The sequence below is a fragment of the Gorilla gorilla genome, chromosome 21 (genome assembly GCF_029281585.2).
Source record: "Gorilla gorilla gorilla isolate KB3781 chromosome 21, NHGRI_mGorGor1-v2.1_pri, whole genome shotgun sequence".
Lineage (NCBI taxonomy): Eukaryota > Metazoa > Chordata > Mammalia > Primates > Hominidae > Gorilla > Gorilla gorilla.
Window position 1 is genome coordinate 57,839,477 of NC_073245.2, and position 64,607 is coordinate 57,904,083.

At 39.9% G+C, this 64,607-nt stretch overlaps 3 protein-coding genes and 1 pseudogene across 4 annotated transcripts; 1 reads left to right on the forward strand and 3 right to left on the reverse strand.

Annotated features, from left to right (window-relative positions):
- Nucleotides 1-431: 431 nt before the first annotated feature.
- On the reverse strand, nucleotides 432-23,994 carry WFDC9 (WAP four-disulfide core domain 9). Its single transcript, XM_004062261.4, has 5 exons — nucleotides 23,913-23,994; nucleotides 7,128-7,221; nucleotides 2,593-2,741; nucleotides 1,157-1,304; nucleotides 432-633 (listed from the first exon to the last, which is right to left on the reverse strand). The coding sequence occupies exons 3-5, from the start codon at nucleotides 2,681-2,683 to the stop codon at nucleotides 603-605; spliced, it is 270 nt and encodes an 89-aa protein (XP_004062309.1). The 5' UTR covers nucleotides 2,684-2,741; nucleotides 7,128-7,221; nucleotides 23,913-23,994; the 3' UTR covers nucleotides 432-602.
- Nucleotides 22,450-23,906, forward strand: WFDC10A (WAP four-disulfide core domain 10A). Of its 2 annotated transcripts, none has more exons than XM_004062262.5 (2): nucleotides 22,450-22,615; nucleotides 23,580-23,906. In XM_004062262.5, the coding sequence occupies exons 1-2, from the start codon at nucleotides 22,525-22,527 to the stop codon at nucleotides 23,726-23,728; spliced, it is 240 nt and encodes a 79-aa protein (XP_004062310.1). In that variant the 5' UTR covers nucleotides 22,450-22,524; the 3' UTR covers nucleotides 23,729-23,906. The 2 variants fall into 2 exon arrangements, with proteins under 2 accessions (XP_004062310.1, XP_063558465.1); XM_063702395.1 differs by having other exon boundaries at nucleotides 22,525-22,615; nucleotides 23,598-23,728.
- Nucleotides 23,995-33,151: 9,157 nt separating the features above from the next.
- LOC101147492 (small ribosomal subunit protein uS5-like) lies at nucleotides 33,152-34,067 on the reverse strand (annotated as a pseudogene).
- Nucleotides 34,068-39,428: 5,361 nt separating this feature from the next.
- WFDC11 (WAP four-disulfide core domain 11) lies at nucleotides 39,429-61,145 on the reverse strand. The gene is made up of 5 exons (XM_004062264.4): nucleotides 61,060-61,145; nucleotides 57,977-58,058; nucleotides 41,361-41,511; nucleotides 40,131-40,273; nucleotides 39,429-39,605 (listed from the first exon to the last, which is right to left on the reverse strand). The coding sequence occupies exons 3-5, from the start codon at nucleotides 41,458-41,460 to the stop codon at nucleotides 39,585-39,587; spliced, it is 264 nt and encodes an 87-aa protein (XP_004062312.1). The 5' UTR covers nucleotides 41,461-41,511; nucleotides 57,977-58,058; nucleotides 61,060-61,145; the 3' UTR covers nucleotides 39,429-39,584.
- Nucleotides 61,146-64,607: the final 3,462 nt, after the last annotated feature.

The following is a 64,607-nucleotide window of genomic DNA, read 5'->3' on the forward strand; positions in this document are numbered from 1 at the left end:
TTGCTTCTAGGCCTAGCCCTTTAAAAGCTTCTGTATGAGCCCCCATGATACCTTTCTTTCCCCATTGCTGGTTGAATGTAGAGGAACCAGTAGAGAAGCCCCTGGGAGATGACAGAGCTACAGATTTAAGGAGCTACATTCCTTGAATCATGGCAGGGATGACTGCCCACTGACCACCCTCAGTGAAATGCATTGTGAATGAGAATAACCTTTCATGGGTTAACTGTATTACCCCATGAGGTTTGTAAAAATCTCCTTGAATATTTGCTCCAGCAATTAACCAAACTGGTTCATACATGGGTCTAACGGGGAAGGCAGAACTGGGCACCTCTGCCCATGATTGAGTGGGAACAACTGTTGGGACTGCTGAGGATTGCAATGAGAGAAATTAAGTCATAGGGAGGAACTTAAAAAAAAAATATGCAGAGCCCTCAGGTTGATGTAGCAGTTTATTTGACAAAAGCTTCAGGGTAAAGAGGTCAAGGAAATAGCAGAAAGGTTACCAGCTAGAGCCAGTGGGTGTCCCCAGAAGGAAGTAGGCAGCACTCTTCTTAGACCAGATGGTCATCCTTCAGCCCACAGTAGTGATCGGCCGATAGAATCTAGGGGTTTAGCATTGATTTAAGGGGCTCTCTAGAAGAGAAAAGTTAGTCAAAAGTCAAGAATCCTGGGATAAATCCATTTCTAAAATTAATAGCACCCTAGGCCCCAGATAAAAAAAGGACAGCAATTCTTCTGTTAAATCAGAAGTTACCCACTTTTAAGCAATTTCCCCCAAGAAGTTTGCCAACTGAACAGACAGATAGATACCAGGTCTCCTTGGGCCTGGCTGAGAGTAGAGGGCCCATGGAGACGCCCAACTAAGGGGTTAGTAATTGGAACTTTGGATAAAGGAGGGATGTATGAACTGTTGGGTGATATGTTGAGGGAAGCAAAGGGAACTGAATAAGAGTGAAGAAAAAAGTAGAGGACCTCATGTTGGTGTCTTGGTTTATTTTGCAGTGAGGAGCAGCCTAGGTTTGGAGATAGAAGGACATTGTCTTTTGCTGCCTATTTCTTTAACCAGGATTTGGGTGGCTGCGGTCTTTTGAATAGTGGGTAAGGACCAGTGATGAAGCATGCCCAGGCCCTAGCCTTCCCACCCCAACCAACTCACTCGTTGTCTAAGCAGATGTTTCCACAGTAGGTCCAGCAGCATGTATGATTTGGACGTACACAAGTCATTATTTTAGTACACCTTTTCTCACAGTACTTATATGGAGGCTGTACCCAGCACTGCTCAGTTTCTCTTATCATATCTAGAACTGAGATGGAAGAAGTTAGCAGGGTCCGTCTATTCACAACTCAGACAAGAAATCTTTTTTAAGCTTAACAATCCCTTCTGAAACTTGAGCTCCAAGCCACAAAGTATTTCTCTGCCTTCCAAGAAAATCCCTTCCTCAAATTATAACCAGTGTCTTGTCACAAGACCATCCTTGCATGGCCTGTGTTCCTCCATCTACATGTCCCTACAGCATTTCAGACTCTAAAGATAGGACCTGGGACACCCTGACCATATATGACACCAACCACCAAATTTATTCTCATGTAACCTTAGATTTCAGGGCCTGCAATATCCTCTAACTCCAATTTCCATAGCCAATTTGCAGAATGGGAAACTGAGCCAAGGGAGAATAGAAACTTACTTTTTTTCCCCTTCTTTTTTTTTTTTTTTTTTTTTTGAGACAGAGTCTGGCCCTGTCACCCAGGCTGGAGTGCAACGGCACGATCTCAGCTCACCGCAACCTCCACTTCCTGGGTTCAAGCGATTCTCCTGCCTCAGCCTCCTGAGTAGCTGGGATTACAAGAGCACACCACCATGCCTGGCTAATTTTTTGTATCTTAGTAGAGACGGGGTTTCACCATGTTGGTTGGGCAGTCTCGAACCCCTGACCTCGTGATCCGCCCACCTTAGCCTCCCAAAGTGCTGGGATTACAGGTGTGAGACGCCGTGCCCAGCCATTTTTCTCCCCTTCTATTTGTTTCCCTGATGATGCCACCTAAGAAGTCAGTCTCTCCATAAATTTTGTTTATTTCCCTGGCCCACAACCCTCCTGCTCAGTGCCTTTGTTGTCCACATTTTCTTATCATATGAACCCAAACTTTGACCCATTAAGGAGCCTTTATTTGTCTTTTCAATTTTTCATGTTCTAAAAGACTCTTCCCCTCCAACTAAATTAACATTAAATATTACCCTTTTGGCATTCATCAAAGGCTCACCCAACTGAGGCACAAAGGTTCTGAAAATATGGGCTTGGAGGGAAGCTCTGTGTTGGTTTTTCCTCTACTGGTCTGATATTGGAAAATATTATTTCCTGCTAGCTGATGGAATATAGACAAAAGATATGTTCCCTTTTCACATACCTAGTGTTGCTTTCAGAGCTGAAAGAGAAAACTTAAAGGAATTGGGAACATCTAACCTAATCTTGCTTGAATATCTCTACTTAAGGAGAGATCCTTTAAAGCCTGATTCTTGAAATGCAGACCCTGAATCAGCTACAATAGACATCCCAGGACTGGACAGAGCACCCCATCCCTTTTCACACCACCCACGGGGATCTTTGGTCCAGAAGCTTCCCAGCACAGGCAGAAGCATCACAACTCCAGAGATGAACATGATGAGTAGAAGAATCCAGGGCTTCATGGTGCTCTCTGTGTGTGTTTGGGTTAAGTTCTGGCAGAAGGCAAGTCTTTTCCCAATACTGCTAGAGGTAGAAAATGGATTGAGGAGAATAGGGTAAGAAACGGGGAAAGTGCTTATGACTATCATGTTATTCTTTCCCTTTCTAGTACCCAGTAGCATACCAACCAACTCCCAGGCTAGCTTCTTCTCATCTCATATTACATACCCCAGGTTTCTTCTCATCTCATATTACATACCCCTTCCTTTGCAAAATTATTTCTTTTTAAAATGAATTTCTCCTCTCTGATTAAAAACAATAAATCCTCAGATTATACAATTTGTAAAATAAAAAATACAAAGAGGAAATAAATAAGCATTAGCAATTCCACCATCTAGAGATAATCGGTATATGTCTATACTTTTATGTTGTAGTCATTATTTTTATGAAATTGGACACATCAAGTGTCCTGATATTTTATTTTGAAGCATATGAAACATGATGATGTAAAGAAGTTTTAGTGAACATCCTAAGACAAAAGGCACTAAAGCAATTTAAGAGGGAATTACAGATAGATAACAGGACTTGAGAAAAGATGATGGCCAAGAACTGTTAGGGGACTCAAAACTTTAATGCACTAAGATGGTCCAAAGTTGGAGGAATTGTAGAGAAGATTTTGAAGGAAATTTTATTGGTAAAAAGCTTTGCTCATGAAAGCCGGAATGCTGCCTTCTAATTCCAAGTTGAGAGAAAAGGTTTTATGAATACGACTCATTGACCTTGCTATGTGATCCCAGAAGTCTATGGGAACACAGTAGACTTGAATCATGACTGAAGACTTTAAAGGGTGACTTTAAATCTGGCCAAAGCGGCCTGTAGTAGCAGAGAAGAGGGCTCTAATTTGTGAAGTATCTGAACTGTAAATGGCCAGACGACATTTCATGTCTCCAGTGAACCCTTGAAATCTCCCACGAAGGAGTCAAGACCAGAAGCACAGAACCAGCTCATGATAGTATCTATTATACAAGAACTTTCCTACTACTCTTATTGGTCCGTCCTCCCTCTACTCCCTAGGAGACAGAAACTTGCTTTAGTCCAGAGTGGGTGGAGGAATAGAATTACAAAGAGCCAGAGTGGGGGTGGTGGGCGGCGGGGCAGAGAGATTCACCACATCCTGTTCCATAACTGGAGCTTCTGAGGGAGGGAGGAATCCAGAGTTCTGAACAATTTATGTAGTTGTGACTAATTTCATGGGCCTGCACATTTTACTTATTATATTGAGAAGATGTTTCATGACTGGAGAATCACATAAAATTTGTGGAGACCTACCTAAATTTTCCTGAAGAAGCAAGGAAATAAACTAACAATTCTGAATGAAATATACAGGGGAGGCAAAAATATGCTCACATCATACAAGCCATGACAAGAAATCAGTCATACATATTATTATCATTTCCTCATATCATCAAGACCTGAATAGTTTCAATTTCTTCTTGTTATAAAAATGTCCTGATGAACCTCCTTATAGTTAAAGCTTTGGTACATATATTGTTATTTTTATAGCATGAGTTAATGAAGAAAGATTTCTAGGCAAAAGACGTTGTCTTTCCCAGGCTTTGGATAATTGCTGCCACATTTCTCTCACTAAGGGTTAGGTTACATTTCCACCTACCGGATATCAAATGCATGTCCCTCCACCCCTTGTTCTACTCTAGGCTATACAAAGGTAATTTTCATCACCACACTATGTGCTGATGGGTATTTTAAGAGGAAAGAACATGGGCCCCAGAGTCAGATAGGCTTGAATTAGAATCCCAACCCCACCAACTCCTAGCCGTGGAGCCTGGGCCAGCCACATAATCCCCAGAGCTTGGTTTTCCCCATCCATATTACAGAAAAAAATATCAATACTCATCTCATAGGGTCACTGGGAAGATTAAATAATATGTATGAAACACTAAGCATAGGACCTGGAATATAGTATATACTTCATAAATGTTAACTGTCAGCATTAAGCTCAGAATATCTTCCTCTGGATATTTGAAAACTATTTTCAATTACAATTTTTTTCTTTTTACTTTTTTTTTACACTTAACATTTTAATCTGTTTAGATTCTATGCCTCTGCGTGTGGAGGGAGACGGGGAGTTCATTCACTCAATAAGTACTTATTAAGTGCCTAACTATATTCCAAGTTCTGGGTATTGGAATATATTCCAAGTTCTGGGTATTGGAATATAGTGGTGAACAAAACAGACAAAAATCCTCCGATTTATACAGCTGACATTCTAGTTAAACAAGATAAGGAAATGCATAGATAGTAATCAGTGGTAAGGAGAAAAATAAGGAAATGGAAGAAAATAAAATAGCCTCCAGCTGAGTGACAGCTGAGGGGTAAGGGAAACGAGTATGGGAACAGCAGAAAAATCTTCATAAAATGGAATAGATAGACATTTTCTTAATACAAAAATTTAACTATTGCAATCCAAAATCCAGCATTCCACATTATAAAATTGAAAGTACTCCCATTAAAATTAGAAATAGGAAAAAAAGATATGCACTATTAAGACTACTTTTTAACATTATTTTCAAGTGTTTAAGCCACTATAATTAGAAAAGAGAAAAATTTGAACTATAAATAATAGAAGAGTGGAAGAGGAACCTAATTACAATGGAAACTTCCCAGCCTTCTCCCATCTACCCCCCTCATTCTCTATTGCTCCACCTTTCTAGAACCAAATAGGAAGGAAAATAAGAGTCAAAGAAAAGGATAAAATTCTGACATGAATTGCATCATTGCATGAACAAGGCAGTGATTTTCCCTCTGCCTGAAAGTCTTTATATTTGTTCAGAAATTTTCAATGGAGCAAAAGAGATTTCTTTGTGCTGTCCAATGTGGTAGCCACTAGCCACATATGACTGTTTAAACTCATTAAATTAAATCAAAATTCAGTTTCCAGTCATTTCAAGTATTCAATTGTCACATATAGTTAGTGGCTATTGTCCCCAAAGTCTTTCTCTGATGCTTCTCAATCCATTTATACATAGGACGATGGGAACAGTCTACATCAACCTTTGACTTCTTGTGTGTCCTATTTAACATTCTTTATTTCTCAGGCGCAGAGCCTTTCCATCATCACAGAAAGTTCTACTGAACAATGCTGCTCTAGATGAATCCACCAAAATGACTCTGCTCAAAAGCAGAGGTAATACTAGAAAAATTTTAAAGGTGCCAAATTTTTCAGAGGAGACTTTGAAAATGTATTCTCCTCTTAGCTTCGGTGAAACTTGGAAGGTGAAAAATACAAGTTTTAGGCACATGTCATTAGATGTATTGACTTTTAGACAAATCACTTTTAAGAGATTCGAGCAGAGGCAAAAGCAACAACATCTTAGCTTGGCAACTTCATCAAGTCATGCTTAGGTAAGCTGGCAGAGACACAGGTTCTTAATGGAGAAGCTTGGAGAGCAGGAATAAGCATCTAAGAGTAGAACCCCCCACACACAAATATCTGATCTGATCTACAATTTAAGGGCTTCTCTTCTCCTTTCGTTTCTCCCCCTAATCTCCTGCTCTTGCTAGCTAGCAATGGCAAGATACTCATTCCTTGAGCCTGAGTCCTTGAGAACCTCAGAGTGTTCTTCTGATTATGTGAATATACCAGCACATGGCAAGACAGGTGAACCATGGAGATACTCTGTTATCTGCTTACAGCCAGGGATGTGAGGGATGAGGTAAGTGGGTGAAAGTGGGCATGGATTGCAGTAGGCCTCTGGATTCCTGGTACCAGCCCTTTGCATAAAGAAGGACGAATACTGATATACAGTGACAGGAACACCATAAATCCAAAGCATTGGATTCCATGAGGCTGTTTCTTTGTATTCCAAAATACCACCCTAGACCCAAGTTTTCCAGAGCTTTGAAATCTGTTCATTCACACGGCCTCATTCTTACTCTAGTTTTCTTTATTTCTTTCTTGCCCCTTGCCCCTTAAAGGTGTTCAGGAATCTCAGGATGCCTAGTCTCCTTTTTTGCACACCCTCAAGTGTACTAAATGATCCCAGACAAAAGAAACATCATTATACCCAGGCTGGGTACTTCTCAACTTCTCATATACAGAGTGCTGTGAATTTTTTGGTCATCCTGAGACAAACTGCAGGACAATTCAAAGAGCCCCCAGGATCAGAAAGACACAGAACTACTGCTCTCCACCAATCTGGCTTTCCAGATAATGTTAAAGAGGGGAGTGTGCTGGATTTAGTGTCAGGAATGCTGAAATCTTTAGTTTCTGTCCCTTTTACCTATGGAACCTCAGACAGCTCATGTCACCCCCTCTCAATTTTCTTATTTGAACAAAAGAAACAATAATCCCTACCTCACAGGAATAGTGACACCATCTGGGCTAGGAATTAATCCAAGCAAGCCACAAATAGAAGCTCATGTCTCAAGACCTTTTTCCCCACCTACCTCTGAAGGTGTCTGCATTGAGTGTCTGTAGTAACTGGCTGACAGCTCTTTTGTCTGGCCTTTTATTATGAAGTTGTTTGAAGCGGGGCTCAAACTGGGGGCAGAAGAGCAGAAAAACAATGTTCAAAGGCCAGGAACTTAATGGTGATTTTGGTTGTGACTGATTTTTAATTTCTACCCAGAAACTACATGTTGGCTGTATCACAGATTCTTTCCTTTGATATTCACCCATCCAGACGTACTCAATTTTCTAAGGTGCAGGTGGGATCTTCTGATAAGCTGGGAAGAACATTGTGTACCTGGATTGCAGCTCAGGCCACCCCCAGCAGACCCAAAGTACATGTCCCCAAAGTCTCTCAAATACATCTCAGTCCATTCATATGTAGGAAGTTGGGAACAGTCTACATTGACCTTTGACCTCTTGTCTGTCCTATTTAACATTCTATCTTTCTCAGTATTGATTCTCTTTTACCAATAAAATCATAACAAGATCTCCCACCAAATGCCCTCTGACTTTTATGTGGTTAAAAAGAGACTGAATAGGAAGAATTTTAGAAAAAGTAGATGACCACCTAGCAAATGAAGGAAGTGACGTGACCAAATCCAGCACCAAGTTCTTGCCATGAGCTTGTTGGTTGAGGTGCAGAGGGATTTGTTCACCAAATGTCAGGAAAGGGCATTATATTGGGCACACAATACACATGATTTGGAGATCACTAGCTCATGAGAAAAGAGAACAGTCAAGTGGGCAGGAGGCAGGGACTTCCAAGGGGTAAACCTTCTCTCAAAGCCTGTCTGCAGGAATATTATATACAGTGACAGGAGATGTCAATATAAAATTCTTCCTAGGATACAGGCATACCTCGGAGATATTGCAGGTTCAGTTTCAGGCTACCATAAAAAAGATAATATTGCAATAAAGTGAGCCATGTGCACTTTTTTGGTTTCCCAGTGAATATGAAAAGTATGTTTTCCTGAAGTCTTTTATTTATATATTTATTTAAACTAGAAAATGAAATATTTAATAGTTGAAAGTTGTTTCTCTGAAAAAGCTAGTAAAATTTGCAAACTTCTGATACAAATCTGTATATGTTTCAGTATACAACTGTACCTCTTTCATATTCTAAACAGTTTCTAATAGTTTTCTTATGATGAATTTCATTATTACTTATTAAAATATTAAAAAGGTATGTTTATGCTGTAGTCTGTCAAGTGTTCAATAGCATTATGTATAAAAAATAATGTGCATACCATAATTTTAAAATACTTTACTACTAAAAATTGCTAATGATTATCTGAGCCTTCAACGAGTCATCATCTTTTTGCTGGTGGAGGGTCTTCCCTCAATGTTGATGGTTGTTGACTGATCAGGGTGGTGGTTGCTGAGGGTTGGGGTAGCTGTGGCAATTTATTAAAATAAGAACAATGATGTTTGCCACATCAATTGATTGATCCTTTCAAGAAAGATTTCTCCATAGCATGCAATGCTGCTTGATAGCATTTTATACTCAATAGAACTTCTTTCGAAATTTCAGTCAATCCTCTCAAACTGTGCTGCTGGTTTATCTAAGTTTATGCAATATTCTGAATCCTTTGTCATCATTGCAACAATGTTCACAGCATCTTCACCAGGAGCAGATTCCATTCAAAGAAACCACTTTCTTTGCTCATCTATAAGAAGCAACTCCTCATCCACTCAAGTTTTCTCATGAGATTGCAGCAATTCAGTCACATCTTCAGGCTGCACTTCTAATTCTCATTGTTGATAGTTTCATCACATTTGCAGTGACTTCCTCCACTGAAGTCTTGAAACCCTCAAAGTCATTTATAAGGATTGGAATCAACTTCTTCCAGACTCCTGTTAATACTGCCATGTTGACCTCCTTCCATGAATCATGGTATCTAGAATAGTGAATCCTTTCCAGGAATTTTTTAATTTACTTTGCCCAGATCCATCAGGGAAATTACTATCTATGGTAGCTATAGCCTTACAAAATGTATGTTTTAAATAATTTTGACTTAAAAGTCAAAATTATCTCTTGGTCCATGGGCTGAAGAATGAATGTTGTTAGCAGGCATGAAAACATTAATCTCTTCATATAGCTCCATCAGAGCTCTTGAGTGACCAAAATCTTTTTTTCTGAGCAGTGGGCCTCAACAGTGGGCTTAAAATATTCATTATACCATACTGTCACACAGTCTTTGCTGTTTCATTTATAGAGCAGAGCAAGAGCAGAGTTAGCATAGTTTGTAAGGGCTCTAAGATTTTTGAAATGATAAATGAGCTTTGGCTCATTATTACTTTAAGTCACCAGCTGCATTGGCCCCTAGCAAGAAAGTCAGTCTGTCTTTTGAAGTTTTGAAGCCAGGCATTGACTTCTATCTATGAAAGTTCTAGATGGCATCTTCTTCCAATATAAGGCTGTTGTGTCTTCACTGAAAATCTGATGTCTATTGTAGCCACCTTCATCAATTATAGTTGACCCTTGAACAAAATGGGAGTCAGGGGTACTGAACTCCTGCACAGTTAAAAATCTATGTATAGGCCAGGTGCAGTGGCTCACGCCTGTAATCCCAGCCCTTTGGGAGGCCAAAGCGGGCAGATCACAAGGTCAGAAGTTCGAGACCAGCCTGGCTAATATGGTGAAACCCCATCTCTACTAAAAATACAAAAATTAGCCTGGCATGGTGGCAGGCACCTGTAGTCCCAGCTACTCAGAAGGCTGAGGCAGGAGAATCACTTGGACCCAGGAGGCGGAGGTTGCAGTGAGCGCAGATTGTGCCACTGCACTCTAGCCTGGGTGACAGAGAGAGACTCCATCTCAAAAAAAATAAAAAAATAAAATCCATGTATAACTTTTGACTCCTCAAAAACCCAACTACTAATAGCCCACTGTTTTAATTTTAGAGACAGGGTCTTGCTATGTTCCCTAGGCTTGTCTCAAACTCCCCGCTCCAAGCGATCCTCCTTCCTCATCCTCCCGAGTAGCTAGGACTACAGACACACACCACCATGCCTGAAATGTTTTTTATTGAGATGGGGTCTCACTATGTTGCCCAGGCTGGTCTCAAACTACTGGCTCAAACAATCTTCCCCCACTCAACCTCCTGAGTAGCTGAAAGTATAGGTGTGCACCATCATGCCTGACAAATAGCCTACTGTTGACCAGAAGCCTTACTAATAACATAAACATTTGATTAACACATATTTTGTATGCTATACGTATTTTGTGTACTATTTACTCTTACAAGAAAGTAAGCTAGAGAAAAAATGTTATTAAGAAAATCATAAGGAAGAAAAAACATATTTACTATTTATTAAATGGAAGTGGATCACCATAAAGGTCCTTGAGGATGTATAATGAACCTGCACAGTTCAAATCTGTGTTGTTAAAGGGCCAACAGTATCTTAGCTGGATCTTCTGGATAACTTGCTGTGCAGCTTCTCCATCAGCACTTGCTACTTCACATTGCCCTTTTGTGTTTTAGAGAGGGCTTGTTTCCTTAACCCTCATGAACCAACCTCTGCTAGCTTCAAACTTTTCTGCTGCAGCTTCCTCACCTCTCTCAGCCTTCATAAAATTGAAGAGTTGGGGTCTTTCTCTGGATGAGGTTTTGGCTTAAGGGAATGTTGTGGCTGGTTTGATCTTCTGTCTAGATCACTAAAACCTTCTCCATATCAGCAATAGAGCTGTTTTTCTTTCTTATCATTCCTGTGTTCCCGGAGTAGCACTTTTAATTTCCATCAATAACTTTTCCTTTGCATTCACAACTTGGCTGTTTGGTACAAGAGGCCTAGCTTTCAGCCTATCTCAGCTGTTAACATGCCTTCCTCGCTAAGATTAATTATTTTTCTAGTTTTTTATTTAAAGTGAGAAATGTGGGACTTTTCCTTTCACTTGAACATTTAGAGTCTGTTGCGGGGTTATTAATTGGCCTAATTTCAATATTGTTGTGTCTCAGGGAATAAAGAGGCTGAGAAGAGGGAGCAAGACTGGCAAATGACCAGTCAGAGCACACACATATTTATTGTTCGCCATGTCCTATGGGCACAGCTGGTGGCACTCCAAAGCAATTACAATAGTAACAACAAAAATCATTGATCACAGATCACCTTACAGATATAATGATAAGAATAATAATAATAAAGTTTGAAACATTTTGAGAATTACTAAAATGTGACACAAAGACATAAGTGAGAACATGCTGTTGGAAAAATGGTGCCAAAAGACTTGCTCAATGCAGGGTTGCTGCAAACCTTCAATTTGTAAAACATGCAACATCCATAAAGCAAAAATTAATTAATAAAGCAAAGTGTAATAAAATGAGGTATGCCTGTATGTTGAGTGCACTGAGGGGCAGGAAGTATATGTCTGGACTCCAGGGACTTGGCTGAGGAAGGTGGACCAGTACAGAGACAAAGAGCTTTGGAACCAAGGTAAAAAGGTGTGGGAACAAACTGAAGGAAATTTTGACAGGGACTGAAAATGGTGCCAAACCTAAAGTGATTGAATTATGGATTTCTAAGATATTTATTTATATGGCAGGAAAATGATGTTCCATGCATGACGATCATAGTCTTTTGCTCTGTGTGGCCCAGATGCTGGAGATCTGAGGAGCATGTTCACTAATGAGTAGCTGAGGAGCGCCAAGGACTCCTGCCACTCATGATTCTGGATCAAGCTATGCAGAATTTAGGACAATCGGGGGGAGGGGGGAGGGATAGCATTGGGAGATATACCTAATGCTAGATGACGAGTTAGTGGGTGCAGCGCACCAGCATGGCACACGTATACATATGTAACTAACCTGCACAATGTGCACATGTACCCTAAAACTTAAAGTATAATTAAAAAAAAAAAACGAAAGTAGAAGATTAAAATTATGCTTCCCTAAAAAAAAAAAAAAAAAAAAAGAATTTAGGACAATCTGTACACTCTTCTATTTTAGTTAAGAATTTCCCAGTGCAGTATCTGAAATACTGTATCCAATAATTCTATATCCAGCAAAGCTATCCTTTCCTGATAAAGGTAAAATAAAGACATTCCCAGAAAAACAAAGACTGAGAGAAGTTGTTGCTACCAGGTCTGCCTTTCAAGAAATACCAGTGAAAAGCTTTAAAGCTAAAAAGAAAAGACATCAGGTAGTAATGAGATCTACATTAAGAAACAAAGAGAACAGATAAAAGTAATTATGTAGGTAAATATAAAATCTGATATTAATAATTTTTAACAGATTGGAATAACAACTGTATAAAACAATGATTATAATCATTCAATTGTATTGTTAGGCTTAAAACATAAAGATGTAACATACATGAAAAATAGCACAGCTGGGCGTGGTGGCTCATGCCTGTAATCCCAGCACTTTGGGAGGCTGAAGCGGGTGGATTACCAGAGGTCAGGAGTTTGAGAACAGCCTGACCAACATGGTGAAACCTCGTCTCTACTAAAAATACAAAAAATTAGCCAGCCGTGGTGGTGGGTGCCTGTAATCCCAGCTACTCAGGAGGCTGAGGCAGGAGAATTACTTGAACCCAGGAGGCGGAGGTTGCGGTGAGTCGAGATCATGCCATTGCACTATAGCCTGGGTCACAGAGCGAGACTCTGTCTCAACAAAAAAGAAAAGGAAAGAAAAATAGCACAAAAGAGGGAGGAAGGCAGGCATGTAAGTATAGTTATGATCATCCAGTTTAAATACTTTGTAAGTATTTTTAAGTATGAGAGCCATGGATTATTAGGTAGTGTTATTTGTTTTTCAGACATATGGGATTTGCTTTTGGTATTGATTTTCTATTTTCCTGCATTTTCAAAAGAAAATATTGTATGGCATTAATCATTTGGAATTTTTTAGGCTTTCTTTGTAACCTAAGTCATTGTAACTAAGCACTCAAACCTGCTCAATTGGGCCGGGTGTGATGGCTCACACCAGCAGTTTTGGAGGCAGAGGTGGGTGGATTGCTTGAGGCCAGGAGTTCAAGACCAGCCTGGCCAACATGGAGAAACCCCGTCTCCACTAAAATTACAAAAATTAGCTGGGTGCGGTGGCACACACCTGTAATCCCAGCTATTCGGGAGGCTGAGGCATGAGAATCACTTGAACCCAGGAGGCAGAGATTGCAGTGAGCCAAGAGAGCACCACTGTACTCCAGCCTGGGTGACAGAGTGATACTCTGTCTCAAACAAAAAAAACTGCTCAATCTACAACTTTGTATAGATAATTTATTTTCATTTATTGAGGCCATTTTGTGTGTATGTGTGTGTGTACACATATATACAATTGTTAAGGTTTCTTGATCTGTTTTTCTTTACCAGTATAAAATATTCTTGTCTAAATTGTGTCATGTCCTCTATGTTGAATGTTAATTATATTATATGATATTTAAATTGTTATATCATCTTTCTTTTTAATTCATATTTGGTGGGGCATCCTTTTTTATTCCTTTATTTTAAATTACTTGTTTACTTTTGGGAAACCACACATTGTTAAATCATTTAAAAATTTTAATCTGAGAATCTCTGTCTTTTAATAAATGTCTCTAACCCATTTACCTTTAATAAATATTCTTATAGAAAATAATCTTATGTTAGGGCCTATCTCTGGCATCTTATTTCATATTTTTAATTTATCATGCTTTTTAAATATTTGTTTTTATTTCTCTCTTCAGACATCTATTGGATGAATGAAATATCTTCTACTATTTTAAAAGCCATTATTGTATTCTGATCCCTTAGAGGATTTTTTATTTAAGCCCACATTACTTTTCCACATAGACTTAAATATTTCTAAAACTTCTAAGTTTTCCTAAAACAAGACAGCTCTTTCAGTATGCTAACTGTTCCCTTTAGTTTACCTTCTGACCTTGTTGATATTTTCTAGACAGTTTTTAGTTCATGATTATAATAGATATTGGTGTTCTCTTATTCTATCTCTTCCTTCCACTTTCTTCTTAATCCCTAAATTTTTAGACAACACCAAACTTTATGAATTGACTTCTCACTATGCAAAATTGTTGACATGGCAGGCCTGCAGTTGCTATCTTTAAAAGTCCTGCATACAAGGTTGGCTCTTGGTTGGCATCCATAAGCCTGAATTTTGAGAAAGTTCCCATTGTTCTCAGAACAAACAAGTATGGCTCACTGTGCCTCAACCGTTTGTACAAACAACTTGGTTTATGGTAGATATCTGCTTTTATTTTGGGAGTCTGGAATTTTGGTACATGCTAGGCAGAAGCTGCTATATGACCAGCCCCCAATAGAAACCTTGGACACTGTGTTTGTCTCTCATGAGCTTCCCTGGTAGACAACACTTCACACATGTTGTCACAACTGATCGATGGGGGAATTCAGCATGCTCTGTGTGACTCCACTGGTCATTGGGAAAAGACACTTGGAAGCATGCACCTGATTTCCTCTGGACTTTGCCCCTTGCACCTTTTCCCTTTGTTGACTTTGCTTTGTAGTCTTTCACTGTAATAAATCATAGCTGCAAGAAAAACTATGTGCTGGATTCCTGTGAGTCCTCCTAGTAAAGCACTGAACCTGGGGATAGCGTTGGGAATCCCCAGCATATTCACTCATATTGCCCATATACTTTTGTATAGTGGTTCTAGATTTATTTTCCTAGTGGAGCACATCCTTCAAGCAGGCTTTCAAAAAGGGTCTTTGTGTGGTAAGCATTCTGATGTTTCGTATGTCTTAGAACAATTTTATTGTGCCCTCATAGTTCAGGATGTAAATTTTCACTTGAAAAGTTTTTACCTTAAACATCTTGAAAATGCTACTCTATTGATTTCTTGTCCTATTGTCACTATTCGAAAGTCTAATCTCAGTCTGATTATTCTTCTTCTTTGGGTGATCTAATCTTTCTCTATAGAATATTTTAAAATTTATTTGTATTTGATGTTCATACATTTTATAATGTGGCTAGATATGCAAGTTTTCTTTCTCTATTCTTTTATGATCATTTCCAGTCTGAGATCTTTAATAGTTCTTTCATTTGGGGCAACTTCAATGCATTGTTTCATTAAATATTTTTTAACCTGCTAAATCTTTTTCTTTTAGAACTACTATTTGGATGTTTACACTTATACCTCTCACTTCCACATACCTTAATCTTCCTTTTTATTTTGAAACAATCTTAAAGTAGCAGAAAAACTGAAAGTACAGTAAAAATAACTTTTCTTTTCCCTGAAACATTTGAGAGTCAGTTACTTACTGGTGCCCAATCACCCCCAATGCTGTCATGTACATTTTCTATAAAGAAAGACAAGTTCTTCTACATAAACACAACATAGCCATCAAAATCTGGAAATAAATGATGCCAATATCTACTCTAATCTATTTACATATATTAATTATGTCTATTTTATGCATGATTTTAATTAATTCTGTATTATTTGCTATCAGTCATTCAGTGTGAGTGCAGAAACATTTCATGTAAATGTGATGTTCACTGCTAGGTTTGATTTGAAGGCCAAAAGGAAGCATAGGTTTGTTACTCTCATCCCATTAACAGCTCAACTTGATGGGGGAGGTGATGCAAACCTACACAGATTTGTATTGTCAAACCTAAAACAGTTTAGGTTAAGTTAAGCTAAGTGTGCATGTTTGAGAAATGGCTCAGGAGTGAGGGGGAAACTAATGGATGGGACCAGCTGACAATCTAGCTATGAAGATCTGGGTAAAACACCCAGAGAGAAATTCAGAGGAGCCCAAGCTGACACATTTCATTATAATGGTCATACAGTTATTCACCAAGAAAAACAAAATTAGGCCAGGAAAATAGCAAACAGATGGAAGCTTCAAGGATTTGGGGATTGTTACAAAGATCCCAAAATTAATCTGGATTTTGTTGCATCTGTATTTCAGATGGCACATCAAGCAACTCCTCTTATTCTTTTCTGTTTGTGCAGAAAAATCAGATCTGTGGTGTAGGTTTTGGATGTTTTTAGGCCAGGCATGGTGGCTCATGCCTGTAATCCTAACACTTTGGGAGGCCGAGGCAGGTGGACCACCTGAGGTCAGAAGTGGCCAACATGGTAAAAACCTGTCTCTACTAAAAATACAAAAGTTAGCCAGGTGTGGTGGCGGGCACCTGTAATCCCAGCTACTCAGGAGGTTGAGGCAGGAGAATCACTTTAACTCAGGGGGCAGAGGTTGCAGTGAGCCAAGATCATGCCACTTCACTCCAGCCTGGGCAACAAGAGCAAAACTGCATCTCAAAAAAAAAAAGTTTTAAATTGACAAGTAGTAATTTTACATATTTATGTGATACATAGTGATGTTTCAGTATGTATAATGTGTAGTGATCAGATCAGGGTAATTAGCATACCCGTCATCTCAAACATTTATCATTTCTTTGTGTTGGGAACATTCAATATCTTCCTTCTAGCTGTTTGAAATTATATTATTCTTACGTATGCTCATCCTACAGTGCTATAGAACACTAGAACTTATTCCTCCTGTCTAGCTATGACATCGTATCCTTTAACAAATCTCTCCCACTGGGCACAGTGGCTCACGCTTGTTATCCCAGCACATTGGGAGCCTGAGGCAGGTGGATCACAAGGTCAGGAGTTCAAGACCAGCCTGGCCAGCATGGTGAAACACCCGTCTCTACTAAAAATACAAAAATTAGCCAGGCGTGGTGGCACATGCCTGTAGTCCCAGCTACTCAGGAGGCTGAGGCAGGAGAATGGCTTGAACCTGGGAGGCGGAAGTTGCAGTGAGTTGAGATCGTCCCACTGCACTCCAGCCTGGGCGACAGAGCAAGACTGTGTCTCAAAAAACAAAAAAACTCTCCCTATCTTCCCCTTCCCACTATGCTTCCTAGCTTCTAGTACCTGCTGTTCTACTTTTTACTTCCATGAGGTCGACTTTTCTCCAGATATGAGTGAGACTATGTGTTGTTTAATTTTCTGTTCCTGGCTATTTCACAGAACATAATGTCCTCCAGTTTCAGCCATGGTGCCATGAACCACGGGATTTTATTCCTTTTTATGGCTGAATAGGATTGTTTTGTATATTTGTATCGTAGTTTCTTTCTCCATTTCTCGGTTGTTAGACACCTAGGTTGAGTCTGTATCTCGGCTGTTGTGAATAGTGCTGCAGTAAACATGGGGGTACATATGTTGATATGCTGATTTCCTTTCCTTTGGATAAATACCTAGTAGTGGGATTGCTGGGTCATATGGTAGTGGAGTTCTATGTGTAGGCTTTTGAGAAATTGCAATACCGTTCTCCATAGTGACTGTACTAATTTATATTCCCACCAACAGTGTATAACAGTTCCCCTTTCTCCACAAGGTCAACAGCACTTGTTATTTTTTGTCATTTTGTTATTATTGTAGCGATCCTGACTGGAGTGAGATGATACCTCATTATAGTTCTCACTTGCATTTCCCCGATGATTAGTGATGTTGAGAGAACAATGAAGTCATTTTTTTCATATATTTGTTGGTCATTTGTATGTCTTCTTTTGTGAATTGTCTGTTCAGATCATTTGCCCATTTTTAAAATTGGATTGTTTGTGTTTTTGCTGTTGAGATGTTTGAGTTTCTTGTATATTCTGGATATTAATCCCCTGTCAAATGAATAGTGTATTAGTCTGTTCTCAGATTGCTATGAAGATACTACCTGAGACTGGGTAATTTATAAACAAAAGAGGTTTAATTTGCTCACAGTTCCACATGGCTGGGGAGGCCTCAGGAAACTTTAAATCATGTCAGAAGGCGAAGGGGAAGCAAGGCACGTCCTACATGGTGGCAGGAGAGAGAGCTCATGCAGGGGAAACTGCACCTTTTAAACAATCAGATCTCGTGACAACTCCCTCGCTATCATAAGAACAGCATGGGGGAAACTGCCTTTATGATCCAATCACCTTCTACCAGGTCCCTCACTCCACACATGGGGATTAGAGTTCAAGATGAGATTTGGGTGGAGACACAGCCAAACCATATCAAATACTTTGAAAATATTTTCTCTCATTCTGTAGATTGTCTTTTCAATGTGTCGATTGTTTCCTTTGCTGTGCAGCAGCTTTTTAGTTTGATATAATCCAATTTACCTATTTTTGCTTTCGTTGCCCATGGTTGTGAGATCTTATATTAAAAATCTTTTTGTAAGATCATGAAAATGTCCTGAAGTATTTCCCCTGTGTTTTCTTCTAGTAGTTTTACAGTTTCAGGTTTTACCTTTAGATCTTTAATCCATTTTTAGCTGATTTTTGTATAGGGTGAGAGGTGAGGTCTAATTTCATTATTCTGCATATGGATATCCAGTTTTCCTAGCACCATTTACTGAAGAGACTATCCTTTCCCCAGTGAATGTTCTTGGCATCTTTGTCAAAAAGCAGTTGGCTATAGATGCATGGATTTATTTCTAGGTTCTCTATTCTTTTTTTTTTTTTTTTTTTTTTTGAGACAGAGTCTTGCTCTTGTTGCCCAGGCTGGAGTGCAGTGGCGCAATCTTGGCTCACTGCAACCTCTGCCTCCCAGGTTCAAGTGATTCTCCTGCCTCAGCCTCCCGAGTAGAGTAGCTGGGACTACAGGTGTGCACCACCATGTTTGTCTAATTTTTGTACTTTTAGTAGAGATGGGGTTTTGCGATGTTGGCCAGGCTGATCTCGAACACCTGACCTCATGTGATCCACCTGCCTCGGTCTCCCAAAGTGCTGGGATTATAGGCATGAGCCACTGCACCTGGCCCTAAGTTCTCTATTCTATTCCATTAGTCTACATGTCTGTTTTTATGCCAGTGCTATGCTATTTTGGTTACTAGAGCTTGGTAGTATATTTAGAAGTCTTGAAACCTGTTCCCTCCAGCTTTGTTCTTTTTGTTAAGGATTGCTTTGGCTATTCTAGGATGTTTGTGGTTCCATACATATTTTAGGATTTATTTTATATTACTGTGAAGAATGTCACTGGTATTTTAATAGGGATTGCATTGACTGTAGATGGTTTAGGGTAGTATGGTAATTTTAACAATATTAACTCTTTCCATCCATGAGCATGGGAAGTTTTTCCATTTGTTTGTATCCTCTTCAATTTCTTTTATCAGTGTTTTGTAGTTTTCAATGTAGAAGTCTTTTATCTCCTTGGTTAAATTTATTCCTAGGTATTTATTTGTAGCTGTTATAAATGGGATTGCCCTCTTGGTCTCTTTTTTTAACTAGTTCATTGTGCATAGAAACACCACTGACTTGTATGTTTATTTTGTATCCTGTAACTTTACTGAATTTCTTTATGAGTTCTACAAGTTTCTTGGTAGAGTCTAAGTTTTTCTCTACGTAAGAGCTTGTCTGCAATCAGGGTAAATGTGACTTCCTCTTTTCCAATTTTGATGTCCTTTATTGTTTTCTCTTTCATGATTGATCTAACTAGGACTTCCAGTACTACGTTGAATAAGAGTGGGTAAAGTGAGCAGCATGCTCATGGAGGGGCATGGAGGCTCCCTAGCCTTTCCTCTACATCTTGTTTCAGTTCTTAGAGGAAAAGTTTTCAGCTTTTCACCTTTAAGTATATTGTTAGCTGTGGTTTTGTCATATATGATCTTTATTATGTGGAGGTGCTTTCCTTTCATACATAATTTATTGAAAGTTTTTATCATAAAGTGGTGTTGAATTTTATCAAATGCTTTTTCTGTATCTACTGAGATTACCATATGGTTTTGTCCCTGATTCTGTTGATGTGAAGTATCACATTTATTGATTTGTGTACTTTGAGCCATTCTTGCATTCATATGATAAATCCCACTTGATCATGCTACATTACCTTTTTGATGTGTTGTTGAATTGGGTTTGTTAGTATTTTGTTGAGGATTTTTGCACCTATTTTCATCAGGAATATTGGCCTGTGGGTTTCTTTATGCTGTCTAGTTATTGTCTGGTTTTGGTATTAAGGTTATGCGGGCCTCATAAAAGTGAGCTAAGAAGAATTCCTGCTGCATCAATTTTTTGGAATAGTTTGAGAAGAATTGGTATTAATTTATATTTAAAGGGTCATAGAATTTGGTGGTAAAGCCATATGGTTCTGGACTTTTGTTTTGGGGGAGACTTTTTATTACTGATTCAGTCTCCTTACTTGTTATTCGTCTGTTCAGATTCTTCTGTTTCTTTTTGGTTCAGTGTTGGTAGGTTGTGTGTCCAAGAATTTATCCATTTCCTCTAGGTTTTTGAACTATAAAGGATATCACAAAGGATACAGAGGAAGAGGTGCATAAGGTGAGATATGGGGAAAGGCTAGAGAGCTTCCATGCCCTCCATGAGCATGCTGCTCTCCAACAACCTCTAAGTGTTCAGTGGTAGCCACCTGGAAGCTCTGACTTATACATTTTAATTTGAAATTTCTGTTCAGTTTTGAGTAATTGTCTTTTTTTAGACTAATTTCTAATTATTTCCATTATAGTCTGAAACTATGTCCTTTGTGATGTAATTCTTTAAAATTTTGTTCAGACTTTTTTTATAGCCTAATATATAGTCACTTTTTGTACATGTTTTATTTGTGCTTGAGAAAAATGTATTCCTCTAGTTTTTCTATGCAGACTTCTGTATAATTTAATTAAGTCAAGCTTATTAATCATAATGTTCAAATTACCCATCTCTTTACTAAATTTACTACTCTATCAATAATTTGAACGTATAAAGTATAGACCTTCTATATACCCATAAATCCTTCCCCTTATAAATGTCAGTACTTGAGCCTGCCACAATGTTGACTAGACTGCTTTAACAGAAAGCCTCCATCACATAATAACTGAAATACAATATACGTTTTATTTCTTGCTCAAATAATAATTCAAAATGAGTATTCTAAAACAATGGGTATCCTTTTTTCATGTGATAAAAGAAGTCAAGGACCCAGGCTCCTTTCACCTTTTGGCTTCACTAGGCTCTAGAACCTTGTTGTCATCTATACTGAGCTGGTGGAAAAGAAAAAGAGTGTGAAAGAGACTTGCCATCTTCTTAGGGTCTTGACCTAGTAGTGACAAGTCTGTTAGCCAAAATATTTACATTGTGGCACTGGCTGCAAGGTGCTTGGGTAAGGAAAATGCAGCTTCTATTTGAGATGATGATTCTCCTCTATATAATCCCTCTTTGCTAGGATAGTTATGACAGTGTCCAGTCTCTAAATTGTTCATTTATGAGTGGACAAAAAGAAAAACTAGGAAAGAGAGAGACTTTGGGAAGGGTCAAATACCACTCTGTAAACTATAGGTACAAATATCAGAATTTTTGAATTATAAAGGATATCGCAAAGGATACAGAGGAAGGTGCATAAGGTGAGATATGGGGGAAAGGCCAGAGAGCTTCCTTTGAATGTAAATTACAACTGTGGACTGAAGGAGACTGCATTAGGAGTTCAGAATGTCAGAAAGAGGTTCAAATCTTTAGAAATTATCATCATCAGAGGAAGAGGGTGATCTTCTTCCCAGCTTGTATGCCTATTGGGAGTCCAGTGACCCTAGGTTGTCCCCTCTTTCTCCTGTTAGGGAAGAAGAAACATCTTCACTTCTGAGAGTTCATTTCCTTCATGATATTCAAGGTCAGTGACCACCTCCTCCTGGACAGCCTGCCAAGCCTTTGACTGATAGGTCTCTCCCCCTGTCTGAGCTCTAAGATATTTACTATGTTTCTCCATTAGCCCTTCTGTCCCATGCCCTACAATAGTCTCTCTGTGTGTATATGTGTGTTTAAATTTGTATATGTACATGTGTGTATGTGTTTATATACATTTATATATGAAACAGCTACTTACTCTTTCACTCAGGAATTCTAGCTCTCTTAGTCTAAAGAAATCAAAGATTTATAAATAAAAATAATATGACATTCTCTAGATTATTAGTAATTAGTACAATACAAATACTTGATTATTAACATTTAAGTGAGAGCTGTGCAATTATGAAAATCCACATTTTGAGAAATACTTACATGATTAAATAAGGGTGGCAAAAATAGATAACAAAAATTGTTTATATTAAAAGGATTGTTTATATTAAATATGGAGAGAAACTAAAAGATAATGCAATGAAACATCAGTTAATTCTAAGCAACTCTTTTTAACAATATATTTTTCTTTTATTTTTTCCATAAAACATTTGTAATTAGAAAGCAGAAATAAATGATATCTTTCATTCTATCGGCAAGAACACAAGACTGGTTATGTGAGAGGAGGAGGCGTCATTCCTACGGAAGCCCTATCCCACATGACGAAGGACAAGGCCAGGGGCAAGCAAAAGGAGGAAGCAAGGACTCTCTTGCTCTGCCCCGACTTGGCCAGTAGAGGCAGTGAGGAGCTAAAGATCATTCCTTCTTTCCTTCCTTCACTCTCCATAGACAGCTCTACAGGGAAGTCTGTGACAACCTGGCCAGACTTAGGGCTCACGATCTGGTCAGAGTCATGGCACCCCAGACTCTGCTGCCTGTCCTGGTTCTCTGTGTGCTGCTGCTGCAGGCCCAGGGAGGATACCGTGACAAGAAGAGGATGCAGAGTAGGTGATGGGCTGCTGGATGGGTGAGGGGGAATTGGGTAGGGGGAATGGAGGGCCTGTGTCCAGTCTGAGTAGGACCTAGGAGTTGGAAACTCTCTGCATATCCATCTCCGACCACAATGTTGTGTAGACTCTGGACTGTCCCAAACCATGGCCCTCCAGCCCCTTAGCTGGCCCTGGGAATAGTAATGGGAATGAAGAAGAAACCTGCATATTTTGCTGTTCCTTCTCAATACTTAGAGAGAAATGGCACATCTCATAGTGAAAGGTGCACCAGGGCTGAGAATCCAGTGGGGAAAGCAAGACAGTTATTATTTGATTTATGCACATTTGTGAGGAGTAAAGATTCAGAAGTGGTTATGACGGTAGGTGTAGGTGTAGAATGGGTATAAGTGTAGGGAAATAGGACATAAGACAAGCAAAAGTTGGGGTACACAGAGCCAAGTTAAGGTTATTATCAAAGGGGCAAGGAGAGTGGTGGTGGAAAGGGAACTAAAGAAGGGGCAGGAAGACTAGAGACAGTGACAGTGAGCAGAAGAGAGGGAGAGACAAGAGGCAAGTTGATCCTCATCTCTGAATTCTATTATTCAGAGACTAGGAGAGAGTTTGAAAGATGTCTCATGCTTCTTTGAGCTCTCAGGATCAGACTGTAGATTCTTTGGTGGTGACTTCACCAAGGCCATGACTAGTAAGGGAGATGGAGTTCTGATTGCTGGTGTGTGGAGAAGGTCCAGGAGGCCCAGGCATTGTGGTCTAATGGGGTAAGGTGTACAGTGGAGAGACAGGATTTAAAATATGACCAATCACTAGGATTTGGTGATGGGCAGGAAGGTAGTTCTATGAAGAAGGAATCCAGGAGTATCATGACTGAGACCTGGGTTCAAGGGTCTTGGAGGAGGCTTCAGCTTGAGAAAAATGTTCTCTAGGAAGCTGCATTTATTTACCGTTCTATTCTCCTTGTCAGAAACACAGCTATCCCCAGAAATCAAAGTCTGCCAGCAGCAGCCTAAACTATATCTATGCAAACACTTATGTGAATCTCACCGAGACTGTCAAGCAAATAACATATGCTGTTCTACCTACTGTGGGAATGTTTGCATGAGCATTCTGTGAGTGGGAGAGTGGGCTGGGATGTGCATCCTGCTTCCCAGCTCCTCTATCCAAGACTGTGCCCACATCCGAAGCACAAGGACCTCAAGTCACCAGCATAAGAACATCAACAGGAATGCCGCCCTCTCTACTGTCTGAACCCCTTGTCCCCGTCAAATAAACCAGAACAAATGCCCAGGGATCCTACCTCTTTTGCTGCCACTACAGATGATCATTGAGAGCCCACTGTAGCCCCTACAGATGCCCCACTCGTCTTGCGTCCTGGTGTTCAATTTCTCTCCCTGGCTATGCTTCTCTACCCTCCCTCTCCCTCTTTGGCCCATGTATCCCTGCCAGCCCTCAGGATGCCCAGCCCCTTGCTGTTTTGCTCACTGAACCAGAACTCCCAGGGGGACGAACTGCTCATGTGCAGCATCTCCCGATGCTAAGGAGAACATTTCTCACCCTGGAGTCAGAAGGACCCATTAAGCATGAGATGGGTGGCAGTTAGAACCCGAGATAAAGAGTGGGAGGCCCCCAAGCACTGTTTTGGTCTCCTTAGCCTTGGTGCACCGCCATCCCATGCTCCCCAATCTCTGTGTAAGGTTCAGATTACTGTCTATTTATCATTAGGATAATAAGTCCCAGGAAGTCCAGCAAGCCCAAGGCCACAAGAGGGTGAGAGGAAATGATGTGACTGGAAGAGGGTGTTTCCTCTAGGATCACTTTTTCCTCACTTCTCTCCATTACTTGAGACCAGAGGCATCCTAGTGAGAGTGAGTGCCTGCACCAACCCCAAAGCTCCTCCTATCCAGCACCCACCAATATGGCTACTCCTCTGATGGGACCCATTTTGGGCCTCAGGATCTGACACTCCAGCACCTTCCATTAACTGAATAGTCCTTATCTTTCCCAAGCCCTCTTCCTTAGGGGCCGGTTCATTCTCTTTTCTTTAGATCAAGAGGAGCACTAAGGGATGTGGAACAGGTGGTTCATGCTGCTGTTGCTAAGGAGTAATTGGCACAGAGTGGCTATGGGTCTTCCCTGTCGTCCTACTGTGAGTTGGTGGAAATTAGTCAGTGTGGTACAGAATCTCCTACTCTGCAATCGCAACTCCTCTGAAATGATCCTGGGGCTAGATCCAGGGTTGGGTCACATGTAGCTAACTGGGACATGAAGCCAAATATGAAGAGGTTTCAGGAGGACAGGCCATGCCCAGAGGCAGGTGTGCAGTGTTATGCTCCAGTCTAGTGCTTCTTGCTGGGCCATTCAATGAAAGAGACATCAGAGAAGAAAACTTCCTTCATCAGACCAGAGGCTGTGAGCCACCTCTGAGGCATCACCAGGTTCTGGGTATCTCAGGCTTGTCTTCACCTTTCTCAAGAGCTTCCCTTGGACAAGGAGGTCTTAGGAAAGAGATCATGATCAACCATCAACACAGACACCATCAGATGTACTCTGTGGGCTGTAAGGGCATGATCTCCAAGAGACCTTATTTGGTGTTTCCTTGGATAGCCTCCCTTACCAAGCATCCTCTCAAGCCACCCCCAAACATGCCTACTAGACACTACAGGCATATCTTGTTTTATTGAGCCTTGCTCTATTGCACTTCACAGCTATAGCATTTCATACAAATTGAAGGTTTGTGGCAACTCTGCATTGAGCAAGTCATCTGGCACCATTTTTCTAACAGCATGTGCTTACTTCATGTCTCTGTGTCACATTTTGGTAATTCTTAAAATATTTCAAACTTGCTAGGCGCAGTGGCTCATGCCTGCAATCTCAGCACTCTGGAGGCCAAGGCAGGTGAATCACCTGAGGTCAGGAGTTCGAGACCAGCTGGACCAACATGATGAAACTCCATCTTTAATAAAAATACAAAACTAGCTGAGTGTGGTGGCGCATGCCTGTAATCCCAGTTACTTGGGAGACTGAGGCAGGAGAATCGCTTGAACCTGGGAGGTGAAGGTTGCAGTGAGCTGAGATCTTGCCATAGCACTGCATCCTGGGCAACAAGAGCGAAACTCCATCTCAAAAAAAAAAAATTTCAAACTTGTTTTATTATCATATCTGTTGTGATGATATGTCATCCATAATCTTGGTTATTACTGTTGTAATTGTTTTGGGACACTATGAACTGCGCCCCTAAAAAATGATGAATTTAATGGATAAATGTTGTGTGTGTTCTGACTGCTCCAACAACTGGCCATTTCCCCATCCCTCTCCCTCTCCTCAGGCCTCTCTATTTCCTGAGACATAACAATATTAAAATTAGGCCAATTAATAACTCCACAATGGTCTCTACGTGTTCAAGTGATAGGAAGGGTTCTATGTCTCTCACTTTAAATGAAAAGCTGGAAATGATTACAGTTAGGAAGGCATGTCAACAGCCAAGATATGCCAAAAGCTAGGCCTCTTGTGCCAGTTAGCCAAGATATGAATGCAACGGAAAAGTTGTTGAGGGAAATTAAAAGTGCTACTCTGTGAACACATGGATGATAAGAAAGCAAAACAACCTTATTGCTGATATGGAGAAAATTTTAGTGGTCTGGGCAGAAGATCAAACTAGCCACCACATTCCCTCAAGCCAAAAACCTAACCAGAGAAAGGCCCTAGCTCTCTCCAATATTATGAAGGCTGAAAGAGGTGAGAAAGCTGCAGAAGAAAAGTTGGAAGTTAGCAGAAATTATTTCATGAGGTTTAAAGAAAGAAGCCATCTCCGTAATATAAAAGTGCAAAGTGAAGCAGCAAGTGCTAACGTAGAAGTTGCAGCAAGTTACCCAGAAGATCTTGCAAAGTGATGAAGATGTCTACATTAAACAACAGATGTTCAGTGTGGAAAAATAAGCCTTCTGTAGGAAGAAGATGCCATCTAAGACTTTCATAACTAGAGAGCAAAAGTCAATGCCTGGCTTCGAAGCTTGAAAGGATAGGCTGACTCTCTTGTTAGGGGCTAATGCAGCTGGTGACTTTAAGTTAAAGGTAATGATGATCATTTACCATTCTGAAAATTCCAAGTCCCTTCAGAATTCTGCTAAATCTACTCTGCCTATAAATAAGACACCATCTTGATGATAGCACATCTATTTACAGCATGGTTCACTGAATATTTTGAGTCTACTTTTCACACCTAGACACATTTTGAGTCTACTTTTGACACCTAGACACCTACTGCTCAAATAAAAAATACTCATTCAAAATACTACTCCCATTGACAACGTGCCTGGTCACCCAAGAGCTCCAATGGAGATGTACAAGGAGATTAATATTGTTTTCATGCCTGCTAACACAATATACATTCTACAGCCCATGGCTCAAGAAGTGATCTTGACTTTCAAGTCTTATTGTTTAAGAAATACATCTTATAAGGCTATAGCTGACATAGATAGTGATTCTTCTGATGGATCTGGGCAAAATAAATTGAAAACCTTCTGGAAATGATTCACCATTCTAGATGCCATTAAGAACATTCATGATCGACAGGAGGAGGTGAAAATAGCATCACTAACAGGAGTTTGGAAGAAATTGATTCCAACTCTCATGGCTGACTTTGAGAGTTTCAAGACTTCATAGAGGAGCCCACTGCAGATGTGATAGAAATAGCAAGAGAACTAGAGTTAGAAGTTGAGCCTGAAAATGTGATTGAATTGCTGGAATCTCATGATAAAACTTGAATGGATGAAGGGTTACTTCTTTTTTTTTTTTAAGAGATAGGATCTCATTCAGTTGCCCAGGCTGGAGTACAGTGGCATGATCAGAGCTCACTGCAGTCTTGAACTCCTTGGCTTGAGCTATGCTCCCACCTCAGCTTCCCTGGTAGCTAGAACTACAGGCATGCACTACTGCCCTTGGCTTTTTTTTTTTTTTTTTTTTTTTTTTTTGGAAAGACAAGGTCTAGCTAAGTTCCCCAGGCTGATCTCAAGTTCCTGGCCTCAAGTGATCCCCTCCTACCTCGGCCTCCCGAAGTGCTGAGATTATTATAGGCATGAGCCATGGCACCCAGTCAAGGAGTTGCTTCTTATGGATGAGCAATGAAAGTGGCTTCTTGAATTAGAAACTTCTCCTGGTAAGGATGCTGAAAACATTTTTGCTACTTGGGAGGCTGGGGCAGGAGGATCACTTGAACCCAGGAGTTTGAGGGGGCAGTGAGCTATGATCCTTGCCACTGCACTCTAGCCTGGGTGTTAAGACAAGACCCTGTCTCTTAAAAAAAAAATAGCAACTCCTCATCCATGAAAGTTGTATCATTAGACTGTTGAAATGACAACAAAGGATTTAAAATGTTACATAAACTTACGATAAAGCAGTAGCGGGATTTGAGAAGATTGACTCCAATTTTTAAAGAAATTCTTCCGTGGAAAGAAATTCAAACAACATCACATGCTACAGAGAAATCTTTCATGAAAGAAATAGTCAACTGATGCAGCAAACTTTATTGTTGTCTTATTTTAAGAAATTTCCATAGCCACTTTAGTAACCACCACCCTGGTCAGTCAGCAGCCATCAACATTGAGGCAAGACTCTCTACCAGCAAAACAATTATGACTCACTGAAGGTCAGATGATCACTAGCATTTTTAGCAGTAAAATACTTTTAATTATATACACTGTTTTTAACATATAATACTATTGCACACTTAATAGATTATGGTGTAGTGTAAACATAACTTTTATATGCAGCAGGAAACCAAAAATATGTGTGATTCTCTTTATTGTGGCAGTTGGATCCAAACTTGATCTCCAACGTATATCTGCATTAAGAGAGGCAAAGTTAGCCAGGCACAGTGGCTCATGCCTGTAATTCCAGCATTTTGGGAGGCCGAGGCAGGTGGATCACCTGAGGTCAGGAGTTTGAGACCAGCCTGGCCAATGTGGTGAAACCTCATCTCTACTAAAAATACAAAAATTAGCCAGGCGTGGTGGCGCACACCTGTAGTCCCAGCTACTCAGGAGGCTGAGGCAGAAGAATCGCTTGAACCTGGGAGGCAGAGGTTGCAGTGAGCCGAGATTGCACCACTGCACTCCAGCCTGGGTGACAGAGGGAGACTCCATCTCAAAATAAACAAACAGAAAAACAATGAGAAGCAAAGTTACCTGCCAGTGGCCACATGGAGAGTAAACTTCCATGTCTAAATCCAGAGCACTTTGCCATGTAAACACACTATGGGTTCCAAACTGCTCTATTTCCTGTCACTGGTGCAAGTGCCATGAACTATGAATTTTACTAGAAGCAGTTGCTCCAATCACTGGTGTCCTGGCCTATGTTCCAGAGAGCTCTCTGGACAGCCTACCCTGCCCCAGGGAACTCAGAGGCTACACCTAGAATATTGCAGCTGGAAAGGGTGCCCATTTGGTTATGACTGTGTGCTCTGTCTTATATGGAAGCATCTGTATACCTCCATATTATTTACAGTAGGGTGGTGAGGAATCCTGGAAGACTTTGAACTTCATGGAGATATAGGAGGAATCAAATGCCTATTCTGCCAAAATTTGGATCTCCAAAATGTTAAGTCCTAGTCGTCAGAGAATCACAGATGAGGTCTGGCCTGTTGATGACCAAATGCATAGTCTTATGATTCCCACTGCTTTTGCATTATTTGTTCTCTTCCTATGCTCCAGACATGCTCCTTCAAGATGGCGAATGCAGATGGGAGGACCCTAAAAGAATACTCCCCACCTCCGATGTCACGGTATTGGCCAGCTCCTGCATCATTTCCATACTTTGGCCACAGCTGATGCTCATAGTCCATAACTGACGCTGTCATCAGCAATATGTGCCCCACCCAACCTCTAGTTCATCCTAACAAACCTAGGATGCCTAAATCATGCAGTACAGAAGGTTATCTGAAATGCAAGGGTTGGGTTTAGGTGCTGAGTGCAATATCTATCACCAAGAAAAGTCCATTAGCCAAAAATATAGTTGAAATAACTATGACATGAAGCATTCAAAGATAGTCTTCTATCCAGAGGAAGTCTCTTATAACTCTCCCATTAAATATACATTCTTTAGAATTATACCCATCAGTTAATGTGTCCAGTGTCTTAATTTGGGAAGAGTTCGCTTCCTGAAAATTTTTCATGACAGATGGTAAAATGTAGAAGTAGTATCTGAGTGAAAGGGCACTAAACTTCAGATTTCTGAGGCTATTCTGGATCATTGTGGCTAGTACATGGTGACGCGTTGCCATGTTGATTCAAGTATTCTATTATTTAAAGTCTTCTTGGATTATAGTTTTTAAATTATTTATGTTTTAATTGACAAAAGATTATATATATTTATCATGTACAATATGATGTTTTGAAACCTGGATACATTGTGGAATGATATTGTGGAATGACTAAATCTAATATATGCATTACCTCACTTATTTTTTATGGTGAGAACACTCAAAATCCACTCTCTTAGTAATCTTCAGGAATACAATACATTAACTGTAGTCCCCATGTTGTACAGCAAATCTCTTAGCTCACTTCTCCTCTCTAACTGAAATATTGTATCTCCAACATCTCCCCAGCGTCCACCCCTCAGACCCCGGTAGACACCATTCTACCTTGTTCCTGTGAATTGAATTTCTTTAGATTTCATATTAAGGTGAGATTATGTGATATTTATCTTTCTGTGTCTGCTTATTTTACTTAACATAATGCTCTCTAGGTTCGTCATGTTGTTGCAAATGGCAGGATTTCCTTCTTTTTAAAAGCTGAGTAATATTTTATTGTTTATATATGTTGATGCTTCCATGTCTTGGCTGTTACGAATAACACTGCAATGAACATGGAGTGCAGATATCTCTTTGGCATACTGATTTTATGTTCTTTAGATATATACCCAGTAATCTAATTGCTGGATAATATGGTAATTCTATTTTTGTTTTTTTTAGGAACTTCCATACTGTTTTCCATATGGGTATACTAATTTGCATTCACACCAACAGTGTGCAAGAATTCCCTTTTCTTCACATCCTTGCCAGCCCCTAGGATATTCTGTCTAATTGATAATAACCATTCCAACAGGTAGGTGTGAGGTGATAACTCATCATGGTTTTAATTTGCATTTCTCTGATGATTAGTGATGTTGAGCATTTTTTTTTCATCTACCTATTGGCTATGCATGTCTTCTTTTGGTCCTTTGCCAATTTTTTAATCAGGTTGTTTGCTTGCTGGTGAGTTGTTTGAGTTCCTTACATATTTTGGATATTAGCCCTTATCAGATGCATGTTTTCTAAGTATTTTCTCCCATTCCTTAGGTTGTCTCTTAACTCTGTTAGTTGTTTTCTTTGTGGTTTGATATTATCCCACTTGTCTAGTTTTGGTTCTCATTGCCTAGACCAATGTAATGGAGCTTCCCTTCTATGTTTTCTTCTAGTACTTTTACAGTTTTAGGTTTTACATTTAATTATTTAATCCATTTAGAATTGATTTTTGTATATGATGTGAAATTAGGGTCCAATTTCATTCTTCTGCATGTGAGCATCCAGTTTTGCCAAGAACTTTTATTGAAGAGGCTGTTCTTTGCCAGTTGAGTTTTATTGGTATCTTTGTCAAAATCAGTTGACCATAAATGATTCTGTTTGTTTCTAGGTTCTCTGTCATATTCCTTTGATCTATGTTTCTGCTTTAAATGCCAGCATTATACTGTTTTGATTTTTATAACTTTGTAATATACTTTAAAACCAGGTAGTGTGATATGTTCAGCTTTCTTGTTTTTGCCCAAGATAGTTCTAGCAATTTGGGGTCTTTGTGATTCCATATAAATTTTAAGGTTTTTTTTCTATTTCTGTGAAAAATGTCATTGGAATTTTGATATGATTGCATTGCATCTGTAGATCACTTTGGGTAGTATGGACATTTTAACAATATTATTAATTCTTCCAATCTGTGAAAACAGAATGTCTCCACTTATTTGTGTCTTCTTCAATTTCTTTCATCAATGTTTCAGTTTCCAGTGTACAAGTTTTTAACCTCCTTGTTTAAATTTATTTCTAAGTATCTTTTTTTTGCTAGCTATTGTAAATGGGATTGTTTCCTAGACTTCCTTTTTGATAGTTCATTTTTACTGTATAGAAATGCTACTGATTTTTTGTATGTTGATTTTATGCCTTGCAACTTTATCAAATTTGTCCATTATTTCTAAACAGTTGTTTTAGGGTTTTCTGTATATCAGAGCATGTCATCTGCAAACAAGGACAAATTAACCTCTTTCTTTTCAGTCTGGATGCCTTTTATTTATTTATTTATTTATTTATTTTTATTTATTTTATTTATTTTTTTTTTGAGATGGAGTCTCGCTCTGTCACCCAGGCTGGAGTGCAGTGGCGTGATCTTGGCTCACTGCAAGCTTCGCCTCCTGGATTCACATCATTCTCCTGCCTCAGCCTCCCGAGTACCTGGGACTATAGGCGCCCGCCACCGCGCCCGGCTAATTTTTTTTGTATTTTTAGTAGAGACGGGGTTTCACCATGGTCTCGATCTCCTGACCTCGTGATCCGCCCGCCTCGGCCTCCCAAAGTACTGGGATTACAGGCGTGAGCCACCGCTCCCAGCTCTTGTAGTCTCTGCCTAATTGCTCCAGCTAGCACTTTCAGTACTATGTTGAATAGAAGTGACAAGAAAGAGTGGGCATCCTTGCCTTATTCCTGACATTAGAGGAAAAGTTTTCAACTTTCCACCATTAAGCCTGATATAAGCCGTAGGCTTTTCATATATGGCCTTCATTGAATTGAGGTACGTTCCTCCTTTACCTAATTTGTTGAAAGTTCTTATCATGACAGCGTGTTGAATTTTGTCAAATGTTTTTTCTGCATCTGAGGAGATGATCATATGGTTTTTGTCCTTTGTTATATTAATGTGGTGTATCACATTTATAGATTTGTATATGTTGTATCACCGTTGGATCCTAGAGATAAATCCCACTTGATTTTGGTACATAATGTATTTAATGTGTTATTGAATTAGTTGGCTAGTACTTCGTTAAAGATTCTTATATATGTTCTATTAGGCTGTTCTTGCGTTGCAAAAAGGAATACTCAAGATTGGGTAATTTATAAAGAAAAGAGGCTTACTTGGCTCATGGTTCTGCAGGCTGTGCAAGCATAGTGCCAGAATGTGTTTGGATTCTGGGGAGGCCTCAGGGAGCTTTTACTCATGGCAGAAGGCAAAGCAGGAGCAGGCACCTCACATGGCCAGAGTGCGAGCAAGAGAGAGAGGGGGCAGGGAGGTGCCACACACTTTTAAACAACCAGATCTCATGAGAACTCATCATCATGAGGACAGCACCAAGCCATGAGGGGTCTGCCCCCATGACCCAAACACTTCCCACCAGGCCCCACCTCCAACACTGGGGATAACAATTCAACATGAGAATTTGTTGGAACAAATATTCGAACCATATATATTCACTATGGGTATTGGCCTATAATTTTCTTTCTTTTTTTTTTCTCACGCTTAATTCACTTTATTTTTCTTGTATAAAAACCCTATGTTGTAGCCACAGCTGGAGCCTGAGTCCGCTGCACGGAGACTCTGGTGTGGGTCTTGATGAGGTGGTCAGTGAATTCCTCATAGGGAGACTTGGTAAATACAGTCTCCTTCCAGAGGTCGGGGGGGCAGGTAGCTGTAGGTCTTAGAAATGGCATCAAAGGTGGCCTTGGCGAAGTTGCCCAGGGTGGCAGTGCAGCCCCGGGCTGAGGTGTAGCAGTCATCGATACCAGCCATCATGAGCAGCTTCTTAGGCACAGGTGCGGGGACGATGCCAGTGCCCCTGGGTGCAGGGATGAGGTGCACCAGCACAGAGCCGCAGCGGCCTGTCACCTTGCAAGGGACGGTGTGGGGCTTGCCGATCTTGTTGCCCCAGTAGCCTCTGCACACGGGGACAATGGAGAGCTTGGCCAGGATGATGGCCCCACGGATGGCGGTGGCCACCTCCTTGGAGCACTTAACACCCAGACCGACGTGGCCATTGTAGTCCCCGATAGCAACAAACACCTTGAACCTGGTGCGCTGGCCGGCACGGGTCTGCTTCTGCACTGGCATAATCTTCAAAACCTCATCCTTGAGAGAGGCCCCCAGGAAAAAGTCAATGATCTCTGATTCCTTAATGGGCAGGGAGAAGAGATATATCTCCTCCAGGGACTTGATCTTCATGTCCTTGACCAAGCGGCCCAACTTGGTGACAGGCATCCACTCCTTATCCTCGGCCTTGCCTTCGCAAGCTCCGCAGCCTTGGCCCGTGACCCCGGCCCCGGATGCCACTGCCGAAACCTCCGCGGAAGCCACCGCGGTTCCCCATCCCAGGGCCACCAGGGCCACCAGGGCCACCAGGGCCTCCGGGCCCCCCCGCTGCACCGGCGTCATCCGCCATTTGGTGTTTTCTCGGAAAAGAAGTAATTTTCTTTATTTGTAGTGTCCTTGTCTGGATTTAGTATAGAGGTAATGCTCACCTTGTAAAATGAGTTTGGATGTATTTCCTCTTCTTCCATTTTTTGGAAGATTTTGGAAGGATCAATATTAATTCTTTATAAATGTTTGGTAGAATTCAGCAGTAAAGTCATCAAATCCTGGGCTCTTTTTTTTGATAGGAGGCTTTTATTATTGATTCAATCTCCTTACTTTTTATTGGTCCTTTCAGATTTCCAGTTTCTTCATGATTCAGTTTTGATAGGTTTATGTGTCTAGGAATTTATCCATTTCTTCTTGCTTGTATAATTTTTTGGTATATAATTGTTTATAGTAGTCTCTTACAGTACATTGTTGTTTATCTGGTATCAGTTGTTATGTCTTTTTCTTTGTGATTTCATTTATTTTAGTCTTTTCCCTTTATTTTTCATAGTCTACCTAAAGTTTTGTCAATTTTATTAGCTTTTCAAACACCTGACTCTTAGTTTCACTGATCTTTTCTATTATTTTTCTATTTTATTTATCTATTACATCTATTTTTGCTCTGGTCTTTATTATTTTTTTCCTTCTGCTAAATTTGGACTTGTTTGTTCTTGTTTTTCTACTTCCTTGAGGTATAACATTAGATTATTTCAGATATTTCTTCTTTTTTGATGTGGATATTTATTGCTTATCTAAACTTTCCTCTTAGAGTTGCTTTTGCTGCATCCCCTAAGTTTTAGTATGCTGTGTTTCCAGTTTTGTTTGTCTCAAGATATTTTTAAATTTCCCTTTTAATTTCTTCATTGACCCACTGGTTATTCGGAGCATGTTGTTCAATTTCCATGTGTTTGTGAATTTTCAGAAATTCCTCCTCTTATTGATTTCTAGTTTTATACCATTGTGGTCAGAAAATATAGTTCATATGACTTCAGTCTTTGTAAATTTGTTGAAACTTATTTTATGGTGAAATATATTATCTATCCTGGAAAATGTTCCACGTGCACTTGAGAAGAAAATATATTCAGCTGCTGTTGGATGGAATGTTCTGTATATGTTTGTTAGCCCATTTGGTCTAAAATCTAGTTCAAGTATGTTGTTTTCTTGTTGATTTTCTGTCTACATGATCTCATTGCTGAAAGTGGGGTATTAAAGTCCCCTATTATTATACATTATAGTGTAACTCTCCTTTCAGATCTTTTAATATTTCCTTTATATTTAGATGCTTCAATATTGGATGAATATATATTTATCATCGTTATATTTTCTTGATGAATTGACCTCTTTGTCATTGTACAATCATTTTCTTTGTCCTGTATTACAGTTTTTGACTTCAGGTCTATTTTGTCAATATAAACATAGCTACCCTTGAGCTCTTTTGGTTTCTCTACCTTTTTCCACCTCTTTACCTTCAGTCTATGTGTGTCCTTAAAGGTGAAGTGAGTCTTTTTCAGTCAGCATATAAACGGGCCTTGTTTTTTATCTATTCAGTCACTCTATGCCTTTTGATTGGAGAATTTAATCTATTACATTCAAAGCAATTGTTGAGAAGGAAGGGCTTACTACTGCCATTTTGTTAGTTGTTTTCTGGTTATTTCGCAGATCCTTTATTCTTCCTCTCTTACTGGCTTCCATTGTGGTTTGATGGTTTTCTGTGGTGTGATTTGAATCTGTTCTTTTAATCTTATGTACGTGTGCTATTGGTTTTCACTTTGTGTTTACCATGAGGCTTTCAAAAAACATCTTAGAGTTATAATAAACTATTTTAAGCTGATAACAATTTAACTTCGATAACATAAAAAACTATAAGCTTTTTTGGGCGGAGCGGTGAGGGGGTGATGGGTGCAGTGGCTCATGCCTTTAATCCCAGCACTTTGGAGGCCAAGGCAGGTGGATCACTTGAGGCCAGCCTGGCCAACATAGAAAACCTCATCTCTGCTAAAAATACAAAAAGTTAGTTGGGCGTGGTTGCACATGCCTGTAATCCCAGCTACTCAGGAGGTTGAGGCACACAAGAATCACTGGAACCCAGAAGGCAGAGGTGGCAGTGAGCCGAGATCATTCCACTGCACTCCAGCCTGGGCAATAGAGCAAGACTCTGTCTCAACAACAACAAAAAAAAACACGATACACTTTTTCTCTACTACCACCATGCCCTGCATTTTAAATTTTTGATATCACAGTTTACATCTTTTTATATTGTGTGTCCCTGAAAAATTATTGTGGCTATTAATTTTAATAATAACTTTGTCTTTCAACCTTTGTACTAAAGATATGTGTGATTTGCACACCACCATTCAGTATTAGAGTATTCTGAATTTGACTGTGTGCTTACTTTGACCGTTAAGTTTTATATGTTTTATGTTGCTAATTAGTATATTTTACTTTAAGCTTGAATATTCCCTTTAGTATTTCTTGTAAAATCAGCCTGGTGATGGTGAACTCCCTCAGCTTTTGTTTGTCTGGGAATGTCTTTATCTCTCCTTCATTTCTGAAGGATAGCTTTGCAGGGTATAGTATTTGGGCTTGACAGGTTTTTTTCCTCCAGCATTTTAAATATAATATATCATCCCACTCGCTCCTGGCATGTAAGGTATCTGCCAAGAAATCTGCTACTAACCTTGTTGGAACTTTATTATATGAGATTTTTTTATTTTCTCTTGCTGCTTTCAGGATCCTCTCTTTGTCCTTAATTTTTGACAGTTTGGTTATCAAATGTCCTGGTGTAGTCTTGTTTAGATTGAATTTCATTGGACAATTTTGACCTTCCTGTACCTGGATATTTATATTTGTCTCCCAATTTGGAAATTTTTCTGCTAATATTTCTTTAAATAACTTTTCTACCCCTTTGTCTTTCTCTTCTCCTTCATGAACTCCCATAACTTGGTATTTGATCTTTTGATGCTGTCCCATAAACCCTGTAAGCTTTCTTTTTTGTTGTTGTTGAGTTTTGTTTGCTTGCTTGCTTGGGGTTTGCTTGTTTTTGAGACAGGGCCTCAGTTCTGTCACCCAGGCTGGAGTGCAGTGGCACAATCATGGCTCACTGCAGCCTTGACCTCCCAGGCTCAAGTGACACTCCCACCTCAGCCCCCTAAGCAGCTGGAGCTGGGACTACAGATGCATGCCACCATGCCCAGCTAATTTTTTTTGTAGAGAGCAGAGGTCTCACTTTGTTGCCCAGGCTAGTCTCAAACTCCTGGGCTCAAGTGATACTCCCACCTCAGCCTCCCAAAATGCTGGGATTACAGGTATGAGCCACTACACCCAGCAATCTTATAAGTTTTCTTTATTCCTTCTCATTCTCTTTTTCTTCTCTGACTGTATATTTTCAAATAACCTATCTTTAAGTTCACAAATGCTTTCTTCTGCTCAATTTCTTATCTATTCCATTTTTCATTTCATTGTATTTTTTAGCTCCAGTTTGATTGATATTTGATTTCTGTTTGATATGTTCTATAATTTCAATCTCTCATTAAATTTATCATTTTGGTCATTTTATTGTTTGCCTGACTTGATTGAATTGTTTCTCTGTATTTTCTTGAAGTTCACTGAGTTTCCTTAAAACAATTATTTTGAATTGTCTGTCAGGCAGTTCATATATCTCCATTCCTTTGGTATCAGGTACTAAGAGATCACTGTATTCTTTGGTGTTCTCCTTGTATTTTTTTTTTTCTTATTGCCTTACATTAATGTGTGTGCATTTGAAGAAATAAGGACATTTCAGTCTTTGAAGACTAGTTTTTTCTGGGGAAGCCCTTCATCAGTCATCTGGAGGTTCGGGAGGGGCCATCTGGCATGATCCAAGGTCATACTTGCTGCTAGAGTCCTCAGGCAGGCTGGCCTGGTTCCTGGGTCAGGAGGTGGGTGGGCCTGGTGCTTGAGTCCACAGGGTTGGGTCTGAAGGCTGGATCCACTGGGGTGAATTTGTTGATTGGGTCTGCAGGAATGGTGTTGGAGCCAGGGTTCATGAAGGCAGGCCTGGACCTTGTATCAATGAAGGCCAGCCTCATGCCTGGGTACGCAGGAGCTAACCTGGCTCTGGGATGGGCCGTGAGCCTGAATCTACAGGGTCTGGCCAAGTTCTGGGAGGGGGATGGCACCTGGGACTATTGAGATGGGTCTGGAGCCTGAGTACCTCAGGGCTGTCCTGGAGCTTATGTCTGCAGGGGTGTTCTTGGAGCCTCAGCCTGTGGGATCTGGCCTAGAACTGAGTTCTACTGGGGTGGGCCTGGACCCTGGATCTGCTGTATCAGGCCTGGACTCTGGGTTCACTGGACCTTGGGTGCACATGGACTGGCCTGGAGCCTACAGTCAACCTGGTACTGGGGCTAGCGTGGAGTTTGGTTCACAAGGGCTGGTCTGGAGCCTCAGATCATGGGCACTGACCTGGTGCCTAGAGTCACTGGAGCTGTCCTGGAGCCTAGAGCCAAGAAGCCTGGTCCAGCTCTGGAGTCTACTGAGACTCTTGGACCTTCAGTCAAATGGAGGGTGGTGCTGTGGAGACTGGCCTGGCACTGTGCAGGCCTGAGCCTGTGTCTGTGGGTATCTTCCTGGCGTTTAAGGCCAGGGATGCTGATCTGGCACTGGAATGGGTGGGAAGCCTGAGGCCACGGGGGTTGGCTTAGTACTGAGTGGTCCTGGATCTTGTATTTGTAGGGCCTGGCCTGGAGGCTGAGTCTGCACATGCTGGTCTGAGGAGTAGGGCTGTGGGAATCAACCTGGTGCTGAGGTAGACTTGAAGCCTGAAGCTATGAGGGCCAGCCCAGTGCTGGAGAAGGTCCAGAGCTTAGGGCCTTGGGGTCTGCCTGGCCCTGGGATGGGCTTGGAACATGATTCTGTTGGGGCTAGCCTGAAGCTAGGACTGCTGGAGCCTGTCTGCCACTGGGGCCGCTAGGGTTGAGCTGGCACTAGAGCAGACCCGGAGATCAAGTCTGCTAGGCAGACCTGGAGCCTGGGGCTGCTGAGGTCAGCCTATTTGTAATTTCTTTCTTCTGACAATTAGAAACCTTACTCAAATTATCTTCCAGTTATTTACTTATTTGTTTAAACTTGTATATATGGAAAGTAGTTTTAGAATTGTTTATCCATATCTCTGTGAGAAACCATTTACCAGACACCTGCTCTCTAAACAACTGAGTGAAAGTGCTACTGAAGATTCCCCACATTAAAAATGGGACAGAAAGAAAATTCTGTTCTGTGAAGCCCATGAAATTAGCTTATCAGTCCTAAGCTTATCAGATGGGACAGCAAAAGTTGGAAGGTAGTCTACAATGTAGGAGAGGAACAATACTGGAGATTTGTAATAAGGGTACTCATGGGTGGTGGGATGAGCTGAAAAAAGGCAAGGCCACTACTGGTAAATAAGTTTATTTGTCAAGTGTTTGCTGTTGTCCAGCTCTCAGTAAAAATAGACTGGTGTTCCTAAAAGTAGCCACAGGGTACTACTACGAGACCTCTTAAACATTTCCCAGCCCACACAGGTGGCAGCCTGGTGGGAAGCTACGGTTTTAGTAATCTTCACTGGTTTCCTGTAAAACAAAAAGGTTAGATTTTTAGAGGCTAGAGAACTCTGAGAAACAAGCATTCATTCCCCCTGCTTAATAGTATCCATGTTCACCAGACAATGGGACAAGAATACTTTAACGTAACAACAGGAGTTGTCCACTTCTGAGTAGGTGAGGTATTGGTCTACTGAACAAAAACAGGTGGAGACTTTGGGCCTGGCTGAGCCAAATGGCCCATGGGAAAGTCTGACTATGGAAGCAGTGGTTAGAAATCTGGACAAATTTAGGAAAAATAGCAAACTATGGTGTAATACAAAGAAGACAACACAGACAGGTATTGATTATATAATGAAAGAAACAATGGGGTCTAAGCTGGTGTCTTGATTTACTCGCCAGTGAATTGCTTTCCAAGTTAAAGGGACATTGTCTTCTGTTATTTTTGTACCTAGAATTTGGGTTACCTCAGTCTTCTGTTTAGGAATAACAGCCTCCGAGAAGGGAATGAGAATCAGTGAAGATATACACCCAAGCAAACATCTCCCAACTCACAACGTTTATCCAGCAGATGTTTCCACAATAGGTCCAGCAGCATGTGTAATTTTTGTCTTTACATCTAAAGGCTTTAGAACACTTATTGGTACATTCTTTGACATTTGGCTTTCCCCAGCATTCTTCAAGTAACAATTCCTTCCCTGAAATTGAGATGAGATGGTCAAAGGTTGATAGTATGTTTCAGCCAAGAGCGGAAAGAAAGGCCTTTCATACGTTTAACAGTTCCTCCTGGAATCTGGGCCCCAAATTCCAACCAAGATATCTATTTGCCTTTTAAGGGAATTGCCTTCATGAGCCTCCTCAAATTCCTGTCATTATACATTCACTGACCCTATTGCATCTTCACTGACTTCTTTTCCTTCTCGACCTCTGCAGGCTTTACCAGTGTTGCAGGCCTCTGGGTCCTCTCTGAGCATCCCAACGATAAAACTCAGTCAACCCGGAGCATTCATGTAACCTCCTATAAAATCTGCATTTACATAACAGGAGATCTCAGGGCCCGGCATATCTTGTAGCCTCATTGCAATGCCTATTTCACAGAGTGGGAAGCTAGGCCAGGTCAAGTAAGAAACAGATTCTCTCCCTTTTTCTTTCCCTACTTGCTGACTCTGTGTTTAATAACTCAGCCTCTCTTCAAATTCTTATCTCCCTCACTCAGTTTTCTTAGCCCCTCCATTCACCCCATTTTCTCATCATATGACCCCCAAGGTTGCCCCACTAAGAAGCGATCTCAAGCCTCTTTCCTAACTTTTCACATTCTGAAAGCCTTGCCACTGAAACTAAGGGTATGTATTAAGAAATGCCCATTTGGTACTCACATGACAAAGTATATGCAGCTAGGGCACAGGGATACCAGTATAGAGCTACAGGATTAGCTCTATACTGACATCTGACCCTCAAAGACAGCCTAACATTGGAAAATATTTTTATGTTTATAGCTTATGGTATATATACACACACATATGTGTTTGTATATATATATAGAGAGAGAGAGACAGAGAGAGAGATAGACAGATATTGCTATTTTAAAGGTTAAAAGAGGAAGCATTGAAGGACCTCAGCTTAGGGATTTCTTGAATCTCTGTGCATACAAAATTGTCATTCTCTGATGGGTGATACTATGAAGGTGGGTCCTGAGTCAGATACAACGGACAATGAAACCCCCTCCCTTATTCAGAAACAAGCTCATCCCCCTCCTGTGGCCCCTAATCCAGCCTCACCACCTACTGTCATATCTTTTCTTCCTCATTTCTCCCAGCACAGACAGTAGCACTGTACAGAAGAATGTCATGAGCATGGGTATCCAGAGCTTCATGAGGCTGACCATATGTGTCTGAATATATGTTGTCAGAAGGATTATTTTTCTTCCCAGTCGCTGCTAGAGATCAAGACATATAAATAGGGAAAGAGAGGTGTGAAGCAAGAGAAAGTGCTTGTCGAATTTCTTCATTCTTTATCTTCTCACTATTCCCCCTAGGCCTCTGCCTACCCAACAACTGGCACACCTAAGCTGAGCGTTGGCTTTGCCCAAAGGAATCCCTCCATCTCACACCTCATGTTTTCCTTTTGCTGGAAAAAAAATGTAATGTGTTGCCTTATTTTAATTAAAACATAATTCAAATTCAGCTTACAAAAAAAATTTTTTTAATCTTTTATTTTAGGTTTGGGGTACATGTGAAGGTTTGTGACACAGGAAAACTTGTATCATGAGAGTTTGTTGTACAGATTATTTCATCACCCAGGTATTAAGCCCAGTACCCAACAGTCATCTTTTCTGCTCCTCTCCCTCCTTCCACCCTTCACCCTCAAGTAGACCCCAGTGTTGGTTGTTCCTTCTTTGTATTCATGAGTTCTCATCATTTAGCTCCCACTTATAAGTGAGAACATGCAGTATTTGGTTTGAACAAAATTCTTTTTGAAAATGTATTCAACATTTATTGAACACCTACTATGTGCCTGGCACTATTATACACCATATATAGAGAGAGGGTCCTTAACTTATGATGATTTGACATACAACTTTTCAACTTTATGATGGTGCAAAAGGCAATACACATCCAGTAGAAATCGTACTTTAAGTACCCGTCAACCATTCTGGAGGGTTTTTTTTGGTTTTGTTTGTTTGTTTGTTTTTGCTGTTGCATAATATTCCATTCTGTGAATATGTCACACAATATTTATTCATTTCATGAAAATGAACATTTAGGGGCTGAATAGGAACAGGCTCCAGTCTACAGCTCCCAGCGTGAGCAACACAGAAGACGGGTGATTTCTGCATTTCCAGCTGAGGTACCGGGTTCATCTCACTGGGGAGTGTCAGAAAGTGGGTGCAGGACAGTGGGTGCAGCACACCGAGCATGAGCCAAAGCAGGGCAAGGCATTGCCTCACCCGGGAAGTGCAAGGGGTCAGGGAATTCCCTTTCCTAGTCAAAGAAAGGGGTGACAGACGGCACCTGGAAAATCGGGTCACTCCCACCCTAATACTGCACTTTTCCAACGGTCTTAGCAAATGGCACACCAGGAGATTATATCCCGTGCATGGCTCAGAGGGTCCTGTGCCCACGGAGCCTCACACATTGCTAGTACAGCAGTCTGAGATAAAACTGCAAGGCAGCAGCGAGGCTCGGGGAGGGGCACCCGCCATTCCTGAGGCTTGAGTAGGTAAACAAAGCAGCCAGGAAATGTGAACTGGGTGGAGCCTACCACAGCTCAAGGAGGCTGGCCTGCCTCTGTAGACTCCACCTCTGGGGGAGGGCATTGCCAAACAAAAGGCAGCAGAATCCTCTGCAGACTTAAATGTCCCTGTATGACAGCTTTGAAGAGAGTAGTGGTTCTCCCAGCACGCAGCTGGAGATCTGAGAACAGACAAGACTGCCTCCTCAAGTGGGTCCCTGACCCCCGAGTAGCCTAACTGGGAGGCACCCCCCAGTAGGGCAGACTAACACCTCACACAGCTGGGTACTCCTCTGAGACAAAACTTCCAGAGGAACGATCAGGTAGCAACATTTGCTGTTCACCAATATCCGCTGTTGTGCAGCCTCCACTGCTGATACCCAGGCAAACAGGGTCTGGAGTGGACCTCCAGCAAACTCCAACAGACCTGCAGCTGAGGGTCCTGACTGTTAGAAGGAAAACTAACAAACAGAAAGGACATCCACACCAAAACCCCAACGGTATGTCACCATCATCAAAGACCAAAGGTAGATAAAACCACAAAGATGGGGGAAAAACAGAGCAGAAAAACTGGAAACTCTAAAAATCAGAGTGCCTCTCCTCCTCCAAAGGAAGACAGCTCCTCACCAGCAATGGAACAAAGCTGGACGGAGAATGACTTTGATGAGTTGAGAGAAGGCTTCAGACGACCAAACTACTCTGAGCTAAAGGAGGAAGTTCGAACCCATGGCAAAGAATTTAAAAACCTTGAAAAAAAATTAGATGAATGGCCAACTAGAATAACCAATGCAGAGAAGTCCTTAAAGGAATTCTGATGGAGCTGAAAACCGAGGCATGAGAACTACGTGATGAATGCACAAGCCTCAGTAGCCGATTTGATCAACTGGAAGAAAGGGTATCAGTGATGGAAGATCAAATGAATGAAATGAAGCGAGAAGAGAAGTTGAGAGAAAAAAGAATAAAAAGAAACGAACAAAGCCTCCAAGAAATATGGGACTATGTGGAAAGACCAAATCTACGTCTGATTGGTGTACCTGAAAGTGACAGGGAGAATGGAACCAAGTTGGAAAACACTCTGCAGGATATTATCCAGGAGAAGTTCCCCAATCTAGCAAGGCAGGCTAACATTCAAATTCAGGAAATACAGAGAATGCCACAAAGATACTCCTCGAGAGAGTAACTCCAAGACACATAATTGTCAGATTCACCAAAGTTGAAATGAAGGAAAAAATGTTAAGGGCAGCCAGAGAGAAAGGTCGGGTTACCCACAAAAGGAAGCCCATCAGAGTAACAGCTGATCTCTCTGCAGAAACTCTACAAGCCAGAAGAGAGTGGGGACCAATATTCAACATCCTTAAAGAAAATTTTCAACCCAGAATTTCATATCCAGCCAAACTAAGCTTCATAAGTGAAGGAGAAATAAAATACTTTACAAACAAGCAAATGCTGAGAGATTTTGTCACCACCAGGCCTGCCCTGAAAGAGCTCCTGAAGGAAGCACTAAACATGGAAAGGAACAACTGGTACCAGCCACTGCAAAAAAATGCCAAATTGTAAAGACCATCAAGGCTAGGAAGAAACTGCATCAACTAACGAGCAAAATAACCAGCTAACATCATAATGACAGAATCAAATTCACACATAACTATATTAACCTTAAATGTAAATGGGCTAAATGCTCCAATTAAAAGACACAGACTGGCAAACTGGATAAAGACTCAAGACCCATCAGTGTGCTGTATTCAGGAAACCCATCTCACATGCAGAGACACACATCGGCTCAAAATAAAGGGATGGAGGAAGATCCACCAAGCAAATGGAAAACAAAAAAAGTCAGGGGTTGCAATCCTAGTCTCTGATAAAACAGACTTTAAACCAACAAAGATCAAAAGAGACAAAGAAGGCCATTACATAATGGTAAAGGGATCAATTCAACAAGAAGAGCTAACTATCCCAAATATATATGCACCCAAAACAGGAGCACCCAGATTCATAAAGCAAGTCCTTAGAGACCTACAAAGAGACTTAGAGTCCCATACAATAATACTGGGAGACTTTCACACCCCACTGTCAACATTAGACAGATCAACGAGACAGAAAGTTAACAAGGATATCCAGGAATTGAACTCAGCTCTGCACCAAGAGGACCTAATAGACATCTACAGAACTCTCCACCCCAAATCAACAGAATATACATTCTTCTCAGCACCACACTGCACTTATTCCAAAATTGACCACATACTTGGAAGTAAAGCACTACTCAGCAAATGTAAAAGAACAGAAATTATAACAAACTATCTCTCAGACCACAGTGCAATCAAACTAGAACTCAGGATTAAGAAACTCACTCAAAACCACTCAAATACATGGAAACTGAACAACCTGCTCCTGAATGACTACTGGGTACATAACAAAATGAAGGCAGAAATAAAGATGTTCTTTGAAACCAATGAGAACAAAGACGTAACATACCAGAATCTCTGGGACACATTCAAAACAGTGTGTAGAGAGAAATTTATGGCACTAAATGCCCACAAGAGAGAGCAGGAAAGATCTAAAACTGACACCCTAACATCACAATTAAAAGAACTAGAGAAGCAAGAGCAAACAAATTCAAAAGCTAGCAGAAGGCAAGAAATAACTAAGATCAGAAAAGAACTGAAGGAAATAGAGACATAAAAAACCCTTCAAAAAATCAGTGAATCCAGGAGGTGGTTTTTTGAAAAGATTAACAAAACTGATAGACCGCTAGCAAGACTAATAAGAAAAGAGAGAAGAATCAAATAGATGCAATAAAAAATGATAAAGGGGATATCACCACCGATCCCACAGAAATACAAACAACCATCAGAGAATACTATAAACACCTCTATGCAAGTAAACTAGAAAATCTAGAAAAAATGCATAAATTCCTTGACACCTACACCCTCCCAAGACTAAACCAGGAAGAAGTTGAATCTCTGAATAGATCAATAACGGGCTCTGAAATAGAGGCAATAATTAATAGCTTACCAACCAAAAAAAGTCCAGGACCAGATGGATTCACAGCCAAATTCTACCAGAGGTACAAGGAGAAGCTGGTACCATTCCTTCTGAAAGCATTCCAATCAATAGAAAAAGAGGGAATCCTCCCTAACCCATTTTATGAGGCCAGCATCATCCTGATACCAAAGCCTGGCAGAGACACTACAATAAAAGATAATTTTAGACCAATATCCCTGATGAACATTGGTGCAAAAAATCCTCAATAAAATACTGGCAAACTGAATCCAGCAGCACATCAAAAAGCTTATCCACCATGATCAAGTGGGCTTCATCCCTGGGATGCAAGGCTGGTTCAACATATGCAAATCAATAAACATAATCCAGCATATAAACAGAACCAACGACAAAAACCATATGATTATCTCAATGGAGGCAGAAAAGGCCTTTGACAAAATTCAACAACCCTTCATGCTAGAAACTCTCAATAAATTAGGTATTGATGGGATGTATCTCAAAATAATAAGAGCTATCTATGACAAATGCACAGCCAATATCATACTGAAGGGGCAAAAACTGGAAGCATTCCCTTTGAAAACTGGCACAAGACAGGAATGCCCTCTATCACCACTCCTGTTCAACATAGTGTTGGAAGTTCTGGCCTGGGCAATCAGGCAGGAGAAGGAAATAAAGGGTATTCAGTTAGGAAAAGAGGAAGTCAAATTTTCCCTGTTTGCAGAAGACATGATTGTATATCTAGAAAACCCCATTGTCTCAGCCCAAAATCTCCTTAAGCTGATAGGCAACTTCAGCAAAGTCTCAGGATACAAAATCAATGTTCAAAAATCACAAGCATTCTTATACACCAATAACAGACAAACAGAGAGCCAAATCATGAGTGAATTCCCATTCACAATAGCTTCAAAAAGAATAAAATACCGAGGAATCCAACTTACAATGGACATGAAGGACCTCTTCAAGGAGAACTACAAACCACTGCTCAATGAAATAAAAGAGGATACAAACAAATGGAAGAACATTCCATGCTCATGGCTAGGAAAAATCAATAACGTGAAAATGGCCATACTGCCCAAGGTAATTTATAGATTCAATGCCATCCCCATCAAGCTACCAATGACTTTCTTCACAGAATTGGGAAAAACTACTTTAAAGTTCATATGGAACCAAAAAAGAGCCCACATCGCCAAGTCAATCCTAAACCAAAAAAACAAAGCTGGAGGCATCACGCTACCTGACTTCAAACTATACTACAAGCCTACAGTAATCAAAACAGCATAGTACTGGTGAAAAAACAGAGATATAGACCAATGGAACAGAACAGAGGGCTCAGAAATAACACCACACATCTACAACCATCTGATCTTTGACAAACCTGACAAAAACAAGCAATGGGGAAAGGATTCCCTATTTAATAAATGGTGCTGGGAAAACTGGCTAGCCATATGTAGAAAGGTGAAACTGGATCCTTTCCTTACACCTTATACAAAAATTAATTCAAGATGGATTAAAGACTTAAATGTAAGACCTAAAACCATAAAAACCCTAGAAGAAAACCTAGGCAATACCATTCAGGACATAGGCATGGGCAAGGACTTCATGACTAAAACACCAAAAGCAATGGCAACAAAAGCCAAAATAGACAAGTGGGATCTAATTAATCTAAAGAGTTTCTGCACAGCAAAGGAAACTACCATCAGAGTGAACAGGCAACCTACAGAATGGGAGAAAATTTTTGCAATCTACCCATCTGACAAAGGGCTAATATCCAGAATCTACGAAGAACTCAAACAAATTTACAAGAAAAAAACAAACCCATCAAAGAGTGGGCAAAGGATATGAACAGACACTTCTCAAAAGAAGACATTTATGCAGCCAAAAGACACATGAAAAGATGCTCATCACCACTGGCCATCAGAGAAATGCAAGTCAAAACCACAATGGGATACCATCTCGCACCAGTTAGAATGGAGATCATTAAAAAGTCTGGAAACAACAGGTGCTGGAGAGGATGTGGAGAAATGGAACACTTTTACACTGTTGGTGGGACTGTAAACTAGTTCAACCATTGTGGAAGTCAGTGTGGCGATTCCTCAAGGATCTAGAACTAGAAATACCATTTGACCCAGCCATCCCATTACTGGGTATATACCCAAAGGATTATAAATCATGCTGCTATAAAGACACATGCACACGTATGTTTATTGAGGCACTATTCACAATAGCAAGGACTTGGAACCAAGCCAAATGTCCAACAATGATAGACTGAATTAAGAAAATGTGGCACATATACACCATGGAATACTATGCAGCCATGAAAAAGGATGAGTTCGTGTCCTTTGTAGGGACATGGATGAAGCTGGAAACCATCATTCTCAGCAAACTATCGCAAGGACAAAAAACCAAACACTGCATGTTCTCACTCATAGGTGGGAATTGAACCATGAGAACACATGGACACAAGAAGGGGAACATCACACACCAGGGCCTGTTGTGGGGTGGGAGGGGGGAAGGATAGCATTTGGAGACATACCTAGTGTTAAATGACGAGTTACTGGGTGCAGCACACCAATATGGCACATGTATATGTGTGTAACTAAGCTGCACGTTGTGCACATGTACCCTAAAACTTAAAGTATAATAAAAAAAAAAAAAAGAAAATGAACATTTAGGTTGTCTGCAGTGGTTTCACTGTCGAAACCATGAAACTAAAGCAGCCATGAACAAGTACACTATTCTCCTGCACATGAATGAGAATTGTTCCCCCTTCCATCCATGCTTAATTTTTCTCTTTAATGTTTTTTATTTTCAGTACAGTATTAAATACATTACATGAGCTATTCAACACTTTATTATAAAATAAGCTTTGTGTTAGATAATTTTGCCCAACAGTAAGCTAATGTTAAGTGTTCTGAGCACATTTAAAGTGTTAGCTTACAAAATTCCTAAAACATATAAAAGCACATAGAAGAAAGTGAAAATATTTCTAGCAATTCCGCTATATCGATGTATAATATTCCATCTTTCATATGTGCATAGATATAAATATAGATTTTTTATAAAACAAAATTATATAAGCTTGCTGTTATATAATGACTTTTTAAAAACTATTAAGATATAACTGACATATAAAAAACTATTTATAGGACATATTTAATGTATACAACTACAATGAGTTTGAAGACAAGTATACACCCATGTAATCATCATCACAATCTAGGCCATAAACATATCCATCACCTCCAATAGTTTCCACTGGCCTTTTTACTTATTATTTGGTGTGTGTGTGTGCAATAAAAATAAGACCTATCATCTTAACAAATTTTTAAGTTTGTAATACAGTATTGCTAACTAAGGGCACTATGCTATACAACAAGTCTCTGAGATGTATCCATCTTGTATAACTGAAATTTTGTGCCCTTTGACTAATATCTTCAATCTCTCTGCTTGTTATTGGTCTGTTCAGGGTATCTAATTCTTCCTGATTTAAGTTAGGAGGGTTGCATTTTTCCAGGAATTTATCCATCTCTTCTAGGTTTTCTACTGTATATGTGTAAAGGTGTTCATAGTAGCCTTACATGATCATTTGTATTTCTGTGGTGTCAGTTGTAATATCTCCCGTTTCATTTCTTAATGAGCTTATTTGGATTTTCTCTCTTATTTTCTTGGTTAATCTTGCTAATGGTATATCAATTTTATTTATCTTTTCAAAGAACCAGCTTTTTGTTTCATTTATCTTTTGTATTTTTTTGTTTCAATTTCATTTAATTCTGCTCTGATCTTGGTTATTTTCTTTTTTTATCACACTTTAAGTTCTGGAGTACATGTGCAGAATGTGCAGGTTTGTTATATAGGTATACACATGCCATTTGTTATATAGGTATACACATGCCATGGTGATTTACTGTACCCATCAACCCATCATCTACATTAGGTATTTCTCCTAATGCTATCCCTCCCCCACATCCCCCGTCGACAGGCCCAGGTGTGTGATGCCCACCCCCCCGTCCATGTGTTCTCATTGTTGATCTTCCACTTATGAGAACATGCAGTGTTTGGTTTCCTGTCCTTGTGTTAGTTTGCTGAGAATGATGGTTTCCAGCTTCATCCATGTCCCTACAAAGGACATGAACTCATCCCTTTTTATGACTGCATAGTATTCCATGGTGTATATGTGCCACATTTTCTTAATCCAGTCTATCATTGATGGACATTTGAGTTGGTTCCAAGTCTTTGCTATTGTAAACAGTGCTGCAATAAACATACGTGTGCACGTGTCTTTATAGCAGCATGATTTATAATCCTTTGGGTGTATACCCAGTAATGGGATTGCTGGGTCAAATGGTATTTCTAGTTCTAGATCCTTGAGGAATCGCCACACTGTCTTCCACAAGGGTTGAACTAGTTTACAGTCCCACCAACAGTGTAAAAGTGTTCCATTTCTCCACATCCTCTCTAGCACCTGTTTTTTCCTGACTTTTTAATGATTGCCATTCTAACTGGTGTGAGATGGTATCTCATTGTGGTTTTGATTTGCATTTCTCTAATGACCAGTGATGATGAGCTTTTTTTCATATGTTTGTTGGCTGCATAAACGTCTTCTTCTGAGAAGTGTCTGTTCATATCCTTCGCCTACTTTTTGATGGGGTTGTTTGGTTTTTTTCTTGTCAATGTGTTTAAGTTCTTTGTAGATTCTGGATATTGGCCCTTTGTCAGACGGATAGATTGCAAAATGTTTCTCCGATTCTGTAGGTTGCCTGTTCACTCTGATGACAGTTTCTTTTGCTGTGCAGAAGCTCTTTAATTAGATCACATTTGTCAATTTTGGCTTTTGCTGCCATTGCTTTTGGTGTTTTAGTCATGAAGCCTTTGCTCATCCCTATGTCCTGAATGGTACTGTCTAGGTTTTCTTCTAGGGTGTTTATGGTTTTAGGTCTTGTGTTTAAGTCTTTAATCCATCTTGAGTTGATTTTTGTATAAGGTTAAGAAAAGGATCCAGTTTCAACTTCCTGCATATGGCTAGCCAGTTTTCCCAGCACCATTTATTAAATAGGGAATGCTTTCCCTATTGCTTGCTTTTTTCAGGTTTGTCAAAGATCAGATGGTTGTAGATGTGTGGTGTTATTTCTAAGGTTTCTTCTGCTGGGTTTGGATTTGGTTCTTGTTTCTCTAGTCCCTTGAGGTGTGACATTAGCATGTCAATTTGTGCTCTTTCAGTCTTTTCGATGTAGGCATTTAGGGGTATGAACTTTCCTGTTAGCACCGCCTTTGCTTTATCCCAGAGGTTTTGATAGGTTGTGTCACTATTGTTGTTAAGTTCGAATAATTTTTTAATTTCCATCTTGATTTCATTTTTGACCCAATGATCATTCAGGAACAGGTTATTTAATTTCCATATATTTGCATGGTTTTGTAGCTGTTTTTGGAATTGATTTCCAGTTTTATTCCACTGTGGTATGCGAGAGTGCTTGATATAATTTCAATTTTCTTTTTTTTTAAATTTTATTTTATTATTATTATACTTTAAGTTTTAGGGTACATGTGCACAATGTGCAGGTTAGTTACATATGTATACATGTGCCATGCTGGTGTGCTTCACCCATTAACTCGTCATTTAGCATTAGGTATATCTCCTAAAGCTATCCCTCCCCCCTCCCCGCACCCCACAACAGTCCCCAGAGTGTGATGTTCCCCTTCCTGTGTCCATGTGTTCTCATTTTTCAATTCCCACCTCTGAGTGAGAATATGCGGTGTTTGGTTTTTTGTTCTTGTGATAGTTTACTGAGAATGATGATTTCCAATTTCATCCATGTCCCTACAAAGGACATGAACTCACCATTTTTTATGGCTGCATAGTATTCCATGGTGTATATGTGCCACATTTTCTTAATCCAGTCTATCATTGATGGACATTTGGCTCAGTTCCAAGTCTTTGCTATTGTGAACAGTGCCGCAATAAACATACGTGTGCATGTGTCTTTATAGCAGCATGACTTATATTCCTTTGGGTATATACCCAGTAATGGGATGGCTGGGTCAAATGGTATTTCTAGTTCTAGATCCCCGAGGAATCTCCACACTGACTTCCACAATGGTTGAACTAGTTTACAGTCCCACCAACAGTGTAAAATTGTTCCTATTTCTCCACATCCTCTCCAGCACCTATTGTTTCCTGACTTTTTCATGTGCCATTCTAACTGGTGTGAGATGGTATCTCATTGTGGTTTTGATTTGCATTTCTCTGATGGCCAATGATGGTGAGCATTTTTTCATGTGTTTTTTGGCTGCATAAATGTCTTCTTTTGAGAAGTGTCTGTTCATGTCCTTCACCCACTTTTTTAATGGGGTTGTTTGTTTTTTTCTTGTAAATTTGTTTGAGTTCTTTGTAGATTCTGGATATTAGCCCTTTGTCAGATGAGTAGGCTGCAAAAATTTTCTCCCATTTTGTAGGTTGCCTGTTCACTCTGATGGTAGTTTCTTTTGCTGTGCAGAAGCTCTTTAGTTTAATTAGATCCCATTTGTCAATTTTGGCTTTTGTTGCCATTGCTTTTGGTGTTTTACACATGAAGTCCTTGCCCATGCCTATGTCCTGAATGGCAATGCCTAGGTTTTCTTCTAGGGTTTTTATGGTTTTAGGTATAACGTTTAAGTCTTTAATCCATCTTGAATTAATTTTTGTATACGGTGTAAGGAAGGGATCCAGTTTCAGCTTTCTACATATGGCTAGCCAGTTTTCCCAGCACCATTTATTAAATAGGGAATCCTTTCCCCATTGCTTGTTTTTCTCAGGTTTGTCAAAGATCAGATAGTTGTAGATATGCAGCGTTGTTACTGAGGGCTCTGTTCTGTTCCATTGATCTATATCTCTGTTTTGGTACCAGTACCATGCTGTTTTGGTTACCGTAGCCTTGTAGTATAGTTTGAAGTCAGGTAGTGTGATGCCTCCAGCTTTGTTCTTTTGGCTTAGGATTGTCTTGGTGATGCGGGCTCTTTTTTGGTTCCATATGAACTTTAAAGTAGTTTTTCCCAATTCTGTGAAGAAAGTCATTGGTAGCTTGATGTGGATGGCATTGAATCTATAAATTACCTTGGACAGTATGGCCATTTTCATGATATTGATCATTCCTAGCCATGAGCATGGAATGTTCTTCCATTTGTTTGTATCCTCTTTTATTTCATTGAGCAGTGATTTGTGGTTCTCCTTGAGGAGGTCCTTCACGTCCCTTGTAAGTTGGATACCTAGGTATTTTATTCTCTTTGAAGCAATTGTGAATGGGAGTTCACTCATGATTTGGCTCTCTGTTTGTCTGTTATTGGTGTATAAGAATGCTTGTGATTTTTGAACATTGATTTTGTATCCTGAAACTTTGCTGAAGTTGCTTATCAACTTAAGGAGATTTTGGGCTGAGACAATGGGGTTTTCTAGATATGCAATCATGTCATCTGCAAACAGGGACAATTTGACTTCGTCTTTTCCTAATTGAATACATTTTATTTCCTTCTCCTGCCTAATTGCCCAGGCCAAAACTTCCAACACTATGTTGAATAGGAGTGGTGAGAGAGGGCATCCCTGTCTTGTGCCAGTTTTCAAAGGGAATGCTTCCAGTTTTTGCCCTTCAGTATGATATTGGCTGTGGGTTTGTCATAGATAGTTCTTATTATTTTGAGATACGTCCCATCAATAGCTAATTTATTAAAAGTTTTTAGCATGAAGCATTGTTGAATTTTTGCCAAAGGCCTTTTCTGCATCTATTGAGATAATCATGTGGTTCTTGTCTTTGGTTCTGTTTATGTGATGGATTACGTTTATTGATTTGTGAATGTTGAACAAGCCTTGCATCCCAGGGATGAAGCCGACTTGATCAAGGTGGATAAGCTTTTTGATGTGCTGCTGGATTGTTTGCCAGTGTTTTATTGAGGATTTTCGCAGCGATGTTCATCAGGGATATTGGTCTAAAATTATCTTTTATTGTAGTGTCTCTGCCAGGCTTTGGTATCAGGATGATGCTGGCCTCATAAAATGAGTTAGGGAGGATTCCCTCTTTTTCTATTGATTGGAATAATTTCATAAGGAATGGTACCAGCTCCTCTTTGTACCTCTGGTAGAATTCGGCTGTGAATCTCTCTGGTCCTGGACTTTTTTTGGTTGGTAGGCTATTAATTATTGCCTCAATTTCAAAGCCTGTTATTAGTATTTTCAGAGATTCAACTTCTTCCTGGTTTAGACTTGGGAGGGTGTATGTGTCCAGGAATTTATCCATTTCTTCTACATTTTCTAGTTTATTTGCATAGAGGTGTTTCTAGTATTCTCTGATGGTAGTTTGTATTTCTGTGGGATTGGTGGTGATATCCCCCCTTTATAATTTTTTATTGCATCTATTTGATTCTTCTCTCTTTTTTTCTTTATTTGTCACAATGCTAGTGGTTTATCAATTTTGTTAATCTTTTCAAAAAACAAGCTCCTGGATTTATTGATTTCTTGAAGTGTTTTTTGTGTCTCTAACTCTTTCAGTTCTACTCTGATCTTAGTTATTTCTTGCCTTCTGCTAGCTTTTGAATTTGTTTGCTCTTGCTTCTCTAGTTACTTTAATTGTGATGTTAGGGTGTTGATTTTAGACCTTTCCTGCTTTCTCTTGTGGGCATTTAGTGCTATAAATTTCCATCTATGCACTGCTTAAAATGTGTCCCAGAGATTCTGGTACGCTGTGTCTTTGTTCTGATTGGTTTCAAAGAACATCTTTATTTCTGCCTTCATTTTGTTATTTACCTAGTAGTCATTCAGGAGCAGGTTGTTCAGTTTCCATGTAGATAAGCGGTTTTGAGTGAGTTTCTTAATCTTGAATTGTAATTTGATTGCACTGTGGTCTGAGAGACAGTTTGTTGTGATTTCTGTTCTTTTACATTTGCTGAGAAGTGCTTTACTTCCAATTATGTGGTCAATTTTAGAATAAGTGCGATGTGGTGCTGAGAAGAATGTATATTGTTGATTTGGGTGGAGAGTTTTGTAGATGTCTATTAGGTCTGCTTGGTGCAGAGCTGAGTTCAAGTCCTGGATATCCTTGTTAACCTTCTGTCTCATTGACCTGTCTAATATTGACAGTGGGGTGTTAAAGTCTCCCATTATTATTGTGTGGGAGTCTAAGTCTCTTTGCAGGTCTCTAAGGACTTGCTTTATGAATCTGGGTGCTCCCGTATTGGGTGCATATATATTTAAGATAGTTAGCTCTTCTTGTTGAATTGAGCCCTTTACCATTATGTAATGGCCTTGTCTCTTTTGATCTTTGTTGGTTTAAATTCTGTTTTATCAGAGACTAGAATTGTGACCCCTGCTTTTTTTTTGCTTTCCATTTGCTTAGTAGATCTTCCTCCATCCCTTTATTTTGAGCCTATGTGTGTCTGTGCACATGAGATGGGTCTCCTGAATATAGCACACTGATGGGTCTTAACTCTTTATCCAATTTGCCAGTCTGCATCTTTTAATTGGGGCATTTAGCCCATTTACATTTAAGGTTAATATTGTGTGTGAATTTGATCCTGTCATTATGATGTTAGCTGGTTATTTTGCCCATTAATTGATGCAGTTTCTTCATAGCATTCATGGTCTTTACAATTTGGCATGTTTTTACAGTGGCTGGTACCGATTGTTTCTTTCTACGTTTAGTGCTTCCTTCAGGGCCCTTGTAAGACAGGCCTGGTGGTGACAAAATCTCTCAGCATTTCTTGTCTGTAAAGGATTTTATTTCTCCTTCACTTATGAAGCTTAGTTTGGCTGGATATGAGATTCTGGATTGAAAATTCTTTTCTTTAAGAATGTTGATTATTGGCTCCCACTCTCTTCTGGCTTGCAGGGTTTCTGCCTAGAGATCTGCTGTTAGTCTGATGGGCTTCCCTTTATGGGTAACCTGACCCTTCTCTCTGGGTGCCCTTAACATTTTTTCCTTCATTTCAACTTTAGTGAATCTAACAATTTGTGTCTTGGGGTTGCTCTTCTCGAGGAGTGTCTTTGTGATGTTTTCGTATTTCCTGAATTTGAATGTTGGCCTGCCTTGCTAGGTTGCAGAAATTCTCCTGGATAACATCCTAAAGAGTGTTTTCCAACTTGGTTCCATTCTTCTCATCACTTTCAGGTACACCAATCAAATGTAGATTTGGTTTTTTCACATAGTCCCATATTTCTTGGAGGCTTTGTTCATTTCTTTTTACTCTTTTTTCTCTAACCTTGTCTTCTCGCTTTATTTCATTAATTTGATCTTCAATCACTGATACCCTTTCTTCCACTTGATCGCATTGGCTATTGAAGCTTGTGCATGCATCACGAAGTTCTCGTGCCATGGTTTTCAGCTCCATCAGGTCATTTAAGGTCTTCTCTACACTGTTTATTCTGGTTAGCCATTCATCTAACTTTTTCTCATGGTTTTTAGCTTCCTTGCAATGGGTTCAAACATCCTCCTTTAGCTCGCAGAAGTTTGTTATTATAGACCTTCTGAAGCCTACTTCTGTCAACTCATCAAAGTCATTCTCTGTCCAGCTTTGTTCCATTGCTGCCGAGGAGCTGCGATCATTTGGAGGAGAAGAGGCACTCTGGTTTTTAGAATTTTAAGCTTTTCTGCTCTGGTTTCTCCCCATCTTTGTGGTTTTATCTACCTTTGGTCTTTGATGTTGGTGACCTACAGATGGGGTTTTGGTGTAAATGTCCTTTTTGTTGACGTTGATGCTATTCCTTTCTGTTTGTTAGTTTTTCTTCTAATAGTCAGGTCCCTCAGCTGCAGGTCTGTTGGAGTTTGCTGGAGGTCCATTCTAGACCCTGTTTGCCTGGGTGTCACCAGCAGAGGCTGCAGAATAGCAAATATTGCTGCCTGATTCTTCCTCTGGAAGCTTCATCCCAGAGGGGCACTTGGCCATATGAGGTGTCTGTCGGCCCCTACTGGGAAGTGACTCCCAGTTAGGCTACACAGGGGTCAGGGACCCACTTGAGGAGGCAGGCTGTCTGTTCTCAGAGCTCAAACACCATGCTGGGAGAACCACTGCTCTCTTCAGAGCTGTCAGACAGGGACGTTTAGGTCTGCAGGAGTTGTCTGTTGCCTTTTGTTTAGATATGCCCTGCCCACAGTGGTGGTGACTATAGAGGCCTAGGCCTTGCAGAGCTGCAATGGGCTCTGCCTAATTTGAGCTTCCCAGCCGCTTTGTTTACCTACTGAAGCCTCAGCAATGATGGACACCCCTCCCCCCGCCAGGCTGCCACCTCGCATTTCGATCCCAGACTGCTGCACTAGCAGTGAGCAAGGCTCCGTGGGTGTGGGACCCACCAAGCCAGGCCTGGGAGAGAATCTCTTTGTCTGCCGGTTGCTAAGACCTTGGGAAAAGCACAGTATTTGGGTGGGAGTGTCCTGATTTTCCAGGTACCATCTGTCACGGCTTCCCTTGGCTAGTAAAGGGAAATCCCCCGACCCCTTGCCCTTCCCAGGTGAGGTGACGCCCCACCCTGCTTCCACTCACCCTCCATGGGTTGCACCCACTGTCCAACCAGTCCCAGTGAGATTAACCAGGTACCACAGTTGGAAATGCAGAAATCACCCAATCTTCTGCATTGATCACGCTGGGAGCTGCAGACCAGAGCTGTTCCTATTCAGCCATCTTGGAGCCGCCTCCTCCATGAGTGTTTCTTATCAACCTGAGGCTTATCTTACATGATCATACTACAGTTATCAACTTTGCTAAATTTAACCTTGATCAAACATACTTTTATCTATTCTATCATGAGTATTAAATTTTATCACTTCACCCAATAATGTTCTTTTTCTTTTATGAAATTCAAATTTTGGAAGAATACAGCCAACCTTTTCTTTGAACTGAATAGTCCTCAGTTGGGGTTTATCTGAGATTTTCTTAAGATTAGATATAAATTATGTATTCTCCATGGGAATAGCATGTAGATGATGCTGTGTCCTTCTCAGGATATCATATATGGAGGCACACAATGTCTATCCATGTTATCTTTCTCTGTCTCAGTTTCTCCATTTGAACAATATAAACAATAATTTATTCCATAGAGGGATAGTGTTGGCATGATGCAGGGGCATGATTTGGGCAGGGAACCCATCCAAGCAAGACAAAGGTGAAAGCTTTTACAGGCTCACACTTCCAGCCCCAGGACCCTGACCCCCACCTACCTTTGAAGATGTTGGAGTTGGAGGTGCTGAAACCTATTTGGCTGGTGGCTCTTCTTCCTTGCCTCTAGGAACCATGGAGCCCCTACACAGTGAGTAGGTGGTGAGCAAAACCAATCAATTATGCAGATCTTAGTCATGCTTCTGGTTGTGGCAGATCTGTAAGTTCTGTCCCAAACCATAACTTGGGTACATATAGAACATTGTCCCTGAATTCCTATTCAAGGAGTACTTTCTTCTTTTTGCTGCAGGCAATATAGATAGAGACAGAACACTGTGGACCTGCAGAATCCTCTGCTCCCTTAACACACACACAAGTCTGGCTGATTGTGGACACTCAGACACAAGTCTGGGTGATTGTGGAGTGGAAGGAGGATCTACATATCTATTTTTTTTCTAACATTGTGTGAGGACCTTCATAAAGTCTCATCCATCTTTATATTAACTTCTCCATTGCTAGCATCAGCCTAACACCACCTTATCAGCAATCTCTTGTGACTTTTGTGAGGAAAAGAGAGATCTCTTCCAAGAGGGCTTCGAAAATATCACATAACATGTAGATTTTAAATATATAAACTATACTCAAATCCTACCTCCCACTTACTCTAGGAAAGTCACTAATCATCTCTGTGCCTCAATTTCCTCATTTTTAAAGTGAGAATAGCAGTACTTTCTTCATAGGATTTTTGGGAGGATTCCATGAGTTATTTTGTGTTAAACACTGAGACCCAATGTCTGGCATATAAGCAGTGCTATGTATGGTTTGCTAAATAAAGCAATAAAACACTTATTGAAGTGTTCAGAATCACCCAGTTGGACACCAAATTCACTATGAGTCAAATATTTAACATGTATTAACCAATACTCTCAGTGACCCAGTGAGTTTAGTGCTAAATATTTATATTTTGCCGATGCAGAAACTGAAGCATCGAGGAGCTAAACAACTTGCCCAAGGCCACACAGCCAATAAGTGGTAGAAACAAGATTTGAAAGGAAGTGAATTCAGAGCCAGGTATGCCAGATGGTGAAGCCCACAGCTTTTCCTGGGCCTCAGAGCCACGATACATCTTGGGCTTATTCCCATCACCAAGAGCACTCTCTCTAGATACCCTTACAGTGCTAGCAGAGGGGCATAATGGGAAGGGAAATTTCAGGAGCTGAGCTGACTGTGAGAGCTCTGAGTAAGTCTTGACTGGGTCTAGGAATATTCCCAGAGTTGTTTGGTTGGGATGAGAAAGTGGGAAAGTGGGAGAGAAGCAAAGCCTGTGGATTGTCCTAACATTTTCTTCTCTAGTTCTATTTCCTTGCCTCTTCCCACTTTACAGCATACTCTTGGCCTTGTCCTCTTCCTGGGACCCCTCATCAATTTATATCATTTACTTCTCTCCGTAGGAAAAAAAAAGAAAAAGATTTCTTTTCAGGATGTCATTTTTTGCTCTTGTACTAATAAAAGAGCAACTCATGCTTAGTGCATAAATTTTGTAAAAATATGAAAATGACAATTAAATTTAAAAATAATTGTTAATCTTGTCAACCTATGCTAACATTTGTGCATATATTCTAGTAGACTTTTTCTTATGTACATATATGTTTTTATATAGTGGATAATCCTGTGACTATTTTTAAGTTTAACATTTACGATAAATATTTTCCTGTACTCCTAAATAGTTTCAAAAATTTCATAGATTGGTAGATTACTCTGCCAATTAATCACCAGTTGTTGACAAGCTTGGTGGTTTCAGTTTTTCCCTATTGTAGAAATTCACTATTAGTTACATAATGATAACTAAATCCTTGAGTATTTATTTATTTATTCCTTGGGAAAGCCAATAAAAGTAGAAATACACATAATTCAATCTGTGCATAAATATTACCAATTCTCTCTTCATAATGTTTAGGCTATACTTGCACCAACAAAGAAATGGTCTAAAAATGTCAGACCATTTCCTTCATCTTGACCCTGACATAGACATTCAGAGGATTCAGATGGTAGGTCGGAGGAGCCAGCAGGCTATTGACTATTCACAGTTGTCTAGTGCCACAATCACAGGCCTTACACTCATCCGATGTAAACTTAAAACCCATCTTTACAGTGGCAGATACTAAAAAATTAAAATTAAAATTAAAAAACCATCTTTATCATTTGCTAACTCCATGACCTTGGGTAACTCATTTCACTTCTGGAAAACTCCATTTAATCACATGGAAAAATTATAGTACAGGCATACCTCAAAGATATTACAGATTCAGTTCCAGGCCACCCTAATAAAGTGAGTCAAACAAATATTTTGGTTTCTCAGTGCATGTAAAAGATATGTTTACACTATACTGTAATCTACTAAGTGTGTGACAGCATTATGTATAAAAACAGTGTACATATCTTAATCCAAAAATAGTTTATTGATAGACATCAATACCAAGAGCTCTCAAAACCACACACTTACATGTGCTTGTTAGTACATGCTCCTGTTCCTGAATGACTTTTTGGTAAACAACAAAATTAAGACAGAAATCAAGAAGTTTTTTGAAACTAGTAAGAACAAAGATACAACATACCAAAATCTCTGGGACACAATTAAACCAGTGTTGAGAGGAAAGTTTATAGCACTAAATGCCCACATCAAAAAGTTAGAAATATCTCCAATTAACCTAACATCACACCTAGAGGAACTTGAAAAACAAGAGCAAACCAACCCCAAAGCTAGTAGAAGAAAAGAAATAACCAAAATTAGAGCTGAACTGAACAAAATGGAGATAAGGGAAACCATAAGAAAGATCCATGAAACCAAAAGTTGGTTCTTTGCAGAATAAATAAGACTGGTAGACCACTAGTTACACTAATAAAGAAAGAGAAAATCCAGATAAACACAATCAAAAATAACAAAGGGGATATTACCACTGACCCCATAAAAATACAAACAAAAATCAGAGACTATTACAAACACCACTATGCACACAAACTAGAAAACCTACACAAAATTGATAACCTCTTGGAATCATACAAACTCCCAAGATTAAACCAGGATGAAATTGAACAGACCAATAACAAGTACCAAAATTTAATCAGTAATTTAAAAAAAACTTACCAACCAGAAAAGGCCCTGGACCAGATGGATTCACAGCCAAATTCTACCAGACATATAAAGAAGAGCTGGTGCCAATCCTACTGAAATTATTCCAAAAACTTGAGGAGGAGGGACTCCTCCCTAATTCATTCTATGAAGTCAGCATCATTCTGACATCAAAACCTGGCAGAGAGACAACAGAAAAAGAAAACTTCAGACCAATATCACTGATGAACATAGATGCAAAAATCCTAAACAAAATACTAGCAAACCAAATCGAGCAGTACATCAAAAAGCTAATCCACCACATTGTTTCCTGTTGGGAGCTCCCTGCAATACCCGCTCCCCCTCCCCCCTGCCCCGCAAAAAAATGAATTCACCACAATCAAGTAGGCTTTATCCCTGGGAAGCAAGGTTGATTCAACATATGCAAATCAATACATGTGATTCATCACATAAACCAAACTTTAAAAAAAGATCATCTTAATAGATGCAGAAGAGGCTTTTGATAAAATTTAACATCTTTTCATGTTAAAAACCCTCAACAAACCAGACATCAAAGGTACATACCACAAAATAGTAACAGTCATCTCTGACAATCCCACAGCCAACATCATAATGAATTGACAAAAGCTGGAAGCGTTCCTCTTGAGAAGCGGAACAAGACAAGGATGCCCACTCTTGCCACTCCTACTCAATATACTATTGAAGTCCTAGCCAGAGCAATCATGCATGAGAAAGAAATAAAAGTCATCTGAATAGGAAGAAAGGAAGTCAAACTATGTTTGACAGACAATATTCACAGACAATATAAGCCTAGAAAACCCTGTAGTCTCTGCCCAAAAGCTTCTAGATCTGATAAACCACTTCAGCAAAGGTTCAAGATACAAAATCAATGTACAAAAATCAGCATTTCTTGCAGCATTTCACTCGTATGAAATGCATAGAAATATGTCCAAGCTGAGAGTCAAATCAAGAATGCAATCCCACTCACAATAGCCACAATAAGAATAAAATACCTAGGAATACAGCTAACCAGGGAGGTGAAAGATCTTTACAATGAGAATTATAAAACACTGTATCAGAGACAACACAAACAAACAGAAAAACATTCTATGCTCATGGATAGGAAGGGTCAATATTGTTAAAATAGTCATACTGCCCAAAACAATTTACAGATTCAATGTTATTCCTATATACAAACTACCAACATTTTTCACAGAATCAGAAAAAGCCATTTGAAAATGCATTTGAAAGCAAAAAGGGCCTGGATAGCCAAAACAATTCTAAGCAAAAAGACCAAAGCTGGAGGCATTATACTTCCAGACTTCAAACTATACTACAAGCCTACAGTAACCAAAACAGCATGGTACTGGTACAAAATCAGAATCATTAACAAATGAAACAGAATAGAGAACCCAGAAATAAAGCTACACACCTACAACCATCTGATCTTCAACAAAGCTGACAAAAACAATCAATGGGAAAAGGACTTCCTATTCAATAAATGCTACTGGCATAACTGGCTAACCATATGCAGAAGAATGAAACTGGACCCCCACTTTTTACCATATACAAAAATCAATACAAGATGGATTAAAGACATAAATGTAAAATCTAAAGCTATAAAGACCCTAGAAGAAAATCTAGAAAATACCATTCTGGACATTGGCTCAGGCAAAGACTTCATGATAAAAACTCTACAAGCAATTGCAACCAAAACAAAAATTGACAAGTGGGACCTAATTAAACTAAAGAGCTTCTACACTGGAAAAGAAACTATCAACAGAGTAAAAGACAACCTACAGAATGGGAACAAATATTTGCAAACTATGCATCCAACAAAGATCTAATATCCAGAATCTATAAAGAACTTAAATCAACAAGCAAAAAACAAAAAAAATTTTTAATGGGTAAAGGACATGAACAGACCCTTCTCAAAAGAAGACATAATGTGGCCAAAAAGCATATGATAAAAATGCTCAGTATCACTAATCATTAGGGAAATGTAATTCAAAACCACAATGAGATACTATCTCACACCAGTCAGAATGGCTGGTGAGGAGAAAAGGGAATGCTTGTACAGAGCTGGTGGTGTAAATTATTTCAGCCACTGTGAAAAGCAGTCTGGAGATTTCTCAGAGAACTTAAAATAGAACTACCATTTGACCCAGCAATTCCATTACTAGTATATATCCAAGGGAATAGAAATTGTTCTACCATAAAGACATATGCCTGCGTATGTTCATCACAGCACTGTTCAACAATAGCAAAGACATGGAATCAACCTAGGGTGCCCATCAATGGTGGACTGGATAAAGAACATGTGGTATGTATACACCATGGAATACTACATAACTATTTTAAAAAATGAGATCATGGCCTTTGCAGCAACATGGATGGAGCTGGAGGCCATTATCCTAAGCAAATTAAGCAGGAACAGAAAACCAAATACCACACATTCTCACATAAGTGTGAGCTAACCATTGAGTACACATGGGCACAAAGAAGGGAACACTAGACACTGGGACCTATTTTAGGGTGGAAATTGGTATGAGAGTCGGATTGAAAAACTACCTATCATGGATTATGCTTATTACCTGGATGACAAAATTATCTGTACACCAAACTCCCACAACACACAATTTATCCATCTAACAAACCTGCACATGTACCCCTTGAACCTAAAAGTTGGCAAGGCAAAAAAAAGAAGAAAAATACTTTATTGCTGAAAATGTTAACATTATCTGAACCTTCAGCAAGTCAAAATCTTCTTGTTAATGGAAAGCCTTGCCTCAGTGTTGATGGCTGCTGACTCATCAGGGTGGTGGCTGCTGAAATTTAGGGTAGCTGCAGAAATTTCTTAAAATAAGACAATGAAGTTTGCCACATTGATTGACTGCCCTTCACAAACAATTGTGCAGTAGCATGCAATGTTGTTTGATAGCATTTTGCCCACGGTAGAACTTCTTTCAAAATTAGAGTCAATCCTCTCAAATCCTCTCATAAGGATTTGATAAAGTTGATAAAGTTGATAGCTTTATCAACTAAGTTTATGTGACATTCTAAATCATTTGTTGTCATTTCGACAATTCATTTTCTTCCTCAGCATGCTTACTAGGAGAAGTTTCCATCTCAATAAACCACATTCTTTGCTCATCCATTCAGGTTTTATCATGAGATTCCAGGAATTCAATCACATCTTCGGGCTCAACTTTAGTTCTCTTGTTATTTCCACCACAGCCGAGGTTACTTACTCCACTGAGGTCTTACACCCCTCAAAGTGATTCATGAGAGTTGGAATCAATTTCTCCCAAACTTCTTTTAGTGTTGATATTTTGACCTCCTCCTGCCAATCATGAATGTTCATCTAGAATGGTGAATTATTTCCAGAAGGTTTTCAACTTACTTTGCCAAGATCCATCAGCAAAATCACTATCTATGGCATCTATGGCCTTATAAAATGTATTTTTTAAACAATAAGACTTGAAACTCAAAATTGTTCCTTGCTCTAGGAGCTGAAGAATGGATGTTGTGTTAGCGAGCATGAAAACAACACTAATCTTGTA

Excerpts from the sequence above, each read along its gene's own strand:
- WFDC11 (XM_004062264.4), bottom strand. The coding sequence starts at position 41,460 with ATGGTCAGCCTCATGAAGCTCTGGATACCCATGCTCATGACATTCTTC. Across the intron at positions 40,274-41,360 it reads GAGGAAGAAAAGATATGACA|GGAAGGAATTGTTACTTGAA; the intron begins GTAGGTGGTGAG and ends TCTCAATTTCAG. Across the intron at positions 39,606-40,130 it reads ACATCTGCTGGATAAACGTT|GAAACCAGTGAAGATTACTA; the intron begins GTGAGTTGGGAG and ends TTTGTTTTACAG.
- WFDC9 (XM_004062261.4), bottom strand. The coding sequence starts at position 2,683 with ATGAAGCCCTGGATTCTTCTACTCATCATGTTCATCTCTGGAGTTGTG. Across the intron at positions 1,305-2,592 it reads CTTCTGGACCAAAGATCCCC|TTCTAGATATGATAAGAGAA; the intron begins GTGGGTGGTGTG and ends CTTCCATCTCAG. Across the intron at positions 634-1,156 it reads AACATCTGCTTAGACAACGA|AGAGCCCCTTAAATCAATGC; the intron begins GTGAGTTGGTTG and ends TTTCTCTTCTAG.
- WFDC10A (XM_004062262.5), top strand. The coding sequence starts at position 22,525 with ATGGCACCCCAGACTCTGCTGCCTGTCCTGGTTCTCTGTGTGCTGCTG. Across the intron at positions 22,616-23,579 it reads TGACAAGAAGAGGATGCAGA|AAACACAGCTATCCCCAGAA; the intron begins GTAGGTGATGGG and ends TCTCCTTGTCAG.